The sequence below is a fragment of the Ammospiza caudacuta genome, chromosome 6 (genome assembly GCF_027887145.1).
Source record: "Ammospiza caudacuta isolate bAmmCau1 chromosome 6, bAmmCau1.pri, whole genome shotgun sequence".
Lineage (NCBI taxonomy): Eukaryota > Metazoa > Chordata > Aves > Passeriformes > Passerellidae > Ammospiza > Ammospiza caudacuta.
The window spans coordinates 59,923,592-59,995,680 of NC_080598.1; the positions used below are offsets into that span (position 1 = coordinate 59,923,592).

Here is a 72,089-nt window from a genome sequence, read left to right on the forward strand (position 1 = left end):
AACACTATTTTCCACCTCTATCTTCCAACTCATTGCACAAGAAAATATGTTATTTTATTTTTTTTATTTTACCTTTTTACATTTGAGAAAAACTTTTTAAAACCTTCTGAAACAATCTGGGGAACAGCAGAATAAATGAAGTTAATTTTCCTACATATCTGTGCTCTTTACCCCCTACACTGTCCCCACATCCCCAACCAAATTCCACCACATCCCCTTGGGCACCCCCAGCTCAACCAAAGGCAGCTGGAGCTGTCACAATGAACCAGCCCACCAACCCTTGGCCATCAAACCCACTCCTTTCTGCTTCTCTGGAAATGATCCCCTGCCAGCTGACAAAATCTGTGGAAGCATAGCTGCCTTTGAGACACTTACCCTGCTCTCAAATGTGATTGAAATTGGCCAACCTGTTAAAAAGTGATGGTGGTGGAAGAGAGACTGGCGAGGAGACAGATGGCAGACAGCTCAGCTTTAGCCTCCACTGAGCTGATTGAGAAGTGGGAATGCTTTCACCCTCTCGTGAAAAATGATATCACTCTTTTGCTGAAATTTAAAACTTTGTTTCCTGACATTAAAAATGTGACTTTTCCAAGTGGTCAAAATTAGGATGAAAAAAAAAAAAAAGAAAAAAGGATGTCTTGACAAAACAGCACTTGGTGCTTTGCCAAAGGATGAAGTCATGCTAAAGAATTAAAATGCAGCTGGAGGAAGGACAGGATAATCAGAACGATAAAACACAACACAGCCGGGGCCCACACGTGCTCGTGCTGAGCAGTGCTGTCCCAGCAGGAGCAGCAAGTGCAGTGCTGAGCCCTTGCATTTGCTGTACACAGAGCACAAACCTGAGATTTTACTCCCAAATTCATGGGCAGCCTCATTTGGGCCAAGCTGACCAGGTGCTGGCACCAAGACTGATGGCCCAGCCACCTCTCCCCAAATCCAGTGCCAGCAGCTCCATCCTGGTGTGTGCTGGGCTTACATGCGGTCACAGGCAAGTCTGCCTGCAGGAATGAAACCAACCCTGGACTGGTCAGCCCTGGACTGGGAATTAGCCTGGGAAAACCCTCCTGAGGCTGAGGACACTGCCACAAGGACAGGGTGAGGCTGTAGGAACAGCAATGAGAGCAAGCGTGGTGTTCCCAGCAGTGCCCAAATCCTCCAGAGCCATCACCAGCATCCCTCAGCACTGGGGTGTGGGATTCACATTCTCTGAACCTGAGAGAAGCAGAGAAAAGAATGATCAAAAAAATTCTTACCTCATTTGCTGCTCCTGTGTTTTGGAACATGTGGAATGTGTTGGAAGATTATTTCCCTGAAGGAATTTACTTGATTGGACTGTGGTGTGAGTGTTTAGTTTTCTTGACCAATCTCTGCAAGCTGTGTCCTGATGGTCAGTCAGAAGACTTGGTTGAATGCTTGTGCAGTTTCAGTTTAGATGTAGTGTAATGTAGTATAGAATAATATAGTATAATAAAGTGATTAATTTGCCTTCTGATATCAATGGAGTCAAATCATTTCTCCCTGCCACAGGGGTTGCCTTGAATCCTATACTGGGGAGGAAGGAGTATGGTGAGCTGGTGGGAGAGGTGAGGCTGGTTGATTGGGCAGGGAGAATTTTAAGTGGTTTTCAGAAATGTATGGGGTGAAGCAGTGTTAGGATAACCAAGCCAGGAAAACGCTGTCCTGGCCCTGGCTCAGACCCTGGCAGCAGCACCCACCTGAGCTCCCAAACCCCTGAGCAAATTGCAGGCAGTGCCTGGCTCTGCAGATCCCCCTCTGTGCCTGGAGGAGCTGCTGGGGGACTGATGCAACCCAGAGCAGCCCCCAGCCCAACCCCTGCAGCCCCCACCAGCCCTCTCAGCTGAGCCTGGACACCCACAAACATCAGCCCTTAGCAGAACATGCATTTCATCCCAGTTTTCACCAAGGAGGATGAGTTTTTCCAAACTCCCTAGTTTCTCTCTGAGCCTCTCATTTCTCCACTATCTTTTAGATGAAGGGCCCTGGGTTGGGTTTTCTGTGTCCTCAGACATGTCTTGTATCAGCTGCCTTTGCTGAGGTTTCCAAGCACTGAAGCTACCAACTGTTGCCAGAAAAAGAAACTCTATTTCAGGCCTGGTCCTGGAAAGCCAACCCTGTGGGTGCCAGCAGGGCTGCAGAAATCGTGGTTTCTCATGTCTCCCTCAAATCTGCCACTGCTATTCTGAGAGGAACAAACTAACCCCAGTTCAAAGTCACCAATCTGGGAGTTTTTTAGTTTCTATCGCTCTCCATCTTAATGTGGGCAGAGATTACAACTGCAACCTGCCAGAAGTAAACCACTCACAAATACATCATGACCAAAGGTAGATGCAAAGAAAAGCAGCCACCAGACACTGACACACCCTTTGTTGGCCCAGTTTCACCTCTCCAGCTCATCATTTGAGCTCTTACCTTCACTTCCACCAAGTGGCCACCCCAGCTTTGATGGGGGCATCCCTCCATGTCAGGAGCCAGGACATCCCTCTGGCTGTCCTGAGCAGCCCAGACCCTGTCAGGGGGCTCAGAGACCCTGGCACAGAGCCCAAGATGCCTGTGGAGCATGGCATGGAGCAAGTTACCAACCTTCGATGAAGATCTGCAAGCCATGACAAATTAAGTAGAGTGATAGTGAATTTATCACAAGGTGAAAAAGCAGATTTTTGGGGATTTTAGAATGGAGGTCCAGGGGGCAAGATGGAGGGATCTGGGTGTGTCCAGCCTTTCTCCTTCTTCTTCTTGGCCTCCATCTTCTGCTGTGATGCTGGCACTTTTAGATTGAGTAGAAGCTCACTGTCTAACATAGGTGATGGGTATTGGAAAGCAATTGTAAACATTGTACACGTGGTTTTTAGTTAAAGGCATAACACTGCCCTGGGGGCAGGCAGAGTGCCTGGACTGTCTTGCTGAGAGGACCTCAGCTGGACAGGAGAAAGAATTTTATAGATAAGGAACAATAAACAACCTTGAGACTGAGAAATGAAGAGCTCTGACTCCTTCTTCAAGCATTGGACTGGGGAAAGAGGCTTTTAACATTTCTCAGGGTCACTGTAACCAGCGAGAGACCCCAACACCTCCATGTCCCACACACAGAGCCAGGATGGCAGCAAGGCTGGTGTCTGCACACTGCAGGGACACTGGGGACACTGACTCCATGTGCCAGCACATCCCTCGTGGGCAGGAGAAATGCTGAATGCAGGAACCACCACAGAGGGGCTGGAGGGACTTCTCCCCCAGCTCCTGCCAGGGCTGGATGGGGCAGCAGCGAAGAGCAGATGTGAAAGGCACAGCCAGCACTTCTCCTTCCCCACACAGAGTTGGCTGGACAGCTCTATGTAGAGGGAAGCAGAGACATGATGGTGATGCCTTAGGGTTTAGCTTTTATATTTTTCAGGTCCTGTACTGCTTTAGTGTGTGACTCTAAAACTCCATAGCCTGTCAGCTGCTTTTCTCCTATTTTGTTCAGATAAAACAATTCCTCTGTAGGCCTGAAACCTAAGGACACCTCATTGTTTCAGACCCCAAGAGATGCAAAAAACACTGAACTGAGGGGCAAACCTGGAGTAAATTGCTTCATTACCTGAAACTGTACTTGGAGGATCAACCCCTGTTATGGAAATGGACCAAACTGGTAACTGTATGAAAAACTTGTGACCATTTTCCATCCTGGGTGTAGCCCCTCAGAGGCCTTGACTGCCCAAGGTGTCCCTAGTGAAGGCCTTCAATAAATACCCACTTTTATACTCTTAATTTGATCTAGCCTCTATTTTAGCCACTCTACAGCATCAGTGGGACATGGGAATCTCTTCAGCCCCTGGAACACCCCATCCTGCTGCCACAGGGCCCCTGTGTCCATGTGGAGGGACAGGGGGACCAAGGGCAGGGCAGACACTTCCCAATCCTGCCAGTCCTGCATTATGCACCAGGCACCTGCATCCCTGCTCTGAACAAAGCACATCCCCCTCTCCTGGATGCATATTCACTCCTTTCTGCCACAGAGAGAACAAAAAGGAAGACAGGCTGGGTTTGCATGTCTACATGAGCCATCTGCTTCTCTTTTATTGATAAAACCTGTAACAGCAGCATTCTCCATGACAAAACAAGACTGTTTCTAAGGTGTGGACAGCTGTGTGTGTGCAGGGGTAGTTTCAGCCCAGAATTCTGCAGAAGCTGGATTTAATGCTGATTTTTTTTTCCAGTCAGATATCATCCAGACATTAGTATTCCTAACACAGCATATAATTAGCAAGAGGCAATATATTGTATGATCATGCACGTAAGTAAAATACTTAAGTAAAATAAAAAATGTTTCATTGTCAAATACATGAAAAGCTAAGAATATACCCACACTAGTTTTCCAGCTGAATATCTAAGCATCTTTTCCTTGTACTTTTTATCTTTTTATCACAGTTTTGCACTGCAGATATCTCTTTCAATCCCATACCCAGCAAGTGAAACAATGCTCACACCATCCCAGCGGACCCTCACCACTCAATGCCAACCATTCAGTAACTAGATTCAAGGTACAATTTTCAGTGCAAATCTTTGATCTTTACAAAAGTGAAAAGGACATATAAATTTGTTTCTTATGTAGGAAAAGTTCTCCCTTTGTAGATTTATTTGCCATAAAAATAATTCATCATTAAATGGAAGCTCTAGAAGCCTTGCCTTTGCACCAACAGAAGTTAAGGACATTGCATTTTTATTAATTTGTCTGTATTGTTATTTTTTAAAGTAAACAATTTATAGATGAATTTTGTGCTTGTCCAGAGTGGTTGTGGATGTGCTCAAGGCCAGGTTGGATGGGGCTCTGAGGAACCTGGTCTAGTGGGATATTACACATGGCAGGGGTTGGAGTGAGATGGTTTTTAAGGTCCCTTCCAACCCAAACCATTCTGTGATTCTGTGATCTCAGGCTGGGAAAGGGAGCTGAGATCTCCATGGTGCTCCCTCAGCCACAGGGCTGAATCACTCCAAACACCAGCCAGCTCTCTGTGCTGAGGAGATGGCAGCAGAGAAAGGAGAAATATGAAATGTTCTACTAGAGAAATGTGACATGTTCTACTGAACACCAGGGGGGAGGTGCAGTAGGAGACTCACAGCTCTGTCCTGTGGCACCAAGCCCCAGGAGGGACATCTGTGCACCCACAAAGCTCCTGAGGGGAGCAAATCCCACCTCATGGAAAACAAGGAGGAAACAGGACAAGGACACACCTCAGTGTCCAGCTGTGCCCACAACAGAGACAGCAAAACCCTGCCAGGGATGGTATATTGTTCCAATATAGAAAGAAGTCAATACACACTAAAAATAACTTATTACATACTGTGTATTTAAATCAACAGTCAAATATACATTGAGATGTGCTTCATGCAAACGCCCCGTGGCACTCTGCCATAAAAACCATTTTTTATATATATACACACACATATAAATGTCACACAGTATTTAAATGCTAAGTCTACCAAATGATTAGTTCATTTATTCTTCTTGACAAACAAAACTCTCTGCTGGGAAAAGTCAATGAAGTTACAGCTGAGAACAAAGCTCAGCAAGACACAAACCACAGCAATGCCAGCAGAGGAATACAGCAGAGATGTGATATCAGTTTAATTGGAAAACTTGTGCTTGAGGTGCCACAAAGTGATAAGGGACTGGAGGACAGGTTTTATCCTGAGCACCATGAACATAAAATATTGCTACCAGGCACTGACCTGCCTTGGACCAGATCTCTGCAGATATTAATGAGAGGGTGGGAGATGCAGTGGTGGAGACAGCATGAAGGAAAAACACCTGGAAAGTGCTAACAAGACATAACAGGGATGAGGGAAGCTGGAAAAATTATATTATTTTTTTTCCTGGTTGTTAATGAAGACATAAATTTGCAATGTTATCCTAAGAGAAATGAAGGGAGAGGGAAGTATTTGGCATGAAGTGCCTTCCCTGAAGGTCACAGCTAATTAATGGTTGTGGGGCTCAGGAAGAACCCTGCTTTTGTGTGAACACTGAATCCTTGTTCCTCACCCATGGCCAATATCAGCTTCTTGTCTTTTGTTTCTCACTAAGATCAGCCCACACTGGGAACGACTCTACAGGGGCCAAACACCTCCAGAGTATTTGGTGTCTATTTGATGTCCCCCATCACAGCCAGAGGAAATAGAAAAGCAAGGAGGAAACATCCTTAGCTCCTCACACCTGCAGCTGCCAAAGCAGCTGTGATTTCTGTTACAGCAAAAAAAAATTGCTTTCCAATTTCCTTGAGAGATGAGCAAGTAACAGTTCTGAATGGAGTTTCACAGCTCCTGTCTGGTTTTTGTGCTTCTTCCTCAACCATTTCCAACCCCAGCTGCCCAGTACTGACTGTGACCCAGTGGCCATACAGGTTTTTGGTGTGTGAGATCAGACTCTCACAGCCTACCTGCATCACTACCTGCAGCTTCCTTCTGCTCCACCAGTGATACCTCAGAGGATTCAGGGGTTTATGCTCCTGTGATAGGCAATCCTATGCAGGTTCCCAAATTAAGACCCAAAAAAAGTCCCACCACTGGAATTTTGTCTGCCTTCTGCCAGAGTTAGGTTTTCCCTGCTCTAGGTGTAAAGACCTGGATAGTGACAGAGCTTTGCTAAGGTTGCTCAGCTTTGCAGAGAGATCTCAAAATTCATCCACCCAGGACAAACTCAGGGGCAAAAAAGAGGAAGAAAAATTTCACCTTCAGCCTTTTGTTTTGGAGGAGCAGCACATGGAGAGCCCAGCCCAGAGCTCTCCTCTTACCCCTTCATTTGTATAGAGGGTTTGTGTGGAGAACAGAGGGACTGTAATGCCAAAAGTGACGAATGGCATCTACCAAGTTTTTTATTGAGGCTACAATATTGACCTATATCTGCTTTACAAAGGTGAAAAAACATGGATAGCTGTGTGGGTTGAGCAGGAGCATCTTCCTGCTGCCAGCTGGCAAACAGCTTGGGGATTACAGCATGAGGATTAATAGCCTTTGTCATTTGTAAGTGCAGATGCTAACCTTACTCATATGACAGACTGATCTTCTTTGGATTCTGTGCCTGTTTGCTGTTCCAGAAAGATGACCTTGGGCTGCTGTGAGAGACAAAATATTTACACATTCATTTCTTAGGGCCCACAGCGTAGGCTGCAGGGAGACACAAGCTCACTCTGCACTGAATAAAAAATCTGTGTGTGCCTCCAGCAGAGCTGGAGTTCAAGAGTCAGGCAGAGAAACTGGGTTTCAGCTCAGGCTTGATGCCACTGCAGCCTGGCTGTGCTGCTTTCTGGAGTGAGGAGTGAGCAAATTCCAGCTCTAAGCAGCACAAGCACACCAAGAGCCTTCCCCTCCTGCTCTATCCCCCACCACCTTCCCACCACTGCCTGGGGTTTTCATTTCTTGCATGACAGCTTGTTAAATCCTCACCAGATCCCAAATAAACACCCAGACCAGCTCTGTGGAATTATCTTGGATGCCTTTCCAAGCTTTAGGATCTGTCATCTTCTGGCTGCTTGTACCACAGAAGCAGATGAGCTCAGAGCCAGCACTGCTTCCTGGGAGATGAGAATGTATTTGTTGGGGTATCACATGCTGGAGGGAAAAACCTGCCTCATTCAAAGTGTGAGCTTCTCTACAAACCCTGGCTGCTTTGTTTCTCCCCCTCAACCCATATCTGCAAACATCACACTTAGCACATTTTAAATGGAAAGAGGATGCTCCTGCATACTAATTCCTGCAGGCTCCGTTGTCCTTTTGCAGAGCACAATGCCCGTGAGAGAAGGAAGAAAGCAAATACAAACCAAGATCTTTCTTCTGTCATTAACTTGGTCCACATGGAGGTGAGCAGGTGTCACTCTGTAAATATTTAAGTGCCACAGCCCAACCAACAAACTTCAAACTCTACAAGTGGACAAGAGAACAGGAAGGCAAGGTCTTGATAGTAACATCACGATTTTGGGATGGGATAATATGATGGAGAAGGCCATATTCGTTGCTCAGCCTTTCAGTCCAGTTTTCATGCTGAAGGGCAGAAGGCACGAGAGATGAGAGAGAGAGGCAGAGAGATGAAGTGCTGTGATCACACAGATTAAAAATGATGATAAATATGGGAGTGGAAAGCAGGCACTGCAGGCACGCCAGCTCCAAGGTCACTGCCAGCTCCAGCTGAAGGGGAAAATGAAATGCCACCAGAGGAAAAGCCTGCTCCTCTGCCAAGCTGCCACCTTCAGCTTTATGCTGGGAAAATGATCAATAGCAGCTGGCAGCCTTTGGATCTGTGCATCCAGGAACTTCTAAGGCCATCCATGACTGAAGATCAGTCGGCTGTGTAAAGCACCAAATAACTCCTCAGGATCTGCAGCTGCTAAAAATACACCCCAGCATTGTCCACCTACCCGGGAGCTGCACAGCCCTCACTGCCCCTGGAGGGAAAGGAGACAAGGCAGAGCAACAGGAACAGGCAGGCCACAGCGGGGTCCAGCTAATTAAAGACACTGGCAAAAAGGAAACCCGGACAAATCAAAGGATGTGGAAGATCATCCAGATAAAGCCTTTGCAAATGGGCACTTCACAAAGTGAGCAGCCATTGCTGCGGCTCAGTGGGCTAAAAAAGGAGCTCATTTCTGTGGGCATCAGCTGAAGATCACCGTTATTATGGGGAGTAGAAACACGGTGAGATCACTCTGTTCTGTTGTCAATAAACATTAAAAAGGAAAAAAGAAAATAGCAGCAGAGAGCTTGGCAGGACGGGGCATGGTGGCTGGGGAGAGAACAAGGAAAGAACAGGCTGCAATCAGCTGAACAATGCTGCTCAAGATACAGAGATGGATCCAGGGCGCTTGCCCATAATACTCTGGGCCAATTCAGTTAATCCTTTTTCACATTTTCAGGCCTTTTTTTTTTAAGAAAATTCAAATAAACTATTAGGAGATTGCAAACAGTGGTGTCAAAAAGGAACAAATCACCTTAGAAAACATGAGCGCATTAGGAAACATCCATAATCTAGACCTGTAAATTCCCAAGCATCCCAGAACCAGGTTATCCATTCCTATCCTGCTCCCTGAAATCCCCATGGCCTTCTCAGAGCTGTTCTCCCCACCTGGAACCCCACAGGAGCAGAGAGCATCAGCATCCAGGGGAGCACAGGGTCTACAGCAATCCACAAGTCAAGTGGCAGTCAGGATTCCCAAGTAATGGAAAACCTCCTGGAAATCCAGCCTTGTCAGCCACTTCCAGAGGAAACAAGGGGTTAAAGCAGTGACTAAAAGGGCAGTGGTGTTTACAGAAGAAAGACCATGAGCACAAGCCCAGCCTGTATCAATATTAGCAAAGACTAATTCAATCTGTCAATGGGAAGAATTTGCAGGAGCTTTGGAATATGCCAGAGCTGCTGCAAAGCCTCCATCTCACAGACAGTCAATAATGGAAGGAAAAATAAACCACAAAAGCAATAAAAATCCCAAAATATGAATAGAAAACATGAGTACCCCCAGCACCTTGTTCACCCCAAGATTCCTAAATTTCTCCCTTGCTTTACTAGGAACATAAAGAACCCCACAAAAGCATTTCTCAAGGCATGGATGTGCCAAGAGGTTTGGCAGTAGCTCTAAAAACCCAATGGTCCCTCTGCCACAGCCCTTGCCCCCTCCCTCCAACATTGTTTGACAAAATATAAGAGTAAAATGTAGCAGCAAGGATGCAGCAACCTGCTTCCCTTGGACAGCAAAGTTTTAACACATGCTTAGGTATTGACTTACTCTAAGTAAGCCATTTTCCCTTGCTTTTCTCTGACTCCAAAAACTCTACAATGAAATTATATATTAAAATTCAATTCCCTTAATGCTATATCTTCAGAAAAGATCTTAATGTGAAAACAGCATGGAAGTCCAAACCCAGTGTACCTCATTGTTTTTTTTAAATTATCTTTTTCATTAGGTTTTTTTTTAATCATGCTGTTATAAATTTGGGTTATCTCCAGTTCACTGCTGAAATGTATTATGAACTTACACTTTTTCCTTAGCTAATCATGAAGCATAGGCAAGGCTTTGCATGTTCAAGAAGTTCTGAACAGAATCTCAGTAAGTTTATTACACCCACACATTCCAGGTAATAAAAATTAATTATAAACACTTGCATATCCATTTTATGCAGTTCAGGACAAAAAATATGTAGAGATTGGAAAATAACTAGAATCAGCCTTTTGAATTGGGCTGTTTCCTCTACTTTTTTAATTTTCCCCAGCAGAAAAGTGTATGATAAATGAAATTCTATTCTGCTGATTATCACTCAGATGTTCACTTTTCTTGCATTGCTAATATAGCAGCTTTAACAGTGCAGTCAAGAACACATTTGCTGGATGAGCTGCATTTGGGTTAAACCCTGTTTTGTGTTTCAAAGCCCCAGTAGTGCAAAGCAGACATGCCAGCTTATCTAGACAGTGGAGGAAAACCCTCCTGCATAGGATACCCAGCAGTCTCCCTGGAAAAATGATGCTCAGACAGGTGATAAGAAGGTACAAGAGTGTGGTCTGTAGAATAGCTTGTATCACCTGTAGCAGAAGTGCTTCTCTGTGCAGATTATTCTGTCTGCCTCCTTGGCCAGACAGAGCCTCTGTGACACCAGGTGATAACCTGTGAGTGCCCTCAGGGCCTGTCTAGCCTGGATGTGACAAAAACCAGCACCAAGGACCAATCTTGGTCAAACAGCCAGTGCCAAAATTTGCATTAGCTAGATTTGCACAGCACCATTGAAGCAAAGGAAGTGGCTGTGGTGCAGGAGGAGGCAGAATTTGGTGCCAGGTCTCTGTAAATGGCAAAAGCAAACCATGAAGTGACTTAGTACAGACAAAGCTCTTCAGCAAAATATTTCCTGTGTCTTGCTGTCATCAGCAGGAATGGAGGAAAGACAGTCCTCTCCTAGAGAGTGTGGGGAATGAGAGATTGGGCAGCTGATAGCATTTGGAGATCTCAGCACCTCACTGCCTACATTCCACTGAGGAGGAACACTCTCCTTTGTGTCACACACAGCACTGCAACAACAACCACTTAGCCAAGCAGCAGACTGAGACACATCCTCCATCCATCATCTCCATGACTTCAGCTCCCAGAGACAGGAAAAGAGATTAAAATGGAAAAGGACAGCACAGTCTGAAAAGTCACCACGTGACAGTGTCATCACCTCATCCAGCAAGGCTGCCCCTTGCATTGCTCTCAGTTGGAGGCAGGAAGCACAATTCTTTTCAGCAGAGCCAGCAGCCCCTCTGGATCCCATTCCTGGCCTGCAAGAGAGCTCCTTCCCCAGGTTAGGTGACATGGTCTGGCATCCTCTGCTGCTCAGCATGCCAGAACCAGTCCCCTTCCATATCCCAAGGAGATATTACAGGAGATTTGAAGAAGAACCCTCAGCAAACTGAGTAGTGCTTTGCTGAACCAGAGAAAAACCACAGGTCTGAAGGCCTCTCCTGTAATGCTCACAGGAATGCTTTTCTGAATGAACCTCAGTTCTAAAAATCACATTAACACATGGGCAAAACAATGCAGAAAGGAGTGATTCAGGCACAAAGGTGGCTGTGCAGTTTGTTCTGGTCTTTTTTTGGTATTTGTGATGACAGAAACCATAACTTCAAGTAAACATCTAAACATGCATTGTATAATGCAATATAAAACTGATGTTTGTTATCTCTTTGCAAACCTATGTGAATGCAGGCTAACAGGTGCCTAATTAAAAATACCAGTAGTATTTAGTCCTTATATCAATTGTTAGTACAGGAGAACAGTAGGAAAGTCTAGGCACTTAAAAGTTGACAGAGAATTCAAGAGTGCTTTCTCATGCTGCCTGAAAAATATATCATCCAGTCTACAGTGGTATCAAATGCTTTTTTCTAGGACTTAGAAACACAATAATAAAAGGGAGAGAATGTGCTCTGCATGCAGGTTAGCTTTTCTGTGAGCTATCTGCGTGGCAAGAATATTTGCAAACTTCATTAATACAAATAAGGGAAAAGGGGGAAGTGAGAGTTCACCCCAGAAGAAAACAGCATCACATCAGAATCAGTCTGTGGTGATTAAGCCTATAGAAAAATGAGCAAGACAATGTCCAAGGAAAGGATTTTCCAAGTATTCCCACTGCTTCTCACTAGGGTTATGTCGATGTAGAAAATGCAGGGCAAGCTGGTAAGGCAAGAACTAAACTTGCTTCCCAGGCCTTGCCACCTCTGATACCCATGCCTGCTGCCACTGAGGGGGCAGGTGAAAGCTGTGTGCCCTGCCAGAGCTGGATTCTGCTGGCAGAGATCAAGGAGAGACAGCCCTTGGTGCCCACTAGGACTCCAGCAGCGTGTGCCACCTGCAGACCTGTGTCCCCTGTGCCTCCCTCATCTCCTGCCAGTGGCTCTGCTCCTCCTCCCCGCTGCTGCTGTGGCCCAGGGAGATCCAGCCCAGCATCTCCTTGCGCTTCAGGCTGCGCCTGCTGTAGATGGAGATCAGCAGGGTGACCTCAGAGAGCTGGAAGAGGGCGACCTGTGGTGGGGAAGATGAAACAGGAAAGCCTTATGAATATGATTGTCTGGGAAAAGATTTTGAAAATATGGAAACAATAAGTGAGATTGAAATGAAGGCAAGCTTTGAGATACCTCAGTTACTGAACAACTGGAAAACAATGGTGTGCACAGCTGGAGGTAATCCCCTTTTGATGGAACAACACCCTCTGCTTGCAGACAGGCCCAAGGGTCAGAGCAGACCCTGCCAGCTTGGGCAGAAGGGATCCAAAGAGTAGTTTTTAAGGTTTAAAATGTAGCACAGTACAGTAATGTAATGATTTTTATAGGCTCTCTGTAATCACTATAGTATTTAAATATTGTACTGTCACTGACATATTTTATGAAAAATTGTTTTTCTAGGATTTTTCTCCTGAGAAGCTGAGAGGCCTCAGAAATGAAATGTAAACAACAATTATCTGCTGCTGTGGAATGCAACAGGTGCATCTTTGGTCTCATGTGGTTATTATTAATTAGTGGCAAATCACAGTCCAGCTGGCTCAGACTCTCTGGTCAGTTACAAGATTTTATTATCATTCCTTTCCTTTCTAGCTTTCTGATTAAATCCTTTCTTCTATTCTTTTAGTATATTTTTGATATATCATTTTCTTTTAATATAATATATATAATAAAATAATAAATCTGCCTTCTGAAACATGGGGTCAAGATTCTCATCTCTTCCCTCATCCTGGGACCCCTGCGAACACCACCACATCATACTGGATTGGTTAGTGACAGTTAGAATATTCAACATAGAAGAAAATTTATTGTATTGTAACAGGAACCTTGCTCTCTGATCCTCTCTTTTACTCTTTCATCCTCTTTTCCACGCTCTTGCCTTCTCTCTCTGTACCACTTCTCTTTCCCTCTCTCGGGCCTGGTCTGAGCTGTGGCTGGCAGCTCCAAGCAGGGCCCCTGCACCCAGGCCCTTTGCAGTAAATCACAATTTCCATGATCTGGCTGCAGAGATCTCTCATCTCCATCTGTCCCAACCCTCCTACCCCCTGTTGCTCCTACGACCTGGAAGATGAAAGTCTCCTTGTAGACAGGGTTGGGCTGTGCCCGGCGGATCGAGGTCTTGCAGCGAGACATCTCCTGACCCACCGAGTTGCGCAGGCAGAGCTTCCCATAGGTGTCTAAGACAAAAAAATAAAAGAGTGAATTACATGTTTGGGGCAGGTGAGAGGCTGAATGAAAGTCCCAGGCAGTCAAAAAACACCCCGAAAAACCATCCAAGCAGAGCAGTTTAGTCTGCAGTGAACAGCAGATGAGGGCTGGATGGCGCTCATGGTAAAATCCATGGGATGAGAAGCAGAAGATGAAAGCACCTTTGGGATTTTCTCATATTCAGCTGAGGAGAAAAGAAAACTGATGCATGTTTCAGCCCCACTTTGTTGCAGTGTATATCACAGTTGAGACAGGCATAATACACAGAGCATCACCATACAATTTCAGAAGGCTTTAAGCATTCCCCCAAACAGAATAACACTGTACCACATGAGAAGGCTTCAAGCATCTGCCCATACAGAATAACATCATATCACTTCAGAAGGCTACAAGCATCTTCCGTTCTTCTTTAGCCCAACCTTTAATCCCCTCCTGTTCATGCATTGCACCATGCAGTGTGCCCTCTGTCCCCTTGGGAGGTTGGTCAGCACACCTGGGCATTTCATGGCTCATTGCTGTCAGTGCTGCTCACCTGCTGCTCACAGCTGCACCCACTGGGGATGAGGCTGAGCCACAGGTCCACTCCCAATTACCACAACCTTTGTACCTACACCATCCTCTTGGAAAGAACAGGATATCAGGTACCCAGTCCTAGCAAACCTGTCTAACCAAAACCATGAGCATCTCTATGGATTCTCCACTTCAAATGGTGTCTCCACCTTCCCTTCCTCTCCCTCACAATCAAGCTTCATTGGGGCTGTCTTACCCAGGCTTCCCTCAGCTGCCCTTGCCTCTCCACCACTATCTATTTTTTGGGATACTAAAAAATAAGGGTCTTGAAAAAGAGGGAAAAACACCCTGCAGAAACAGTGAAATTATTTGATCTCCCATAACAGTTTTCCAAAATCTCATATTACTTTTTTGGTAGACCCAAAGTGAATTTTATTTACAATTTAAGTCCATACAAGGAGTAAAACATGCTTAGCAAATACAAGGAAGGGATGGTCCAATTTAGTGCTGCTGTAAATTTACTCTTTAAATTCCTGCTGCCTCCTGTATTAATCAGTTCTCCTGTATTACATGGTTGCTAATACTGTGGTGTCAGAGCTCCCAGAGCTCCACAGACCCAGCTCAGTGTAAGTTTTCACCTCGCTCTGCACATGACAGTGACAGATTGCTTGGCTAGACAAGTCCTCTGCTAACCTCTCCATAATCTGTGCCTGGGTTCCTGCAAGTGAGTATTATTTCAGAGTGTGCTGAAGATGGGAAATAAATAACAAGCCTCCATCTCTTGTCTGCAGCATTTCTACCCTCTCCTGTTCCCGTTTGATGTGCTATTTTACGCACTTATCTGCTGAGCAACACAAGGTGTGAAATTGCACTTCAGGTGTGAAAACACTTCCACGTCTCCAAAGCAGGGCTTCCCGCTCCTCTCAAACTGTTGCCCTGAAAAAGCTGTCAGGAGGCTGACAATCAGGGAGCAAATTGTGAGCCTGCACAGCTGTACAGCTATCGAGTTACTGCGGGGAAAGTTCAGCCCAGTCATTAGCTGGGGGTGCCAGCTTGGCTCCCAGCACAGCGCTGGGGATGGAGAGGATCTTGCCAGCAAAGACCAACTTGTCACACAGAAAGGGAAAGCTCTGATTCGATTTCCTGATTGTGTCTGGGAAGGAAAAAACCCACTTTACTGAAAGGTGTAATTTCCACTAATTTCCACTGTAATATTCAGTGTTGAGGGGCTGAAATCTGTAACAGCTTCAGGCTCATCAGGAACACAAAGCCCGAGAGAGGACCCTCTGTTCCAGCTTGACTCAATGTGAAAGCAGACACAACTCCTACAGTATTTGTAGGGATGTCTCTGTACTTGGCACTGACAAACCACGATGTGCACTGAAGCATTCCTCATGTGTAAGTCCTGGCTGCTGGTCTAGACTGCAGGCAGCTCCCTGAAAATAAAGATAAGTAGGGGTTTTATGGACTTTTTTTTTCATGTATTCATCGGGGGGTTTTTTTGGTTTTTTCTGAGAAGGGGATTTCAAAATTTTGGAAGAACTCCACCAGGCAGATTTTTAAATACAAACAAGCAGGTAATTAGTACAATTCTCTGTTTGAATTTCAAAATTTTTCTTTCTTTTCACAACCATCCTAGCATTACCTTCTAGTGCTATTTTAGGGAAAGGTGTCCCACACATGCCTGCATCTCTTTTTCTAGGAAGACAGGGAAAGCACTGAGGTCTAGATTTTACTTTTAGTATGCCTTGCTGTCATACTTCCTTCTGACTTTCACCAGTTCTGGCAGCTCAGGTGGGATTCATCACACCTAACTGCAGGCACATCCATCTGAACAGTGCCCAAAGGAGTCAACCAATTCATAATCTAAAAAGCAGATGCCATAATTCAGCACAGATCTAGCAGACAGTGATACCAGACGATTTAGGTGTTAACGCTAAAGCAAGTGCCACAGCTAAAGCGCCTCATGGGATACTGTTTCAGCATGTCCCAGTTAATTTTGCAGGCAGTGAATTGATGAGAGTCTTACAGCCATAAACTCTGGATGTCACACCCCTGACTGAGGCCTCAGCTTCTGCAAGTGAGGGACAACACAGCTGGCTTTGAGGAAAAATGACCAGCACACCACCACTGAGTTAAAGTCAGAAAAGTTGGCTTTTCTTTGATATATGTCAGATTTCTACATAATTCTGCACCAAGACCCCATCTGTTCAGTACCAAGGTGGGTGGGGATTCTGCATGTATCCTCTGGAACAGGCTGGAAGGAGACTGTGCTCAAGGCAGAGCTAATACCAGGAGCCCTATTTACCCCCAAGAAAACACAGGCACAAAGCCAGTGCAAGTCACAACTAAATCAGGCTGCAAATTCTCCTCAAGTTTATTCCACTGGGTGTATTTTACCAGCCAAACGAATCAAGCTTGCCTGAACAGAAATAAAAGAGTAGGTGTGGATCATATATTTAGCATCTGAAATTTGCTTTGCAGAGTTGGTACATATGAGGCTGAGCTGTTATTCTGCTTCACTAACTAAATTTTAAGATTGTAGCTTTCCCTTCCTGCATTGTGCTCTTTGCAGCTTCTTTTTGGGTATCTCATCAGAAAACACAGCTTTTCTTGTGATCCACTCTGGCCCTCTGGGATGGAAAGCTCTCCCCTCCTGTTGACTTTGCCAAAGAAAATCCATCCCCAGTTACACAGTGAAATTAGTGTAGCTACAGCAAGGATGAACTTGACGATTTACTGAGGAATGTATGTGTAAGAGCATCTATTCATTATGAAGGCAAACATTTTCCACCTAATTACATGCTCAGGTTCAGTAATGGCCTCATTACCGTGTGTCTCAGCACTCTGTGCTCTTCACAGTGTTTACTTTTGTGCCACCTCCATCAGGTACAAAAGGAAAAGAGATTAGGGCTGACACTCTTTAAAATGCCTAAGTGCTCACCTTCTGCTTAGGCACCCGTCTCACTGACACGAGGAAGAGGGAGACCTCTAAATATCTGGAAGTGTCTGAGACTGCAGCTTGCCCACGGTTACACAGAAGTCTCTGTGAAGATTCAAGAACAAAGTCTAATTCTGCCAAGACCAATTTTAGCATGGCATCTACCAGGCTCTCCTTTCCATGCAGGTTTTGGGAGAGAAGTTCTTGCTGCATTCGGAGCATTTTTGCTCTGAACTCATCTTGCCTCTCTGGTATGAGTGGACTGCACAATGTCCACGTATACATAAAATACCAACATCTCAGCATTTAATACCAGACTGAAAAGCACTAAATCAAGAAATGCTGCAATAAGCCAGACACATTTTGGGCTAGTGCTGCATCTTCTTACTCCAGAGGGTTGGGCAAACCTCTCCTCTGTCTCCATCAACCATCAAACACCTCTGGAGAGTTCATCTGCAAAGGCAATCAGTTTATCCAGGATTCTTCTAATGACCCATTTCTGTCATGATTCTTCTGAGGGAACTAACTGATAATGACAACTCAGGGGAATAATCAACTGTAATTTATGCATTCCCGTTTTTGGAGCAGGGACCATAGTGAGCAGCGTTCTGCTTTCACTTACACTAAGCACCACCATTATTATTAGTAAAGCTGACCCATGACCAACAGCACTGCAAATACAAAAGCATCCAACCCCCCTGCTTGAATTTATATTTAGAAAGGAAGTAAACAACCAAAGACTCCTGACCCCTCACGTCTGAGGACTGCAGGGCACCGTGCAGCGCCGTGCGGACTTTCCCACCCGCGCTCCAGGCGAGCCAGCTCATTTCCAAAAGCAGGATAACCATGTCAGCATGCTGCAATCCAGACTAATAACAGCCACAGCAGAAGAAAGCCTTGGGCCTGGAGCTTAATTTCCCCCAGCTGGCAAGCCCACGCTCCCAGCCTACATAATGAACGGCAGCACTGCGTGGCAGAGCAGCCCCAGAGCTCCAACTCTGTGCTGCTCTGTACAGGCAGCCCCATGTGAGCTCTCAGTCTGAGGCCCACAAGACCATTAGTGCTGCCTTTGCCTCCCCTTTCAACCAGCAGTGGGGCAGAACACTCAACATTCACACTCTGAGCCAGGCTCAAGGCAGCTGGATCAGTAAAATAGCAGGGAGGAGGATTAGACCGAGCTTTTGATCCCAACCCCATGTCATGAAAGTCTGGATTAAGGCAGTTTATGGCCGACTCTATAAATCATACAAGGGCTGGGAGCTGCCTACTACATTGCTGAGAAGCCAACTTTCCTTTCCCTGTTCCACCAAGCCTCTTCTCAGGTTCCCTCTCCCGGGGCTGGCAGCTCTCTCACAAGGGAGAGGCTGGGAGCTGGCAACCTTCACAACATGTGAGTCATCAGAGAACAGACCAGCAGCTCCTTTAATTTAAAATGCAGCAGAAAAGAATGCCCTGGTCCCTGGAAGCACTGTTTGGTCTGAGAGGAGGGAATTGCTGGCAGCAGTAACATGTAAAAGGGGCAGGAGATGAGGGCTCCCTGGAAGAAACTGCACAGGTGTCTCAGGAAGGGAAGCTCCTCCGGGAGCACCCAGGAGCTCAGTGATTCTCCTCTGCTGCCTCAACACCCCATGTCCACTCCATTTCACAGCACCTGCCCTCTCCTGGGACACGTGTCAGCTGCAGAGCTGGTTCACACCTGCCTGCACTCCCAGCCCTGGGGAGGTGCAGCTCCAGCCCGGGCTGACACAGCCACAGCAGAGCACAGGCACCTCTGGGGATGCACAGCGTGACTCTCCTCTAAAAAGGGCATTTCTACCCTTCCCACATCAGTGCATTGCTGCTGCCTCAGAGAGGGAGTTGGGGCTTTACCAGGGAAAGCAGGGATGCACAGATAAGCAGAGCAGGGAGGATACACACCTGCCCAGCAATGGGAGCAGCAGGATGTAAGGATGCTTAAGCCAGGCTTTTGTCACCTGCAGCAGCAGTGCCCATGGGCATGGTTGGATTACACAGCCTGTGATCAGACATCCTGAGGCTCAGCAGTGCCACTGCAGATTCCCACTAAACACTCAGGTCCAGCTGAAATTTGGAATTAGGATGGTGCCACTCTGCTAGAAATGGCTTTTTTCTTTTGCCTGTTTTGGGAGGGGAAGAATTTTCTTTTTCACAGCCATCGAAGTGGGAGAGCATCGCCATCCATCCACTTTGTCCTTTGATTCACAAAGATCTTCATTTCTATACCCAGCAACTGTATCATGGACTTTGCTCTCTACAGACCTTTCAGAAACGTAAAGCTATTGAAAACATTACTGAATAACCATGCACTATCCCAGCATGTCTAATTATTATGGAATTTCCCCTGCAAAAATCTCACAGTTGCTCCTTGAAAGTCCCTTTTTCACTTGTTTTGAGTGTGACATTTGTTCTCCTAAGCCTACTCAGTCCCAGGTCCCATATGTGGTGGGGAAAGCTGTACCCAGCCAACCCATCCAGCTAACAGCACCCAGTAACACACAGAGCAGTAAATCCATGAAAATATGGCACGTGCTCCTTCTCCCAAAAATACTCTCAAATCTCCAGTGATTTGTGACTCAGGAACTTCCTCAGCCAGAGGCTTTGTATTTAACAATCCTCTGTGGAACTTTCTCTGTGGATTTCTCTGTGCTGCACAGAACTGAAGCAGGCTTCCAGCATCCATGGCATTCTGTAGGGAGGAATTTGACAGCTCAGGTGAAGAGCTGTCTCCTCTCCAGAACCTGCTCCTTCCTTGCTTCCTTTTACCATCCTTTGGTTTTGTATTAGCGAATTTCTGTTGTTAATTCACTTTCTCAATGACACTTAGAGACCTCCATGAGTCCTCCCCCACCTCCTTTTGTTGCAGCATGTAAGAGGCACAGTCTATTCAGCTGGAAGCTGCTCCCATTCCCCTGATTGTCTCCAACACTCCTCACCACATCTTTCCAGTCCTGCCATGTTCTGTTTGAGCAGAGGAAGACAGAACTGTACACGGTGTTCATTTACAAACACCAACTTTCCATTTTGTCCACCTTTAACTTTGGGGTTTTTTTTTCACTACTATTGGTGACCCTTGAGTTGACATTTTCCTGCAGCTATTTACCATGAGCCTAATATTTCACTCCCAAGTGGCTCTGAGTCCATCCTGCTCACGTTTGAATTCCACCTGTGTCCCCATGCAATATCTTACACTCATCCCCACTTCCTCTTCCACCTCACTGCCCAGCTGCTCATTACTGAGACATCCTCCTGGGGCTCCTTGCATCTGGCCTCATCTTTTCCACCCAGAACAAAGCTTCCTCAGCTGTTCTTATTATAGGCTTATTCCAGCTATATTCATGGATGGGCAACAAGAATGTGCACAAGGAGAGGTGGTTTTCTACAATCTTACTGTCACTGACTGGCAAGCAGTCAGCAGCAAGAAGCTCCACTGCTCTGTTATCCAATGTCTGGAGGACTGAATCCAGCCCAGCTTGCCCTGGCACAGATCCCTCCTCTATTACTGATGACATGGGAACATGAATCACAAAGCTTTAGGAGCTCAAGCAAGTTCCCTGCTCAGAGCAAGATATGCAGGTTTAAAGTTAATTTATTTTATTCAGCTTCTTGGCCTGCTTTGAAGTAATTAAAGGAATTAACCTGTGCCTTTGTTCTCCAGGAATGTAACGGGGATAATAACTTTCTTCTCTCAAAAAAAAAGCTGATAAAATAAAATCCATTAATGGCTTCCAAGCACTCTGATCCCAGAGCAAATAGGATCCTAATTTAAAGATCCTAATTTTCCTATGGGAGCATTTTCTGTACTTGTTGGCATTGTTACCTGTGGCTCAGGTAGATGTTTGTTTTCAGACAAGTCTTTACTTCAAGCACTTCTCGTGTTCCCCATAGAAATCCTGATAGCTTGCTCTCTCCCCTCCTGTCTTTTCCAGTATCAGTGCCATTGTATTTGTTTAATGGGGTTAATAAGCTGCTGGTATAATAATGATCATGCACGGATGCAATTATTATGTGTGATTAATTCTGCAGCTGCCAAAAAGCTTGGAGGACTTTTCTTAGGCGAGGGAATAACTTCACAATAGTTCTTCTCACACTGCATTGCACACAGACATGAACCCCAAAAGAAATGCAGCAGGGAACAGAAGGAAGGCTGGATTAGAGGAGACAGAGCTGCCCCCAGCAGAGCAGCTGATGAAGGTTTAGCATCACATGGGCAGACACATTTCTGTGCTTTGTGTTTATGCACTGGCTAGCTCAAATAATTCCTGGTCCTTCACTGTGATCCCAAGGTATTACTTCCATGCACATTGTATGTAACTGGTAATAAATTTTTAAAGACATTTCAGGCACTGGTGTAGGCTTCTCTTGTTATTTTTCTTTTTAAATAAACACCCTTTAAACGAACACACTGCATTTTGTTCCAAAAAGATACAAGACCACAAACCAAAATACGAACTCCTACAAAGTGCTAGCGCAGGTTAATGATTTTTACAAGAAGCAAGGAGAATGGGGTGCACAGACATAAGCCATTAGCACTAAAATACCAACAGTGTCCACATCTGACAAAGCTGTGGATGCTTTTCTGCACGAGGCTTTTTGGCATACCCAGATAATTTACGGTCCAGTGCTGGAGCCACACTCTTGAGTGCTCTTAAGTGCTCTGAGTGATAATGGATCTATTTGTGTGATCAGGGAATGCAAGCTGAGGCCTGTAACTCAGCATGTTCCCCAGAACAATACCTGGACACTTATCTTTGACCAAACTATTCTTAAATCCCACATATGTGTCCTGAAGAGAAGGCACTGCCTGCACAATTTAGGTTTCTGTAAGCTGCCCAGCTGTTTTCTAACCCATTTATTACTCACACAAGCACCCATGGCTTTGACATTTACCTGACTCAGTTTAAAGGTTTAAGTGAAGGAGAAAACGTGCCCAGGAAACACTGAGACATGCACTATCTCCTTTTTCTTCTCTATAAAACCATCTGTTCCAGCCTCTGCAGCCTTAAACACCTAAGATCACCAATGCCCCCGTCCAGTTCCTTGTTGTGCACACAGAGAAATCCCTGTGCATGCATGCCAAGAAGGCAGCACACAGGGTGTGGGTCTAGAGGTGGCAGAGAAGAGGGTCAAAGTGGGCAAAAAGCACATCTGGAGACTTTGCTGCTGTTCAAAACTCCTTTGCCATTCCTAGAAGCTGACAGGACCACATATGGGTCCTGCACAGGGTCTGTGTATCCAGGGCTGGGAATGGAGAGGAATTCTGCTCCTTCAGTCTTACCATAAATGGCTGCCCTGAATAGCAGTTTAGGCTGGCTGTTTAAGTGTTCCACAGCACTATTATATCCAAAATTTCCATGATACTTTAAAGAAATCACTCCCTGTGAGCCTTGAACAGCAGAACTTCAAATAGCACCTATTTAAGAAAACACAAGGACTCTTTGCTCACCCTCCAGAAAGGGGCTCAGCAGTTTTAGCTTCAGTTTGTGAAGGACTTATTGAGCATCTCATTCAGCCAGCAGCATGTTTGAGACAGTAACAAACTGCTCTGCAGTGCCTGGGGCTTATCAGTGAAGAGCTACTCCAGCACTGAGACAAGAGCTGCTTGCCCTCCTTCTTTTTAATTTCTTTCAGTTTCTGCTTCACTGGGTTTTCTTTTTCTCACCACACTACTGGGGGCTTTACAGGCACAGAAGAACAATTCAGAAGGCAGAAGCAACAATGTGACTTGGAATAAAAGAAGCAGATTTTGATAGGTTCAGAGTTTGCCTGTAATAATTTATGGATTTCTGTGTTTCACTTAAAAGTTTATCTAGCACTGAGAGACACTGGTCTGACACTGGTCTGTATGATCTGGAAACAAAAAGGATGAAATTTTCCTTTATGGGAAAAAGAAGTGGGCATTACAGTTGCCAGAAAACTCATTTGGATCTATATTGTGACTATTTTAATTTCATTTCTGAGAGTAAAACTTTAGGATGTATCTACTCTGCAGCATATATAAACAGGAGAGCTTTTCTGCTGGGGCATGGTTGCCTTAGTCTACCTTTGTTTTAAATTACTAAAGAAGATCCCAATTTAAAACCTTTTATTAAAACATGTCCATGCAAACAAGAACATGCCTTTAAGAAATCCACATGGAGAGGTTTCCTGTCACAGCTAATAAAAGACAGTGAGGGCTGCACAGGCTGGGGTCAGGGGTTTTACTGTTGCACAGAATTTCCCTTAATTCTCAAGGGATTCACTGATGACAGATTATTTCTGTAATCCGCTTAAGTATAGTCTAGTGTAAAATCTAAGTTTTCACATCCATGTACTGAAATATTTCATAAATATTTTTCTAGACCTGAACCAAAGAGCAGAGCATCTTGCAAAAGCCATTTCAGTGTTCTGCAGCTCGAGATACTCTGTCAAACCCAGAGAAGGCAAGGAACTGCCAAAGGTTTACCTCCTTTGACAAGCAGGCACACATCACAGACAGCAAACAAAAAGGTTGTTTCACGTTGCCATCAGCTGCTGGTTTCAGACAGGAGGCAAAGGGACAGCAGGAGATGAATGGAGCTCCGCTGTTCAACCCCTGAGTGAGGCAACCAGCAGCAAACTGTGGCTGTGACTCCATCTCCATCATGGACATTACCAGCACCATCCTTCTCCAGGACTCACCATTGTGCCTTCTGCAGCTCAGGCACCGACTAAACCTACTTTAGGCAATTTTCATTTTTCCCTTTGGGACTGGATGAAGGGAACTGAGCTTTTGCAACAACCTTCAAATCTTCTTTCTGCAGAAGATTTCCTTGTGCAGCAGTGGAGAATTCACAGCAGGAGGATCCCCAAAGGGCCCAGAGCAGCAGCTCACCCAGCACTCAGCAGCACAGCAAGGGACTAAACCAAGTGCAGCCTTGGGAAACACTTAATGGCACCAGGCAGGGCCCCTGTGGGTCACATGGTAACATTCAAACACTCGGAAAGTGTTTTTTTTAATAGAAAAACACTTGGAAAGTGGTTTTTTTTATTCACTTTTTTTATGAATCTGCTGAGAATTCTGTGCTTTGGGTACAGCAGCACTTTTGCCATAATCAGATATTGTAAAGGTATGAGCAATAAAGAAGATATTCAGGTATTATTGTCTCATCAGCTGAGCCTTCAGATGATTCCCTCCAATTGCCCTGTACTATTTATCAGCACATGCATCTGAAATAATACTTAATTTTCAATCAGGTGCTCTGCAAGGAAACCCAGCTCAGAAATGCTCTAGCTGAGCACCTTGAGGGAGAAAATAAAAAAGCAAATTTTGGCTCAAGGGTGCTATTTAATAGCAGTGAAAGTACTTACCAGGTGGCCTATTAATGGCAAGGTTTCTGAAATGGCTGCCTTTGATCATCTCCACTGCCAGCCTCCCCGTGGTGGCATTGTATGACAGTCCCACGAGCAGCTCTGGCACCCCTCCATGCGACAGGGACTGTGTTGAGGAAGCGCTATCACTGTGAGAGATTGCTGACAGACTCAGCTGAGAATCTGCACTCTGCAGGGAAAGAGCACTGAGAGAATCATCAGGACATTCATCACCCCTTCCTCCCCCCCCTTAATTTGTGTCTTGTGGCCTTGTTCAGTAAGATCTCTGCTAAGAAATTACAATAACTGAGAATTAATTATGCCGGGGCAGCAGAAGAATCAGAGCGTCACTTTTACAAAAACACATCTCTGAACCTGCTCTTTAAAGATTAGGAACCCTGAGTGAAGTGTTATCACGAGTGTAAATCAAAGCCTCTGAGATAAGCAAACATCCTGCTACACTAATACTCTGTACATCTCCTTGATAATGGCTTTTGGATGGAATACACTTTTCGGTTTGGCAGTTTTTGGCCATGTACTGTGCATTTTATTACTTTCTTTCTTTGCTACCACAATGCTTTTGCTATTCTCCACTTCACCTGGAGTAGGATGATTTATTCATCTCACGTGCACAACCTCTCTCTGAGCTTTTGTAGACAATGAATCATGACAGAGCTCATCTACACCAATTGATTGGCATAGCCAGAGCTGGATACAACTGTGATGTGTGTGGAAAATTAAGAAGCAGCACAGCCAGTTCCTCTTCACATGACCCAGCTCTCCGCTTCCATCTGTCATGTAGGAGAACATTACTAAGCATTTCTGGCAAGATGGAAACTGCACAGTGGAGATCCACAAGCTGGTATCTAGGGCCAAATGAGGTAACTTCTGCACTGGGGTGCACAAGAACCACTGCCCTTATTGGAATTAGGACTAATTATGCCTTGGTGGTTCCCAGACCAACCTGGGGTATCTGAATGGTACAGCATGTGGTGAGTCATGCAGATCCACAAGATTTTGTGTGAGCTTGCTGCCTGGGCTGTTAATAAAACACAGCTTTGCACAGGGAGGAAACACCCTGAGCTTCCCCTGTCTGATAATTTTTAAGTGACAGCAGGTCAGACCCACCAATCACACACTGACAGCCCTGAATGAATGAAAGGCTCCAGGAACACCATATTCACCAAAAAACAAACAGTTTTATGGAGTCCACCTATCCTTCACCAAACTTACACTCAGGTTACTCCGTGGCTCCAAGAGCAGTGTCACCTTCACCTCCCCTTCCTGGCTGATGCCCCTCAGGTAGAAGAGCTGCTCCCCCATCATCTTCTCCCCAAGCACCTTGTGCACGGCGTAGAGGCGGAAGCGAACGGCGTGGCTGCTCAGCTCCTCTGGCTCCAGCTTGCTGAAGGTGATTTTGTCCTGGAAGATGGGGATGGGTCCTCTCTGCACACTGGTTTTGCCCCTCTGCTTCTTGCCCGGCATCAGAACTGCGTGCACCTGCCAGGTGTTGACGCCACTGCGGTCCTTGTCTGGGATGTCCCTGGCCTCCAGGACAGTGGCTATCAGCTTCTGGCTTGCGGATTTGTAGGTGAAGAGGACATCCAGGTCACCACATTTGCAGATGGGCTCGTGGGCACAATGGTGAGCTGGCACACTGTTCACTTCGTTGTGTTCCTGCAAAGGGAAGGAAGGAGTAAAACCTCCAGTGGAGTTCATCTGCCTCTGTGGTTCCAATTCCAATTAAAACGAAATTGTTCTCCTCACTTTAGTATATGCAGTTGCTGTGTGAAATATGGATCCAAACTGTTTCTGGAAGGGCCAAAGATAGTTAATTGCCTGATTTTGAGTAATAGTTCCCATACGCTCTAGTAAGCAGCAGCACTTGTTGAAACATTTCCAACAAAAAGTTTCATTAATATTTAAGTGTTTTGCAGGAGATGGTTAATTTGGCAAACATTCTACATAGAGAAAAACTAAACAAAGGGATTTTTACATTTCATTCATGTCAATATTGAGGCACTAGCAAAACAATTTGACCTACTTTAACCTGTTACTTCAAACATACACTGGAATTGCTTTTCAAGGTGGAAAATTTTTTACATTATTAAAATCAAACAATTCAGCTGAACCTGCTAACTTTTTTGATATTTTGTTCTGCTAGAAATTTTTTAAAAATTAGGCACTATGTTTAATATGAAGAGGAAATCATCATGTCAGAATTTCTTGTAGAATGGAAATTCCATTTCTAGATGCTAACCCATAATTCAATACTTTTCCTACAGCTAAAGCAATGATAATGGGGATAAGCAGTCTGATTAAATACATAGTGATTCTTTATACCCTTCTAAAATCTCCCAAGAGAAGCATCTGTTCCTTCTGTTCAGTTTGGGTACTAATAAATTCAGAATAAAAATTCAAAATAAACAACCGCAACATGTGCAGACCAATTCACACACAGTCTTTTACCTACTTTTAAAACAAAAACCATCTTGATAAAGCAAGATAAAACCATGGATGCTCACCTTACCTTTTGCTGAGTGGGTGTGTGGGTTTCTGTTCAACAGTGCTTTTTTATCTCAGAGCTAGAATGTGCTTCATATGATAAAGGGGTTGCTATAGTGATCAATGGCTTGTATTTAAACATGAGTATACACTGTACTAGGGAAAGATTTTCAGTTAATAGCCAGAAGGTGAATTAAGGCCTGTCACCAGCATCTGAGTCACCCTCCTCCTCAAACATTTATCTTCTTTTCACATTTCAAGTAACACTTCTTTCCAGCACAGGAGTCTTTTTGTTCAGGGAACAGATGATGGGCCATGGGACGTCTGGTGTTAAGTCCCTTCAGAAGTGTCTGGGTGTCTCAAACAGGGCCTCCGATAAACATCAAAATTTTTGTTTACTTCCTGTCAATCTACTTTTGAAGTGCCCAGATTCATCTGCCATGACATGCAAAGCTCCAGATTTTCACATTTTCAGAGGTGTTTAAGACTTGAACACAAAAGTCCAAGTGTGCAGATTAGAGACCTGCTGTTGCATGTCTTGCAGATATAATGTCAAAGGGAGAACAACACACAAAATTACTTGCTTGGCTACAGAAACATCTTTCTGTATAAACAGCAGGCTGCTAAAAACAAAAATGCAAGGCAGGCCAGGTTGCCTGGAGAGAGCATGGTGTTACAAAAATGTTAAGTGCTCCTGTGTAGCAGTCAAGTTATTTCTGTCTGGTTGATGAAATAATTTTCAATACGTGATGGGGTTGGGCTTGACTCATATTTCCCTCCACACTTTTATCTGTGCATTTGCTGTTGAGGAGATGGAATCAAGGCACATTTAAGGACTGCTGCTAAGGTCTGGAGAAAACCATGCTTGAGGCAAAACTTGGCTTTCAGCTACATGTCTCAGCTGGAAAATGTGAACTCCAGTGCATCAGCACAAACCCACAGGAATGAAAATCCAGTAGACACTTTCCTGCCCCAGCAGGGCTGATATCATCACCTTCTGGCAGTGTGTAAGGCAGACTGAAGGTCAGATATCTGCATTTTGACTGAACAGCTAGAGAAGATTTGGATTTCAGGAAAGCTCAAATTGTGCTACTAGAGCAGTGGCCAGACCCAGTGCAGAGAAAACTGCATGAACTGGAAGCAAGAGTGAAAAAGAAATGCCAAACTCCTTCAGTAAGCTTTCCATGGGAAACTAAGCTTTGGACACCCCACAGCCTGGCCCTTTCTGAGAGCATTGTGCTATCCAGGACTCATCCCCATGGAGGTTTGCTACATGCCTACAAATCCTCCTTCTGTGGGAGTCATTGACAGAATTCCCCCCTACTTTCAGAGCCCAGCTGAGCCACAAGTGATTTGTGAATGTGTTGGTTATACAGACACTTGAACTGAAATGCAAGCAAAGATTGGGGTTTAGGTACTTCATCTGAATTTCTTTTTTTCCCTCTTCCCAGCACAGTTATTGAGAAGCTAAGCCAAGAATCCTGATTGATACTGCACATCTAACCCGGTCATTCAGGACAGCCAACATCCACTTCACTAAGTAAAATAAGTCCATTTCTGCCAGAGAAACCTGAAAGAGCAGCTAATTATGGACAAGGCTTGAAATGGTACTTGTGGTTCCACTGCAGGGGCATAAAATTACCATTTCTGTCTGTAAAGAGAAGTCCTTTGAGTGGAGCATAGTAACACTTGGACATTTCTGGCATGTCAGAACATTTAGTTCCTGCAATAAAAAGTCTTTCATTAATCTACACAATACCTTTGAATGAGAAGCTGCTTGTAAGAGATAAACTGTGTCTTGGGCATTTCTGCTCCAGTATGCTGGAACCCTTCTTTGCATTTTTAAAATGTAGACACCAGGAGTAAAATGGGCTATGCATTTCAAAGAAACACAAGAGGACACCGGAGACACTGCAGCACACGTGAACCGTGGCAAAGCAAATCAAACATGGAAAAGGAGAAACGAGCCTCAAATGGGCAGGCAGTGTCAGAAATACAGCAAAGAGAGGGCAGAGCTGCTGCCACACAGAGTTCCCATGTGGGGTGTAGTGTTTTGTGGGACTGGGTTGTGCAGAAAGCCAAAATGCTGCTCCAAACACCCCTAAGGGCTGAAGCATCTCTCCAGCTTTGAACTGGCTGCTCCAAGGATAAGGACCTTCCCTCAAAGCCTTGCTGCTCACAGTCTGATGGAGGTATGGATTTCCACACCTGTCTTTTAACTCAGGCAGAAGATATGACCTTTGTGCTGTTATTTTAATATGTCTGATGCAAGCTGATATTTTTCCAGAAATTTAATCCTGCAATAAGATAATGAAAATCAACACATCATGCAGAGATATTAGGAGAGAAAAGGGGGATGCAAAGTCGTCAGGTGTTTATAATGCCTTAAAATCCAAAATGTTTCCTTGAGGATTCAAAATAAAAATGCAGAACTAAAGGAAAGCAGACTCAGGTTCTCTCCTTCCCTAAAAGTTTGCCTGGTATCAATGGGGACATGATTACTGTCACTTGAGCAGGTCACAGGCCACCCCCAGCAGCTACCTCCAGCTTTTCAGATTATTCCCATTGTCTAAGTCATAGAAAATACCTGGAAAAAGACACAGATCTGACCCAGTGACCACGTACCCTGTCCTGGGACACACACCCTGCACGTACAGCCAGTGACCGAGCCCCGGGCCACCACTGAGAGCTCCTTGATAAATGCCAGTAAATGCTGCTGGGTAGCCACAGCTCCAGTTTCAGTTCAGACACTGCAGTCAGAAATCAAGCAATGAAAGCCTTTCTGTGAATTAGTGTTAGTAGTAAGAGGTAAAATACCAGAAAAAAGGAGAAACACAAAGAAGAGGTGTATGGTCATGCACACAAGCACACAGGAGTACCATTACCTTGTGCTGTGCTGATCAATTTTTCACTTCATTTCTCCTCTAACCTTTTTTGGCCCCCAATACCCTTCGAAAGCTTTCAGTGTGTGTGATAAATGACAATCCAGCATACCTCAGGGCTCCAAGCCGATGAGCTGTCAGTAGCATCATTTACTTCCAATCCCTGGTTGGCAAATGCTGTGTCCATTTCCAGGCGTCCTTCCCTGTGTGACTGGATGACACCATCCCCAGTTCTGGGCTCCATCCTGGGCCCTTTGTGCTGCCCAGTGCCCCTACTCCTGGTTGTTGTTCTTGAATCAACAGATGCATGGTCATCTTCACAACAGGAGAGGTTGTCTTGGTAACTCAGTTGGCTTAGTCCATCCAGATCTAACAATTTTCAGCAAGAAAATAATTTCAGAGGGATTAGAGCAAATTCCTCCCCCTTCCAAAATGTGCTTTTCTCTCCTTTCTTTTATTTTTTTTAACTTTTCCCTAATCCCAAGTGTTTACAATAGATAGTTTCTGTTTCCTGCAGGACTGAACCTGTAAAGAAACCAATCCTGTTTAAATCAGCATTTGATGGAGGGGACATGGCTGTTTCTCACCCCTTACTGAATTGAGAAACTCATTGCCTTTATTTGAAAAAGTTATCCACAAAATTCAAGTGGAGTGTTTGGGATATTCAAGTGCAGCCCCAAAGGAATCTCTTCTATGAAAACACTAATCAAACCACAGAAAAGCACAGCAGAGGCCTGATGAACAGGTATCACAATTTCCTCCTGTGCAGGAGGAGAAGGAGTGACAGGAGTTAGCACTGTCCTCAGGAGCATGGTGCTGGTGAGGAAGGCAGCTTCACAGACAGAACAGAGAGCATTACCCTCTCACCCATCCCTGAGAGCTTAGTGAGCAGCTCCAAAAACCAACTAGGAATCTCTAAATCTCATGCTTGGGCTGAATTTTCCTCCCAAGGACAACAGAGGGGAGATGTGCTACTTAATTTCCTAACTGCTTTTATTAGTTTTAATTCATCTTGTCCTACACACATGGGCTAGAGTAAGCTTCATTAATGAGAATAAAATAATTCACACCACAGATTCCTTTCCTACACCACTGAAATCTCTGTTAGGAACACAGGGTGCTTTTCTCTACTTGAAAGCACCAGTAAGAGCTCTCTGGATGGAGCAGCACAGATAATTACATGCCCAGGACACAGATGAAAATAACATCATGATTTGGCCTTGGATGTGTTCTGCAAGCACTTTCAGAAGAAAAACAGGGACATTCCTCCTCCTAATGCATCTCATGATGAGCCTTGCTTCAGGAACACGGAAAGAAAATTCTGCCTCCATCTCTTTCAAATAAGGAAAAAAGCAGTGAAAGCAGAGAAAGAATGAGTTGTGCTTCCAGACAGCTGATGACAGCTATGAAAACATAACAATTTCCTTTGCAAACAGAGCTATTTGGGGTTTGAAGGTTTCACAGAAGGAGGTGAGGTTGGAAGGAGCCTCTGGAGGTCATCTTGTCCACTCCCCTGCTCAAGAAGGGCCATTTGTTTGTTCCTATGAAGATCACTACTAAAGAACAATTGTTTTTCTCAAATTTGGTCTCAAATTCAAATTTTAAAAGATATTATTAATTACTGTGTTTAATAGGAAACTCTTAGCTTGCTTTTGTTCAGTGAATCAATGTTTTTATGCCCTGTCTGATAAATGAGATAGAGAATCTGGTGGCATGGAGGAGGCTGAGGTGCCCAACAACTTTTTCTGTCTCAGTTTTCACTGCCAGTTGCTTGTTTCACATCTCTCAAGTCCATCAATCTCCAGGCAGGGGCTGGAGGAATGAAGTCCCACCCATCTCAGGAGAATATCAGGTTTGAGACCCTCTGAGGGACTTGAACATCCACAAATCCATGGCACCTGATGAGGTGCCACAAATTTTCCAGGATCTTGAGGGAACTGACTCACGCAGGAGAGACATGGACCTGTTAGAGCAGGTCCAAAACAAAAAAATTGCTGAGGGCCTAAACACCTTTTGCATGAAGACAGGCTGAGGTTTAGGGTTGTTCATCTTGGAAAAGAGGTGTCAGGAAGAACTTATTGCTGCTTTTCAGTACTTGAAGAGGGATTACAAGAAAGATGGAGAGACACTTTTTGCCAAGGCCTGTAGTGACAGGACAAGGGTAATGTTCTGAACTGAAACAGGTGAATTTAAGTTGGATATCAGGCAGAAATTCTTTGCTGTGAGGTGGTGAGACCACTGGCACAGGCTGATCAGAGGAGCTGTGGGTACCCCAGCCTTGGATATGTTCAAGGTCAGGCTGGATGGGGCTCTGAATAACTTAATCAAGATAGGGGGGATTGGACTAGATAAATTTCCAAAGTCCCTTTCAACCTGAGCCTTTCTATGATCCTCTACACATCCCTCTGTCTTAGAACAAAAAACCCAAATCTTTCTGAGTAGAAGAAATTCTATGTTTGGCCTTAGCAGCAAATGCACTGCTTCTGATGCTTGTCTGCTCCACACACACAAAATTCCAACAAGAGGAGTGGGGATTATACTCAGGAAACATTTCTTGCAGGTGAACAGCAGTCCTTGCTCCTGTCCTTGGCTGCTCTTTCAATTTAAGAACTCAGAAATTAGGAGAATAACTTTATCCCCTCTCTTCAACTGTGAACGATCTCCACTCTCCCTCCCAGTAAAATGCTTCAAGCACAGGCACTTCAACCAACAAGTCTGAGAGCATCTCACAGCTTCATAATTATGGTCCTCTTCCTCATGGGAGATGGTCCTTCAGGAGCAAAGAGGGATCCAAATTCATCTCTCTCAAATTCCAGGTGAGTGCTCTTCTCACTCCCTTCTGAAATGCAGAACCCATCTCTTCTCCTGCTCCTCATCCTCCCACCTGGCAGACCTAATTCTGAACTGAGAGCCCTCATTGTCTCACCTCTGCCCTGGGCAAAAAGTCTTGAGTGAGGGTAGAAAGTAATTTATTTTATTTTTTTTCCATTATTCCCCTTCCTCTCTACAAAGTCAGGAAACAGAAAGAACTCAACTTAGGAGCACAAGCAAGAAATAAAATAACAGAAATTCCACACATTTACTGAGACTGAATGGATCCAGGCCCTCCTTAAGGCATTTAATTAGCAAGCCAATGTCTAATACACATTTAAACAGTGGGTCATCCATCAAAGCACACACCACACAGCAGGCTTTCAGAATAAAATGCTTCTGTAGTAAGAAATTATCCTCACACAATTGTCTTGTGGATTTGACTCATGCTGGGATAATATCTAGATCAATAATAGAGGAATTTTCAAAAACTACATTAAAGCCATAAAAGCGTCCCCATAACAGGAGAACTCCAGAAATATATTAATAGAGCAAGTCATCTCCCTGAGACTCAGGCACAAAATGAATGTGTTAGGAAAGCAAAAAATGTAGTATTCAGGGGAAGTAAAGAAAAAGGTGATTCACCCAAACCAATCAGTGAAACAGTCTGGCTTTTTCTTTAAATTTAAAGCAGTTTTGGTAAGAGATAATCATGTATAAATACCAGTATTAGATTATCATTACAGGTAATAGACCAACTATAGAGACTAGAACAACTACACCTCTCCAATTACTTCCCTTCCAACATTATATTCACAAAATAAATGTTGAAAACAAAAGTTCCTCCTGTAAAGGAAAAGGTCAGAGCAGTAAAATGCCTGTAATTTACCTGAGAGATCTTTAAGGAAGAAAATGTCAACCGTCTTATGAATACCTGACATGAATAAACAGCACAGCATCGGGGACAGAGGTTGAGACAGCATTATCTGAACTTTAATTAGCCAAGAGTCCCTGCAGAGCAATAGCAGACAGTTCTAAGATTAAGGACAAATAGTACTGTACAATGAAAAATGTGATTTTTCTTAAGAATCTCATCTCCCAAACTTTCCCTTTCAGGTCACATGTTCACAATCCTGGAAGGAGGCAAGTGGAATACTGGTAGCAGAAATCACCAATGAATCAGTAAAGTCTATGTTCAGGATTGGAGAACTGGGTGTGAAAATAAAAACAAAACAACTTTCAGATGAAAGGATGAGCATGACCTCCCAGTAGAACCCTAACAGGAACTGGGATATGGAAGCCTCTCTCCAAAAATACAAGGCATGTTTGGCACATCAAACACTGAAAACCAGGCTGGAAAAATATTGTGCAGTCCCTCCTCACTCTGGCAGGCAAATGTTCTGGCTAATTTACAGTATCTGTCTTTTTTTTTTTTTCAATGACACAAAATCTCTCAGTTCTATGAATCATTGTATTGTGCCAAAGGAATGTCCTGAGAGATCTCAACACTTCCTGAACCCCACTGCCAGAGTTAAAAGATGGGGACTGGAAGATCTTACTAAATTAACACCACATAGTTCATTAACCAGCAAGAAACACAGATGAAGAATTTATGTGTGCTTGTTACCTATGCTGACCAAGGGAGTGTTTGCTATGTGAACTCTAAGGAATCACTTTGCTTCCATGCAAAAAAACAAATTTAAATTACCAAAAAAAAAAAGCATGTCTTTTCTTTGAAAGAAATTAGATCCTTTCTTTAAACTATATAAAAACTCATGATGAAAGTTAAGAACCTGTTTAAATATAGTCCAGAGGAAGAAAGGATTTCAGTATGGACCTGGGTACCTCTGGACTTGAAATCCTCCTAGCTACAGCAGTGATTTTTCAAACCCCTCTTCCCATAAGACAGCAGAGCTATAGCTTAGTGGGTCTGAGGAATATTTGCCCCCACAGAGCAGCAATTCTCTTGCCTGGCCCCTGCTACAGCCCCAGTTCCAGACCTGCAATGCCATTGCACCCCTTGCACTGAGATAAACCCACAGAGAGACCAGACAGTGCTCCTGCCCCTGGTAATTTGGAGATTAGCCACCAAAAGAGTGCTAAAAAACTTCCTAGAAGAGCCTCAAAGGAGCAGAACCATTATGTAATTACCATAAATCTAAACAAAAATGGCCTGTAAATTTTAGGGGTTAAGGAGAAAAAGGATCTTAAATTTCAAGTGACATTATGCAATCAGGCCAAGATTGTTTAATTTACCACATGCTGGGTAATAGCCTGAGAAGGCTCCATGTTTCCAGAGCTGAAATAGGCTCTTTATTAACAGGGTGATTTGCAGAGAGGCTGTGGGCAGAGCTGGCATTCCAGCCTGTTCAGCTCCCCAGAGCACCCTCCAAACCTTTCCTTCATGCTGTCTGCACTCCAGGATCTATTCAGGTTACTACAAAGATTTTTTAACAGGTGAAAAGTTAAAGCTAAATGAGCCCAAAGTGCAGACTGTCACAACAGTGAAAACAGAACCAGAGGGTCAAGGAAACTCTCCTGTAAGAACACAGCGAGAGAAGACTGCCCCATGCCAAGTCTGAGTGCGAGAGAAGTTCAGGGTTCTCCAAGATGCTCAGCTTTGCTCTGTGCCAGAGTTTGCTATAGATTTTGGATTATGTAAGAAATTAAAACTACCAGGAATACGTGTAAAACGTCTGTTAAGAGTACACAAGGAGAAGAGAAGCCTCAGACAAAGTCTGAACATGCCATGATTGCAGTCTGGACTCAGCACTCCCCAAAAGTCCTTCATCCTTCCCACCCAGAGGATCTGCTCAGCTGGAGCAGTGTGTGATACGCCCTTGGGGCACAGGGATGGCTTTACACCCACAAATCTTTGTTTTGTGATCATGGCACCAGCTAGGTTCCTCTGAAAATAAAAGTAAGAGCAACTCTGCACCATGTTGTACCAGAAGAGCTAGATGGAGAGATCTTCAAATGATCTAATTGGGGGGTGCACTAAATTCAAGCAATTATATTTCAAAATTAAAACATTCTATTGAACTAAAAACAAAGGGCACTTTTATGGCTTTTCCCTCTAATGAACTTCTCTGGATTTTAGAATGTGTTCAGGCCAATTTTCTAAATAGCTATGTTTTTAAATGCATTTCATCTCTGTTTGTATAAAAGAGTCATTACATTAGTCCATGGAAGATCATAAAATTCTTCCCTTCTGTGCCATAAATTTTTAGTTTCTGTCATTGCCTGACATTTGGTGTATGTGCTGGCAAATGATACAGCATAATTAATCCAATGTTCACCTTGTGTTTGTGAAGTTGTTACAAAAGGAGACATTCAGCTTCTGCTGAAAAGCACGCTAAAGAGATGACTTATGTGGCACAGATAAAAAATAATTACAACCAAGTCCTGCAGTCTTTACTCTGGAAAAATTTCCAATAAAAATCCATGAGAACCTCTGTGGGTTAAGGAAAGAGAATTCAATAACAATATGCAATTAATGGAAAGATTTTAATGGACTTCAAAAAGTCTTGGACCTGGATGCTTCCCTCTAAGTGTTTTAACTGCAGGTAAAATCAGGAAATCAAGTTTAGTAAGAGACAATGTAAGAACTAGGACTTGTTCTCCACAGCAAAAGAACCTTTCTGTGTTGAGGCTACAGATCTCAGACTCCAGCTTCTGGAACCCTTTTCCATGCAAGCAGCACCTCTGCATCCAGACACCTCTGTCCTGTGCTCCTGCTGGAGGGCAGGTGCCTGAATTTGGGTCTGCACTCCACACCTGATTTTTTTTCAGACCCTTCTGATCAAAAACCATGTAACCATGACACAGAGGTCTCAAACTGCCTGATCACATTGTGGTTACTGCCTGAAGATGCTGCCTGTTCATCCTCCCCCCTGTATGTGTTCACTGGGAGAAAAACACAAGTCAGGCTTTAGCCAGCTGCTGCTCCTGGCCAAGAAGCCAGAGGACACTTCTGACCCTCAGGTGCATCCTCTGGGGAGAAAAAGTCTCCAAGGATTTCAAGAGCATGAACATGAGAATCACCGGCTTCTTCAAACCTCTGGAAAGTTTGATGGTGTCATATTGTATCAGCAACATTTACATGTTATTAGACCCTGCTCAACTCTGCCTATTAACCTATTCTTTTTTAATGAAGATATTGAACAGAGAAAAACACAAAATCACAACACACAGAAGTGTGGTGGTGTTTGAGGGTCCCCAGGATGAGGCAAGAGATGAGAATCTTGACTCAATATCATAATATAATAAATCAGCCTTCTGAAACATGATGTTAAAAGAAAATGCTATACTAAAACTACACTAAAAGAAATAGAGACATCAGAAGGCTAGAAAAGAATGATGATAAAAAACCTATAACAGACTCAGAGTCTGACACAGCTGGCTGTGATTGGCCATTAATTAAAAACAACCACATGCTGGATAAACAATTCTCCAAATCACATTCCAAAGGAGCAAAACATGGAGAAGCTGAAGCTTCCCAGGAGAAGAAATCCTGGCAAAGGGATTTTTCATAAAATATGACAGTGACACAGAAGAACCTTGTAAAATCATTTGCTTGTGCTAAGACAAAGTAGTAGACAATGGACTGGAAAATTTTTTCCTCCTTCCATTCCCCTTCAGCCCCTGCTAAGGTGGGGAGAGAACTTTTGTGCCAAAAAAGCAGCTCAGATATAACCTGCTCAGGGTAGCATCATGAACACATAAACATGGCACGTGGCTAACAGGAACTGCTGGCTCCATCTGCCAGCAGCAGACGAGCTCTGGAGTCCAATGTAAATTATAGCCTTTAAAAATGAGGATTATGTGCTTGAGCACATCCCTGTGCTGCCATCACATGCATGGGGCATGGCTGTACCCTCAGCAGTGCTCAGCACCCTGCAGGTGGGGGAAGGAGTGTGGTGTTTGTGAGGGACCCCAGGATGAGGGAAGAGATGAATCTGACTCCATGTCTCAGAAAGCTGATATATTATATTATATTATATTATATTATATTATATTATATTATATTATATTATATTATATTATATTATATATCATATCATATCATATCATATCATATCATATCATATCATATCATCATAACATTAACATAACACTACATTATATTATACTACATTATATTACATCATATTACATTATATTACACTACATTATACTATATTATATTATATTACATTATATTAATACTATACTAAAGAAAAAGAAAGAATACACCAGAAGGCTTAACAAGAATGAATAATAAAAACTCGTGACTGACTCAGTGAGTCTGACACAGCTGGTTGTGATTGGTCATTAAGTTAAAATAATACTCATGAAACCAATCAAAGATGCACCTGTTGCTAACTGATCTCCAGACCACATTCCAAAGCAATAATATAATTATTGTTTTCATTCCTTTCTGAGGCTTCTCAGATTCCCAGGAGAAGAAATCCTGGCGAAGGGATTTTTTAGAAAATATGACAGTGACAAAGGAGGGCTCAGGACCTGCTCTGTATTCTTGGCCTGGCTTGGTGAGGATGGGAACACAGAGACATTTTGCTGATGTCCCTGCCAGCAGCCCCAGGGGAGCACAGCAGGGTGCTGGGAGCAGCAGTGGGACACAGCAGTCACTGTGCACACCTGGGTTTGTGTGTGAACAGCCCAGCTGGGAGCAGGGTCAGGCCACAGCTCGTTCTGCAGCACCAAGGGCAGGATTGGGTTGCCCAGACTCACTCTGATAATCTCCATGGCAAACCCCAGCAGCTGAGCAAACAGGGGGAGAGGGAGCCTCTCCTGTTTTGGGAGGGAAAGCACCTTCCTCCACCTCAAACCTACATCAGCCTCAGGCGAGGAAACAGGGACCTGCTTTTACACACTCTGCTGGGTCTATTAAAATCTGCAGGATAAATTTAATGGCAAGTGCTGTCAGAGCTCCATAAATGTCCCTGCTGCTGCCCAGGAGGCAGCACTCCTCTCCCAGGACACAGCACCGAGCCCAGCTGAGCCCAGCAGGACCCAGCTCCGTTCATGCCCCCACACTGGTGGGTCTGACCCTCTGCTGTGCCACAGTTTGACCACAAGCCTGCTCCTTCTGATGGAAAAGTGCTCTCAACTGGAGGAAAAAAGCTCTGTTCCTGCTCTGATAGAAGTGAAAAACTTTTAAACATTAGTTTGTAAATGGTCGGTGAACAGCTGTGATAAAATTTGATTCCATTTATGTAAGCTATTAAAAACAACCTTCTTTGAAATTTTCTTGGATAAAAATCATTTCAAGCTGTAACGAGCCCATGGCCTAAATTTGATGCAGTCAAATAATCAAAACACACAAAAATATACGTTCCTTTTCAGCCTAATACCTGCATTTCTACCTGAAACTCTACCAAATGTATCTAATTGCTCAGCAAATGCTATAAAATTCTATTAATATGTGGATCTCTTTTGGGTGATTAGGATTAAAATAAAAAAGTATCCCAATTTTACCAAAAGTCCACATTTCACTCAACTTCATTAAAATCCTGAGTAAAATAACATTTTTAGTAATTAAATCACCCCTTTCACCATTTCCTCAAACAACTGTAACATTAAAATCCTGCATCCATGGGCATGATTCAGTAAATAATCAAAACACATAAGAATAAACATTCTTTTTCAGCATTTCTACCTGAAGCTCTACCAAATGTATCTAATTGCCCAGCAAATGCTATAAAATTCTATTAATATGTGTATATCTTTTGGGTGATTAGGATAAAAATAAAAAATTATCCCAGTTCAACCAAAAGTCCACATTTCACTCAACTTTATAAAAATCCTGAGTAAAATAACATCTTTAGTAATTAATGCACACCTTTCACCATTTTCTCAAACACGTGTAAGATTAAAATCCTGCATCCATGGGCGTGATCCAGTCAAATAATCAAAACACATAAAAATAAACATTCCTTTTAAGCCTAATACCTGCATTTCTACCTGAAGCTCTACAAAATGTATCTAATTGCTTAGCAAATGCTATAAAATTCTTTTAATATGTGTATATCTTTTGGGTGATTGGGATAAAAATAAAAAATTATCCCAGTTTAACCAAAAGTCCACATTTCAGTCAACTTTATAAAAATCCTGAGTAAAACAACATCTTTAGTAATTAATCCACACCTTTCACCATTTTTTCAAACAACTGTAACATTAAAACCCTTTGTCCATGAGTGTGAGGCTGTAAACTTCGATAAACGTGCCTTAACATAATGTGAAATTCCGATTATTACAAGGAATTTTGCAAAGGCCACATGGATGCAGGACTCCTGGACAGCTCCTGTCAGGGCATTAGCCTCCTATAAAACACAGCAGAGCCCTTTTGCCAAGAGAGGAGGAGGAGGGTGCAGGGATGGAGGAGAGAAGCTTGGCACGGTGTGATACATTATTGGCTGCTTGACTTTGATTTCGACTTCCCCAATCCCCAAGGCACGAGTGCATCACTTGTTATGACAGAGGCTGCTATTCCTCACAAACATTTGGAAGCACACAGGCTAATTAAACTGTGGCACTGGGGAATGTGCAGCAAATCTGCCTGATGTGCCTGCTGCTGCTGCTGCTGAATCGCTGCCTGAGCAGCGACAGCTCCCTGTCAACTTAACATCTCTGTATTAATAACAGTAACTTAACCCAGGGGAGAGGAAAACGAACACCATTCAAACACACAAGTGGCCTGATTAGCAAAGGACAAGGGGGAAGCATTTTCTGCATCACCATGGAAACTTAAATAAAGGGCCCGTAATTACAATCTAAATTCTGGAAAGATAATGAATACATCTTGAGATCTGCAGATGTTGTGCAGCATATACGTATTTCTAGCAACTTCAACTCAATTACTTCTATGCAGCATCTGTTTTACAAATCAACTTCCCACTGCTCATAATGAGGCATGTGGGATTTTTTAATTTTTTTTTTCCCAGAGGAGACAGTGGGGGAAGAAGAAGGGTGACCTCTTTTTTCTGGCAAGGTATTTCAAACCACCACTATTTATTTAGAAATTTCAAACACCCAGTCAGTTACAAAGTTAGCTTACAGGCATCCAAATACACCAAGCTAAAATGCATGAAATAAATAATTCAAGAATTTGCTGCAGTGTTACCAAGTAGAAAGAATAACTTATCATTTGCTCCAAGCTTACCCAAGAAAAAAAGAAATTACTGAATAAAATACATCATGTAGGTGTGAAATATAGAGGTACTGCACACATCCTGTCTGCCTGCTTGTTAAAAAACAACAACAACAAACAAGACTCATTTTGTCTGAACAATGGAAACTTCCAAATGCCAAATTTCTGGTTTTCCTATACATTTAATGCTGCCTTTGGGCATCCACTTTTTCTTAGAGATTTTTGATTCTGCTCTATGGAAGTCAGTAGAGAGTTTCAATGGGAACATCACCAAGCCCTGAAGGAAGCAGGGATAGTAACAAAAAAATGCATTTGATCACAAAACCAAGACAATATCAGTACATCTATGCATAATGCAAACACTCAGAGCATCCCAGGAGCACTCATTGCTGTGTTCTTTGCTCCTGCAGAAGCAGTCACACAGGCCTGGCCTTAAAATTTTCATGATCAGGATGACAGAGAGGAACAGAGCTCCTACCTCAGCAAAACCCAGAACTGTGCACAGAAAGAAAAGCTTTTCTCTGGAAAAATAAAAAAGGTCTGTGGCAAACAAGGGACTTGTTAAAGCTTCTCAGAAAAAGGAGGAACATTTTGTTCAGGGAGGAACATTTTGTGCAGCAGCACACGTGGAGCTGCTCCTATCAATTCCTGGGGGGCTGCAGCTCTGTAGGAGTTTTCAGTCTGGAGCTTCATCCTGCTCTTGCTGTCAGCCCCTTGAACTGGGAATTCAAATGCACAAAGCATCAACCTGCCTGATTCAGTATTGGCTAAGGAGGAGAGCACCCAATCCAAGCCATTCCCTTAGATCCCAAATGTGTTAAAAAATGCTGGAGCAAACCCACACTTCTACACAATGGCAGGACACCCCTGACAAACACCCAGTGGTCATTTACTGATGAGCAGGATTGGATTTCTCTTTGCACCATCCCTGTGTGTATTCAGCCCTTCCTGCCACGTCTAACAGCCAGGGAATATTTGGTGTCCAGTGCTGAAGGGGAGGATTTCCCCCCTCTGCTCAGTGTCCACAGACAGGGCCCTGCTTCTGCCTCTCCATCTGTCCTCACTCCATGACCAAACCAACTAGGAAGCTCCCCAAGGTGAGTTTATTTGGGTGTTGCATGTGATACAGGTGGAGAGAAACACAACTTGGAAGCCTTTATACCAAGGGATATTTACAACAAAAATAATGTTTAAGAAAAGAGAACAAAACAGCAAAAAAGAGAGTAATCAGAAAAAAAAAAAAATTTTTTTGGCTCCAACCACCTCTACAGTGAAACAACAGAGCAGTCAGAACACTACACCCCAATTCTGCACACAGCTGTGCAAAGAAATAGAGGACTGCCCACTGAAAACAGCATGAAAACCAGCATATTTTCCTGTTGTTCCTTTCCTACTCCCAAAATTGGATTTTAAAAATAGGAACATGGGATTCCACGTCAAGCTGGCTCTCACTGTGCTGCCTAAGGTTCTTCCATAGCTGTAAGAAATGGCAGCCAAGAGACTGAACCACAATCATCCCTGATTTTCCCGATCACCTACTTTACATCTTACATGTGGAGCAAAAATGAGTTAGGCTTTATTTATTCTACTGGGTTCTATTAGCACAGGCCCAGGATTTGTGCAGAAGTGGAAGAAAAAAGGAGATTACACACTGTAGGAGACAGTGCTAAGCCAGGAAAATCCCTGGTGTGGATGCAGTTACATCCATGAGTCAGCCTGCAGGTCTCTGAGAGCTCAGGTTGGGTGGTGTGCAGGAAACATGCAGCTGCAGAGGCAGAAAATCCCTTTCTGTCAGCAGATGTGCTGCACTGGGGACTCTGCAGGGCACAGGGGGAGCTGAGTGTGCTCTGGGGTGTGGGGCTGGAAATGGGCTCAGAAACTCAACAAACTGCTGGATGCTGAAGTAGAAAGCACTGTCCTTTCCTTCCAACAAAAAAAAAAGAACTTTCCCCTCACCATCATTATTTCCATAACCATTTTCCTGGTGGTTTTCATGCCACAATGGGTTGAATTCCCTCAGGTTACCCCTCCATCATTTCTTCATTTTGTTTGTTTGGCTTGGATATGAACTTCCTCTAGTGCAAGTCAGTCAGTTCCTAAACCTCCTCCAGTATGTTTAAGGAAGTTTCTTTGGATTAGGACTCATTGCTTTCATCTAGCAGAAATCAAACTGGTCAAAGAAATATCCAGAAAACTCAGGCCACTGACTTTGCTCCTCTCTAAAGCAGTTTCACCACTCCACACAAGACCCAGAGTATGCAAATAGCATTTAAACCATCAGCTTCACACCCACAGGGCTTTGTTTGCTGATCAACAGTGTGGAAATGAACTCCCTCCAAAAGATATTTGTTTGGATTTGATACAGAAAACAACTGCACTGCAACAAGGCAGATATTTATTTTCCCACTGATTTTTCTAATTGAAACTTTGTTTGCTGCCAGAGTGTTGATTCACCAGAGTCCCCCCCCCCCCTTTATTGTAACACCACAGCACTCCTGGGAAAATCACCAGTTTTGGGAGCAGCAGTGGGTGGGGATGTGGTGCAGCAAGGCTCACTGGGCTCAGGACTGAAGCTGTCCCCCAAAAGGCACAATCCTGTCCTCTGCCCCTCCCCTCTTCCTTTTATTTTGGTTTTAGCAATCACATGGCCAACTCACCTGGCTCAAAAGTAGCAGGGAAGGGGCCGCTGGCCCTTGTTGGAAGCAAGAGGCTGGGCTGAGTGATGGAAACAGCTCAGCTGTGCGATAGGGGAAGGATGTTGTATTTCATCCTCTTCTATTTCAGCTGCAGTTTTACTTCAATAAGTGGCAATTGCAAAATTCAGGCCCAAGGAGTTTGTAGTTACATTATTTATGGCAGTAATTCTAACCCCCAAACTGACCTTGAGACACAGAACTCCAGCAAACCACAGGGCTCTCATTAATCCAAACTCAGGGCTTTCTCTCCAGCACCACCAGTCTCATTATTTGCTAGCAAATACTCCCACAACAATTATGCTGTATGGACTGTGCAGGTTTGAATCCCTCTCAGCCTGAGGAGGTAAATTCCTCCAAACACCCAGCTTGGGGGCAAAGTCCTCATGAGTCCCTCCAGAGATGCTTCATCTCACAGGGGTTCTGAGTTCTCGAGTCAGAGAAGCACCTGCCTGGACATGAGGGAACTTTCAGGTGGTGCAGTGATGCCATGAGACCAGCAGCTATTTTCATGGTCAGGGGAAGGGATTTTCTATAGATTTGGCTATGGACTGATTTAAGATTCAACCCAAGCCATTCTTGTTGGTCTGCAGATGGATACTGATGAAGTGTCCCTGAGTCCATCTGTGGAAACTGCATGAGAATCACACAAACAGCATCTGTGGAGGGACAGCCCAACCACACCTTCCTCATTACCTGCAAGACCCCCAAAGCCCAACAGTGACATTTCCACACTTTAAAACTACACAGGTTTACCCCCATGACTGTAATCTCCATATTTGCTTTCATTGCAGAAAATTAATTTTCCTCTTGGTTACTAAAACTACTTGAGGAGTCTGTGAGGCCACTCCAGGTCATTACAGCAGCCAAAAATTACCTGGGCACAGGGAAGTCATATCCACACCCCTGTCTGACAAAGAGTGAAGATCAACACCAGCTCACCTTTTGGCAGAGTGACCCCATCTTATATAAGCTGTAAGCTTATTATTATTAATATTATTATTAGTGGGTTTTGTGCTGTAAAGCATTGCAAGGAGGAAACAGGGATGGATTACCTGTGCTTCCACCAAGCCTCTGTGTGGCATTCACATTCTCTGAAGAAATCCCTTCACCCAGGGTTTTTCTCCTGGGAATCTGAGAAGCCTCAGAGAAAAATGGAAACAATTCTTATCTCATTTGCTTCTCCTGTGTTGTGCTCATGTAGAATATGTTTGGAGATTGTTTACCCACAGATAATTGTTTCATTGGATTCTGGTGTGAGTTGTTTTCACTCTTTCACTCCAATCAGGGCCAAGCTGTGTCGAGACTCTGGAAAGAGTAAAGACTCTTCATTTTTTGCTTTTTAGCATTTAGTATCTTTTCTGTATTCTTTAGTACAGTATAGTATTCTTTAATATAATATAATATAATATCATAAAGTGATAAATTAGCCTTCTGAGAACATGGAGTCAGATTCATCATTCCTCCCTGCAAATACAACACCCCTGCAGGCCAAGCTGGCAACAACAAAGAAAAACCACACACACACAAAAAAAAAAGACAAACAGTAGTACTGTTTGTGTCAGCACACAGAATTACTATGTTCCAGCTCTGCACAGAGTGCTGCTAGTATTGCCTGCATGTCACCTCCACCACAACACAATGAGATCATTCACACCTGCCTCGCCTGTAGTAGGAGAGGGAAGGTGAGGAGGCAGGGTTTCTAGGAGAAAGGCAGCATTTCCCAGATGCTGCCAAGATGCTGTTTATTGGTAAATGAAGTCTCTTGAGTCCTAAACAACCTTCCCAGAGGAAGATAGAGTCGCAACTGCCATATGGAGAGTGGGATGAGGATGTCACTTAGCGAAATGGATCAGAAAATACATGCACAAACACACACGCTCACACACAATTTGTTCTGTAACTGCACAGAATGGCAAAAGCCATTTCATCCTCTCAAATAAATCCTTCTCTATACAGCTTATGCAACCCTCTAGATGACAAGAGCAGATGACAAGTGCTCCTGAGCAGAGCATCCTTCCCCATGCCCCAAGAGGGAGATGGGCACAAGGCAGTTCTGCCCACCAGACAAGGAACTTGGTGAAAACCCAAACCTACCTCTAATCTCCTGTGGCCTGACAAAGACACTATGCCTGAAATCACTGACTGAGGATGAACAGCAATGCTGACAGTCCCAGTGAAAACCCAAACCCCTGATCCCCTGTGACCTGACAAAGACATTGTGTCTAAAATCACTGACTGAGGATGAACAGCAATGCTGACAGGCCTAAGACAGAGCTGGCAATGGTACCACATTTGAGAAATTGTGGTTTGAACCACTGTTTGGCTTCACTTCCCCAGCTGTAAAGCTGACAGGCCACAATCCACCCTCCTTCTGGGGCTGTTGTGTTTTCTCACCCCCACACACTCTCATCCCCACATCCTGCATGAAGATCCCTCATAATTTGAAAATCTGAAGAGACAGAACTGCAAAGGAATACTCTAAATACAAGTAGGAACATTGTACCACCTTCTCAAGGACAAAAGTCTGTGCACAAACACTTGGAGTGGTTCTGAGTTTCCCAGAGAGAGAGAATTCAATGCAAACTCACGTCTGCACTTCACTTCAGAAAGCCAGGGCTGGCATCACATTCTTCAGAGAGCAGATGCTGTCCCCAGTCACGTTTGTGCTTCGTCCCACTCGAGCTGCCAGGAGCATTTTCTCTGAAGTGTTTTTGTCCACTGTCTGCCTTTGCTTTCACCCCCTTATTCTTCAGGGTGGTATTGATTCAGTGTAGCCTCTTTGAATGTCCTTCTTGGAGTACCGGCAGTGATTTTTATAGGGTTACATTCTGGTTAGAACACTGGCTGGCTCCATACCCAGACAGGTGATAAAATTCATAAACACTTCACTTCTCAATGTGGAGACTGGCCATCTATCTATTTTAGTCTCAAGTTCAAGCAGAAATTTAATTTATCACATAATCAACATCACCTTCTTAAGGGAATTCTTTGCTGTATGGGTTTATAGGACCTAATGAAAAACTCACTTCTTGCCTAGGATTTCCTGCCTGTATGAAGGGTCATTTACTGAGGTCAGGAGTATTCATATAGAGCAGAAAGAATAATTTCCTTTACTACAGAAATTACTGGCAAAAATCAATGACCCCTGTTAAGCTGGAGGCCAAGGTAAGTAAATGCAATAGTGCTCTCTAGATTTAAAAACTCCCAGAGCCTCAGAGGTGTGCTTCCCCTCACACACTTGCTGAGGAAAACTAGCCAGCCATCCAGACAGGGGCTGTCACACTTCCTAGCATTCCAAGGCCACAAAAATTATTTTAGTGCAACTGGAATGCAGCCTTTAGCTGGCACTGAGTTGTCCAGTTGATGGAGGAGAAGAAATCTCTAAGGACTTTTTGCAGTGGAAGTGCTGTGCTCACCTATCCATTACAGCAGGGCTGTGAGCAGTGCCAGACAGCCTGGGAGACTTCCACCCCAGCACTCACTCCTGCAAAAATAGTTCAGCTCTCACACAGAAGGCTCAGCTCTGCCTGTCCCTGTGCCTTTTCAGGGCAGTGTCTGCTGAAAATGAGAACTTACTGGTCATTTGGCTTTTTGTTTGTAAAGGACAACACCCCAGGGGGAGAAGTGAGCTGAAGCCCTTGCTTTCAGTGCATACTCATAGCTGTTATTCGCTTTTTCCATTATTGCTGTTTTTCCCTTTTAGATTCATGCTGGGAAGCAGAAGCACTGGCCACCTCTACCCTTCTACTTGCAGTGCACTACTTTCAGATGTGGTTTCTTGCTCCTCTGTTTGTTGGTTTGGAATTTTTTTCCATTCTCAAGCCAACTGTGCAATGATGGATCTGGCAGCCACCCCCAGTCAGCTGAGCAGCAGCATCCCAGCCACAGGGGGATGCAAAGCAAAGGCTGCTCTCTCCCTGCTCTGTGCTGTGAGACAGCTCCTCTGCCACAGACACTGAGGTTAAAACACTGAGGTTAAACAATGGACAAGGCTCTGAGAGGCTGAGTTCATCTGTTTCTGCAAAATTCACAGCTACAGGGTTTGCCACTGGTGGCAGCAATCTGCACACACAGAAGGCTCTGCCTTGCCATCATTGACTTCTTAAGCCAAACGCCTGGCACTGCAATAATTCCTGCTGAGCCACCTTCTCAGTATTAAACTGTGGATCAAAAGCATACAAAGTAAAAAAGAAAAAAACAACCAAACTTCCTTGCATTTGTTTGACAACTTGCTACAACTTTACTACCATCATTTAATTGCAGAGCAGCACAGGGCAGCACCCAAACCTGCACCCCATGATTAACTTGCCTCACGGTGTCTGATGGACATTTGACTTCAAAACCCAAGAATTTCATTGCTCAAGCAATTTATTAGGTCCCTAAGCCTAAAATAGGTTTTCAGTAATATGTGTGCTGCTTCAGAGCCTAAGAAAATCTACTCTGGGAGCCAGGAAACGTTTCCTAAGAGGCAAAAATGGGATCAAAAACATATTTGATAAAAAGGAGAAGGAGTAATGATGGTTTTTAACTATAGTGTTATTGTATTTCATCTCAGAAGCATGCTGTCAGTTTAAGAGAAGGGAACATCTATTGGATTTTGTTTTGCATCTCTTTTAACACAAAATTATTCTCACCTAGGGCTGCAGGGCTTTTCCCCCCTAAACCAAATAAACTATATATTGGAATGACCTTGTAACAGGTTTCTGTGGCTCTTTAATCACCAGAGGCTGCTAAATGAAGCATATCTATTTTCTCTGTTACATTACTGTTGGCAACCAGGTCTTCAGTAAGTGCCCAGAAATATTTCCATGGCAACAAAAAGCATTCAGCATTGCTACTGTTTTGTGCCAATTTAGCTTTAAAATATTCTATTGTGGAGAGAAATATGGTACATTAAGTGAAATAAAGTCAAGATGCAATGTTCTGAAAAGAATACAAGGATAAACAGGAAATACGTATTTTGCAGAAATGAGGGGGGAGAAACCTGCCAAATGGGAGGAAAAATGTTCAAAGCTCATTTTGATGCTACTGAACAGCTTTGCTGAATGTCAGCAAGTCCATGTGTCACTTACATTGTCACTTAGGGTTAGGTAAAAAGCTAACAGAAATAAGGATACCTCGAACATCTTCTCTTGATCATTTTAATCCATGACTGAAATTTTAAGTTGTCAGGGTATTACAGCCTCTCTGCATGTCTAGGTTACCATCAGAAGAGTTCATACTCTTGATGTTAGAGAATGAATCTAAAGGAAAAAGAGGAAATAAAGAGCTGAAAAATAAAACACAAAGAGCACGTGTGTTTTGGAAGTGAAAGTTCACTTAGAAGAGCAAAACGAGTTCTTCCACATCAAAGGGTGTGGGGAAGACATTTTCAAATCACAGTTCAGCACTTTCTCTCCCATTATACAACTTAGTTCTGAGAGAAAAAGGTATCAGTTCCCAACCCTGTAACCCTCAAACAGCCAACTTTTGTGACTATGAAGTCTTGAGACCATTGGCTGGCCCTTTGTGCAGCACATTGCAGAGATAAAAAGATTAAACTCTGTCTGAGACCATTTGGAATGACATTCCCTGAGGTGCAAAAAGCTGAGCAGTGCTCCCTGAAGTGCCTGGTGTGCAAGCAGAGAGCTCTAGGAAGCAGCACTGTAGGTGCTGGGGGCTCCATGGGGCCAACCTTCCAGCCCACAGTGGCTCCAGGAAGGTTAGGGAGAAGGAAAGCCAAAAAATATGGAGAGAGTCAAACAGCAGCTTGACCAGGACCTGCTCTCACTGGGAGAGATGTCCAGAGAGACCCTCCCTTGAGCTGCAGGGATGGGTCACTCCCACATCTGTCTGTCACTAAGTCTCTCATCAGGAAACTCCATCTGGTTCATCACCTACCCCTAAGAAATCTTTTTCTCAGAGGTCCCTGCAGGTGACAAAAGCTCTGACCAGGACAGCAGCTCCTTCCTGAGCTCCATTTCCCTGAGAGCTCGCCAGCTTTCATCCACCCACTGTGAGCAAGGGACAGGGACAGGGAGCTGCCCTGGGAATGCTGCCTTTGGACCCGCTGAGCCCCAGGATTTGCTGTGGGTTGCTCCAACAGCCCCTCCTGAGGCTCAGAGCTGCAGGCTCTGCAGGTTGTGGCCTAGGACAGTGTCACTGTCATATATTTTCTGAAAAATCTCTTTGCCAGGATTTCCTCTCCTGGGAAGCTGAGAAAGCTCAGAGAAGAATGAAAACAATAATTATCTGATTGTTTCTCTTGTGTTTTGCTGCTTTGCAATGTGTTTGGAGAGTGTTTATCCAACAGGTGGTTGTTTGATTGGTTTCATGTGAATTGTTTTTACTTAATGACCAATCACGGTCAGGCTGTGTCGGGGCTCTGGAAGAGGTCATGTGTTTTTCATTGGTATCTTGGTCAAGCCTTCTATAAGTATCCATTCTCTATTCTTTAGTATAGTTTTAGTATAGTATAGATTAGTATAATATAGTATAGTATAATCTAATCTAATATAAACCTTCTAAGAACATGGAGTCAGATTCATCAATTCCTCCATCATCCTGGGAATGCCAAAATACCACAGGGCAGCACTTGTCCAGGAGGATCCACAGCCCCAGCACCCCCTGAATGGACACTTTGTGCCCTGCTCCATGATTTCTGTGGCCACACTGGTCACACAGTCCAAGCACACACACAAACCCACCCTGCAGCACTGGCTCAGTGCCCATGGATAAACCCTGGGGCAGGATATTGCCCAGGCAATGCACAGGGGTACCAGAAGGGAGGGACAGGGCTCCAAGAGATTCAACTCTGAGAACTGGCAATCTTTCATTTGGAATACTAAACAAGCAGTCCCAGTTTGGGAGGCAGAACAGCTAGACCAAAAGAGCTTTTTAATTATTTACTCCCTGGCCATAACAGAGTGAGAAATAGCAATAAAGAAAAGAGCTAATTTTGCAGTCATTAAAGAGCACCATCAAGGTTTATACCCTCTCAGTCTGATACTCCTGTTAAATACAAAAACAAACAGGCTGATCTTCCACAGTCTGCACAGAAAAGGCTAAATATGTAAGACTTCCCTAGAAGCCAAGAGTGAAGAAAAGCTCCTGGTCATAATAAAACAGACATTTTCAAGAGCATTTACCACCTGCTTAAAAAAAAAATTAGATATTTGAAGCCAAATTCTGTAGATCCTCAGTGAGCCTCAAGTTCTTCATCAGTTCCACATTACAGAACCCAGTTCCCCCATCCTCCTTCCACCCTCATTCCCATTCCTAGGATGTTTGTTAAGAGCAGCTTTGTGCCAACAAGACCCAAGGATGGTGTCAGCAGGACTGCAGTTTCCCTGGGTGTAGTCAGGACCTGTGCCACCATCAGACCTCTCTCTGTGAGCCAGGAAACCTCCAGCCAACGCTTGTGGTAACACTGAGCGAGCACAAGTCATGTGGCTGACACTCAGTCCTGGGCACAATCCCCTGAAAACACTCCTGCTGTCATTTAAAGATCAGAAGTCATAGTTAGGCCTATTTAAAACTGAAAATATCAAACTCCATTCTCCTTCCCATAATCTCCTGCCTGCTGTCTCTTCAGTCTTGTTTGAAAAGCCTGTGGGGGCGGTGGGAGGGGAGGAAAGTGATTTGGGAGCCTTTCATCCATAAAATCATGAGATACGGCTGGCTTTTTAGTACAGCATTTCACAGCACATGGCACAGTAACATCTTGAGATTCCTGGCACAAAGAAACAAGGTTTGAGATTACATATATATATAAATATATATATATATATATCTTTAATAGCAATGACGCAAAGGCAGATGGTTCTCAAAGCGAAGGCTTAAGGCTAAACATTCCCTTTGAAGGGTCCTGCTACCAGAAACTGAACAGGGAGGGAAGCAAAATACTCCTTGCTACAGCAGCAGGGCCTGATTGCCTTCTAATACATAGGATTGTCCTCTAATACACAGCATTTCACCCCAGAGATCTCCAATTCTTTCAGTGAGATTAGTCTCACAAACAAGGGAAGGGTTGGAAAGGTTTGGATTTTTTTTTTTCTTTGGGATTTGGGGAGTTTTATTTTAGCTATGGGAAACAGAGACAATACAGAACACACTGAGCAGATTAGCAACTAAATGAAACCAACAGCAGAAAGGCCTGGGTAATGCAGTCAGGATGGTGCCAGCTGCTTACCTGCACAGCGTGCCGTGCCATTGGCACTGTGCAAGGAGCCCCCCAAGCTGAGGCTGTGCTCATGGGCTCCCATCCTCCAGGAGGGCTCACCTTCTTCCTCAGCAATGGGAGGAAGCCGATCAGGAGGCTGGAGATCCTCACTCATCCAGTAGGATCCATTGGCTGTCAAGGTCCTGCTGCTTTCAGTGCACTGCTCTGGCAAGGTGCTGGTGGTTTTAACCCCTTTGTGCCTCTGTGGATCCGTGTCAGAGCCTTGAGGGAGGTTTTGTGAAGCAAGATCAGGGCCTCCAATGTAGCTGTCATCTCTAGGGTAGAAATAGTCCTCATCCCAAAGGTCCAGGTCCTGTTCATCATCTAATTCCTCAGAAAAATCCTCATAAACTCCTCCATTATTCTCCAAGTCCTGGGTCCTTTCTCCTTCTGGCTTCCGACCCACTCCACTCAGATTCAGCAGAGAGGCAGATATGGAGTCTCCTGCTTGCTGGATTGCTTCATATACTTGAGACATCCAAGTAGACAGTGGCTGGAGGAAATTGTGAGCAGCCTCAGAAGCCATGTTTAACACTATGCCAGTGTCTGGTGATCAGTTGTTCAGCTTTGCCAGCATGTCACTTACAATTCGGGGAGCTACAGAATAAGAAATTACTGTAAATTGCTTGTCCATCAACACCTGTCGACACACTATCTATGTGAGATGATTAGAACTGAGAGGGGGAAATGGAAAAAGCACTTCTATCCATTGAGAATGCTACCAGAAATCCAGAAATGATGGACAAATTGCCCATATTCCTGCAGAGATCTGGAAAGCTTTTATTCAATTGCTAAACCTAAGATAAAAATAAGAACACAGAACCTTGGAACACAAGTAACTTTTTGAAGTGCACATGCTCTGGTTACAGCTGTCAACAGACCTGGGGGAAAAAAGGTAAAAAAAACCTGTAATCAAAAATCTCAATTAACCTCCTGTCCCAATTTCCTTAGCATCAGCATGAACAGGTGAGAAAACTGAAGGGAGGATAATTTGGGGAGAATTACGTTCTGAATGATGAAAATGACAGGCCTAAAGCTTGCAGTAGCAGCCCATGGCAGACAAGCATCTCAAAAGCTTTGCTCCAGAAAATCTATGAAGAAACTCTCTCTGCCCATAGCCCAGAGCTGTTTTGCCATTCACAGAAATGAAAAAAAAAAAAAAAGCCAAACAGAGGAGGTGTAATATTACAGGTACAAAATTACTGAGAACAGAAGCAAGTTCACAAAAGCACTGGTGTCATCTCAATATGATGCTTTATCAAAATTCATCTAAACTCTAAGTAAAAACATAACTTGCAGAAAGTTAGCATGCCTTTTTGCCCAATATACATCTTCCCACAGCATCACAAGACAGACATTCTTTTAGGAACTCTGAGAAGGAGAAACCTTCAAATAGGATGATGGGTTTAGGAAGAACGAATTAAATAGGTGCAGATTTTAGACTAGAAGACAGCTAAAAAGAAACTTCAAAATAAATATAAATGTCTTGTTGAATTGAGAGGTCTAAAAGCAATCAAAGTATAAAAGGGTAAATATGGTGTAACAGCAAGAAAATAAGCTCAGCAGCAATGTGCATTACCTTCTGAAATGATCTCCAGGGAAATGCAGTGGGAATTTCAGTGTTGTGGATTTTAAATGGAGCTAAGGAGATCCCACTTTGCTTGGTGAGCAGCTCCTCTAGACATGAGATCAGTGACTTAGAAAGACTTTAGCTTTTAAAACACCTGTGCCAAATAATTTTGTTCAGTGATGTTGATTTATGCTGCAGACACTTCCAGCAGGTTTATTGTCAGCTTCAGCTTGTGCTCTGAATTGCAGCCCTAACAAGGGCAGTAAATGAATGTGGGTTACTAAAGGCATTTTAAGAGCTGTGGCTGTCACAAACTCCCTGGGCTCAGGGCACAGACTGTTCCAGCACCCATCTGGCAGCTCCAGCCCTCAGCTCAGCCCCTGGGATCCAGGTAAAGCTCCCTGCCATGAATTAAACCTTTGGCAAGGAGCAGACAGTGCCACAGCCTCACCTCCCAGGTGAGCAGTTCCTTTCTCTGACCCTTTTCTTTCCAACTCTGCCTTTGGCAAAGCCTCTCTGCTTTGTGCAATTGATTTTCTCAAAGACTAAAAGAGATTACAGGCTCCAAACAAGCCATTTGCTGCATAATGTGGATTGGCTACTGGTAAATCACAGCACCAGAGAAGTCACTGGGAGAAGATGGTACTTTAAACAGGGACATTCTCCCAGGCATGGAAGAGCTCTGGTGGTTAAGTGCTAGATACTGGATACATTTTTAACCCGGCATTTATTTACAGGCAAGAGCAAATGAATCTCTGGTTTCTGTTGAAAGGAGAACCTCACAGTGCTCTCCCTCTGTCTCATGGCAGCAGTGGCCCTCAGAGGGATGCAGGCATCCAGAAGTGATAGAGATAAAACATATGGGTGCTGAAATTAGGTGCTGATCTGTTCTAAAAATCAACAGAACATAGCCCTCTGATAATTGCATGGGCAATAATTAGCTCTTCTTGCTATTAGATTTTGGAGCTAACACCTGATTGCTCCAACAGAGCTACCCCACTTCTGGATGGCTGCATCACAGAGTGACACAGGGAGGTTGGTACCATAACCATAAAGCTGGAGGCAGCTTTCAAGGCAAGATTTTGCTTCAGTAAGAAAAGTAGAGCAGTGATCTAGACCCACCTGCAGGGCTTGGATGTGATCACTCAGTCAACTGAAGCAGCAAATAGAACTTGAACATGAACTTTCATATAGCAAGCAGCTGCCTGTAGGTTGTGGGGAAACATGATACATGCACATGTACACACATGCACAACTCTACCAAGCCTGGGACATTTCTTTGAATCCTAGGAACCCCAACAAGTGGTTTGATTTCAGTTTATAGACAATAGATGTGTATTTCACCAAAAAATGTAAACCATTTTGCAGTAATACCTGCAACTCACGCGTGCAACTTGCAACCCAGTGCCTACACAATCTCTAGAGGCAAAAGCAATGTCTTTTCCAGGGTGCCTGACTCTGCTTCACCTTTGCTTTGCTTTTCCTACCATCCTCTTACTAAAGACTCCAGAGTCAGTGATATGCTGAACAACTGGAGTTCAGCTGAATTATAAATGGTTTATTTTTGTTCTTGCAGCAGATGGGTAAAACATGTAACAAGCTGCAGACAAGTTTAGGCGGGCAGCGATTTCACAAATTCACCAGAGGATCAAAGGGGGCTGCGCTGTGTTACAGGCTTGCTGTTTCCCAGGAGCTCTCTCCATTAATTAGGAGACACTGCTCCAACAGCATGTTTATGATATATTTCACAACATGGCCTTTTCAACATAACGGATTTTTACTTTTGATTTCTCTAACAGTTTTGACTTGCATTAGAAGAAGAAAAAAATAAAAGCCTTAAAGAACTGAGAGAAGCATAAAATGTGTGGGAAATAGGAAAAAACATCCATTTCTTTTTAAAAGTATTCATGAAACAAGAGAGAGGGAAAAAAGCAGTTTAGCAAATTTACTTCAAGTTCCATCTTCTAAAACCACCCATAAGAATTTTCACACCAAATCACATGCAAAACTCAAAGTGGTTAGGGTTCTTTTTTTTTCCCTCTCCTGGAAAATCAGATAGCTAAAAAGATCAATGTTAAGCCTCTCACAGAAACCATCATAACCTTTACTACAATCTATATTCCCTTGTCTTGATAAGATCATTATTCCTGAGTAGCATTCCCATTGAGAGGTGCAATTACTATATTGCTAAAAAAAGTAGACTATTACCAGAATTTCAGACACGACCACAATGCAGAGGTTTGTAATATTCCCAAAGTGTCTTTCAATCTTCTTGATAGGTAGGTTCCTAAAAAAAGTGCCATCAGTTGCGCATTTCTTAATGTTTCCTTTATTCAAGCTGTTGCAGGGTGTAGGCACAAACTTCCTTTTCTTCACTCTGTTTTTGTGTGGCCCTTGGAGAAGTTTTCTACCAAACCCCTCACTTACAGGCAGAACACAGGCTGAAAATGGGTTCTATCCATGAGCAGGAGCTTTATTTGTGTGGATGTTGAAGAAGAGCAGTGTGACTGACCCTGCATGAAGCTTTGCCCAAATTTAGGGGGACAACCTGAAACAAGGTGTGAATCTAAGCTGATGCCCAGAACATCAAGGATCTGTGCTAAAGGTAAGGACATTTTGCTGTTCAGAGAAGGGGGAAATAAGGAAGCCTTGGAGAGAGAAGATTTTTTGAGCTACTGAAAACTGTAATGAGCCTGATGTTCCTTTCAGGCTAGAACCAATTAAAATACACACATAAAATAGCAGAGGGTAGATTAGAAATGTACTCAGATGAAGGCAGGCAGCAGCAACACTGGGCCAAGAAATCCTCTATCCTGGTTCTGGGAACAATCTGGACTCTCTGCTCCCCTTGCAGTTGCCAGAATTGTATCTAACAAGATGGTTGCAAAGCCCTTACACTCTCACCAAACATTACTATGATGAAAATGTATTTCCAGCTGAAATTGTCACAGTGCCAAGCCCAGCCTGTGCACTTGAAACTGTTCAGAGGGTTGGAGCTTCTTGCAGAAGTGTTATGAGGGAAGTTCACAGACAGTGCCCAGAGTTCACCTCAGCTGTGAGCATCACTACTGACCAAACTGCCCTAAGGGAAAAACAAAACAAATACAGAACATCTGGTACGTTTTTGGCCTATTTTGTGCTATAAAATTGCTATTTATGTGGTTGGATTTAACACACAAAGAAAGAGAAGACAGAGGCACTTTCCAAGTGATTATGTGCTCTGTGATAATAGTTTTCAGCTGGTGAATCAGAAACTCCAGGGCACTGAAGGAAAATCTAATGGTTTATGCCAATAAATTAGACACATCTCATTGGAAACATTCACGGGTTACAAATCAACACAGCAATAAAGCCACTGCTGCAGAGCCCTGGTCCTGCAAGCCCCAGAATGGGGGAGAGAAAACAAAGATGAGCTCAGGCAGACAGCAATGTACCCGGCTGCACGGGGCTCAGCCCACGCACAGGAAGCCTGCAGACTTATTTCTCACTCCCAAATCATCTCATCTCTTTGCAGGCAGCTCGCTAGTGATGCTGTGCCAAATTAGTTGTAAAAATTGATGCCCAAATGACAAAAGTGGTTTTGATCAGGATATTTAGCCCCACGTTGTCTCCTACTTTCTTTTCATTCCTTTGTTCAGTGCTCTCCTTTTGTCAATAACAATGGCAAAAATTTACTGATCTTCACTGCTTCAGTGGGATGGGGAGAAGAGGAAAGAGGTAGAAGGAAAAAAGGAATTATGCAAATGTGACATTTATCGTTCAGAATTGTGGAGCTTTTTTCAAAAACCCAAATCTCTCCATCATACAGAGTATGTGATGACAAATTCAAGCAAAAAAAAAAAAAAAAGTTTCTGGAAGACCAGGATTCAAATATTTTGCTCAAAAGCTCCTGCAGCAGTGGGGATGAGGAGCTGATGGTGATTTCCTACACTGACCTCTTCATAACTCCATTTTTCCTAGATTGTAAGAACTACTGAAATCAGAGGTGTTCATCTCTTGTAAATCCAGGGCACCCAGAGAGCAAAGGATCTGTGAATGCCCAGATAGATATTATTGCCACCAAAATATTAATGCAAAACCTGGGGGAATTTCAGGAGAGAAGGTGGCAACATCTCCCTGGCCATAATATTTTGTTTGGATATTCAGGTGAGCCAGATTTTGACTTGGCACTGGTGATAAATCCGGAGTCACTCCATGAAGGCAGTCACATCCTTCAAATCAAAATAAAGCCCTTTGCATTTAAAGAGCTACTTGTCACCAGAGGCACAAAAAAGCCCCTAGATGTTCCATGGCTGCACAAAAAGCAGCAATGAATAACTTCATTTATACTTCTCCAGCCGAGGGTTACATAAAGGGCATAAAGAAATCCACAAATCGTTGGAGTATTAGAAAAGTGGTGTTAGTAGTGGCAACTGTGCTCTTTCAGGCTGAAAGAGTGAGAAACATCTGTAATTACTGGATTAGGGGAATGAAAGGAGAAACCTGCAGTCAGAAATTACAGCAAGTTCTGTAATTGAGCTGCTGCCATTCTCCAGCTTGCATGAAGACAGAATAGCCAAAAGGAAATCACAAGTTCAAAGGGTTGGAGAAACACCAATTTACACCAGCACTCCAACCCACCCACCTGTGCTGTCAAGCTGCTCCCTAGAGCAGATCCCATAGACTGCACCCTGCCTGCAATTTTGCTACCCAGTTTGCAGCAAGTGAACAAACCAGGGTCAATCAGAGCAATTACTTGCATGGAAATGAGCAGTGGGAGAGCATGTCTAGCTGTTTAACAAAATGAAGTTATTTTAGAAACATTTAGAGGAGTCACCCAGTTCCTGTTACTCCTTCCCCCACGCACACACTCCACCCTTACAGAGCCTGTGGGAATTGCTCTGTGTGGACCACCAAGAGCAGTGCAGGCAGTTTGGGAGACAAAAACACAGTGGATGATTCCTGGTAATCCATCTTTGTGTGCACATGTGGCTGAGTGTCCTGGTTTAGGGCAAATCTGTGAGAAAACCTCCAAATGGGGCCCCTCCAGAAAGCAAACCCACACAGTTCCTGCCCCCACAACCAGGTCAGAAATGATTCCTCAGAGAGAAGTGGAAAGAACCTGTTTATTTAACAGGCACAGCATCCCCAGCACACAAAATGCACAATACTGGGTGACACCACTCTGTCACCACTCTGAAAAAGATGACAAATTCAGAAAGTCTCTCTGGGGGTGCTCACTCTGTTCTCAGTCCCTCAGCGCTGGCGCAGCTGCTGCCCAGAGTAGGCCCCGCTGGGCCACAAGGTGCAAACTCTCGGGGTTTGCCAGGGCCCAGCCCGGAGCAGGCTCGAGGTGGTGGCAAAAAAGGGAAAGGAGAAACAGTCCAGGAAGAAATTTGGACTGTTTAGCTAAACTAGCTAATGAGCAGAAGCAAGAGCAAGCAGAAGCAAAGCAAAAAGCAAAAGCAGCACCATGTACTGCCCCATCTCTGTGTCCTGCCAGCCATGGGGGAGCGGCTGATAAAACCCAAACAAAGCTTTCACTCTTCAGAGCCAGTCTTGAAAGCACAGACCATAATATCCAGCATAAACAGAACACATGAATGGGGATACAAACATCATAACGTCACCCTAGGACACTGAGTCTGTAGTTTCCAACTCCCCTCACTTCTAAGTCAACCACCAGTCCAGCCAGAAATGCTGGGAGGCTGAGGGGTCACTGGCAAAGCCCAAATTTAAAGGAATTTGGAGCCATAGATCTGAGCAGGCAGTTGTCCCTACTGACTTAGGAACTGCTCCCTCAGCTACTCTAATCCTCCATTTAATTCAGCTTGTTGCAAACCAGGCTCATCCAACATCAGTAGTAACAATCCAACTGTCCCATGGCCACTCACTCCTCCTACGTGCCTCTGTTGTAGCAGTTGGAAGAAAAAGCTACTTAGGAGAGCAGCTTCATATGGGCACTGAGAAATTTCCCTTTCACAACCTTCTCTCCTTCCTGCCACAGGTTGGTCAAGGAATCTGAGCTACATATCCCAGCTGGGTGACAGGAACAGCCTCAGGCTCACTCTCAATCTGCCCTTGCTGAGGACAGTGGAGCTACTGGGTACTCAGCATCAGAAAAGGACCAGCCACAGCTGTGTTTCTTTGGAGAAGTACACCCCTGAGTTTTCCACAACTTTGGAGGAAGCCAGACTGGTGCTGTCACACTCACCCACGTTTCTTATTTCTAAACATGAATCTCTGCCTCTGCTGCATGTGACAGTCCCACTCACTGCATGTGACAGGTCCCCAGGGCCCGCCTGGCCCCAGGCAGCACTGACAAGGAAAGGCAGCACCCAGGCAGCCCTGCTAACATTCCATCCCTGGCTGAGTGTTTGAGGTGTTGATGCCTTCCCCAAAGCCTTGGCTAAGGGAGATGAGTGGTTTATATAAGAACTGCATCTCCATTTATTTATTTTAAGTGTGCAGCTAGCCCTAGAGGCTGGAACAGTGGCTGTGCAGAACAGCTTGAGAACATGAACTGAAAGTGCTCTTGAGGCTGATAAAACAAAAGGAAAAATGAAAAAAAAAGAAAAACCTACCTTCCAACCTCATCATATTTATGCTGTTTTCACACATCATGAGTACATCTTCAACAAGTGTTCAAGGCAAGGCACAACTGGAATATTTTCACATAAATCACAGTGTACTAAGCTACAACTTCTTTCCCAGTCTCAGGTGACATCATTATGAAAAGACTAACGTGTAGAACAAAGAGGAACCTTCACTCTCTTGAGCCACAGCACTGAAGCCTGTGGTTGGTTACAGCTCTTTGCACAAAGGTTTGCCCAGCATTGTCACAGGTACCTGTGAAATTCACTTCACCCATGAACCTTTGAAGTAAAGGGCTCCCCAACTCCATAAACACCATGTATAGGAACATCACCACCTCCTCTCAGTCTCAAAATCCACACTATAGACAGGGACACCAAACCATCAAAACATCAAAAGTTCTCCCATGAGACCTCACTGACTTCTTTCAAGCCTCTGCTCAAGGGAAATTGCTCCTTCCTTATGCGGAGAGATGATTCAAGGAGCAATTTCCCATAAACTCTGTCCCAGTGCCTGAAAGACCCCAGTGCTGTGAGGAACCACTCCAGCTGACTCTAAAGAAAAGGCAGTTTGTTTTTCCTTCACTAAGGAGTTCTGCACATGACCTCTATAAAGGCTCTACATCACTCTGGAAAGACCAGGACTGCTTCATGCCACCCCCTCTTCCTTCTGCACATGCTTTGGCATAGCCAAGCAAGCTTGATATGCTCTGTGCTGCCATCCTACCAGATATGTGCTTACGAGCTTCTCTACCCTTGCAGCCTGCTCTGAGCAGGGCCAAGTGCATCCTAAATGCAGGTTGGCTGTGTCCAGATGAGTTCCAGCCCTCCCAGTGAAGGGACTCCTGCAGCTGAGTGAGAAGAAACCAAGGCAGCACATCCCTGCTCCAGAGATGGACTGATCATTGAGATCAACAGTCAAGAACAGGACTCACAGAAATCTAAAGTACCAAAAATCTGCCATCCCTTCTGTCCCAGTAATTAAGAGTCTTTGTCTTGAAGTCTCCTAAAAGGTTTTCAATGAAATCTTCATTTTCACAATGATCTTTTCCTTATCTTTCTCCCTCCATAGAGACACAAACTGTGCAATTAAAATTAAATCAGGAACAAACCAGCCAGATGTATCCTAGAGCCACATTGATGAGAGCGCCTATTTCATTCTGTCACTTGCCTTGTTCTGGGGTCAGGCTCTATACAGGAAAGCAAAAACAACAACAAAAAAAAAGGCTCTGACATTTTCCAGTAGATTTTCTAAATGTCACCCTGCACACCTGCAAAGTAGACAGATTTCCTCATGTATCTCTACTAACTCTCTTCTTCATTGGTAGATAACTCAAAACTCAGCTGGATCCAAGGGCAAGAGGGGCAGCTCATGCACTGAACCCAGGCACCCCTTCCCAGGCCACAGCCTTCATTCATCTGTGCTATTGCATTTGGGTGTTCATCCTGTAGCAGATGTCACAAAAAGTAATGCAAAATGCCTTCTCTCCTAATTAGATAGATATTGTCTAAGCACTCTTAATTCCAGATGTGGAGAATCAAAAATCTTTCCACAATTTGAGAACGTAGAACTGGGAAGAGCAACCCTTAGTGGGCTGCATGTTAAAGAGCAGCAGAGTCCTTGGAATCAGGATCTCCTTGCAATATGCACAGCTCAGAAGAAAGGAGTTGAAAAGAGGAAAAGTGAGTGCTAACCAATGAACTGCATGTTGCAAATGTTCCCCCATCCTGCTCCTTCCTAACCACCAAAGCCATATTTCCAAATCTGAAGCAAACTCTTGCTTGTCAACACTCCTCTTGGGAGAGCTCCCTGAGGGTGCTGGAAACAGCCTTCCCTGGCTTCCCTGCCCAGGCTCAGCCTCCAGGTTTCTACATTCGCCATATGACACACTGAGTTAGCCCAGGGTTTAATATATTCCCTCATGCTGCTGTCCTTTAAAAGCATTGGCATTTCCTACACACAGATTCCATATTGACTTTACAAGTACCAAGACACCACGGTGAAATTTAAACTAAATATAGAGGTGATATTTTTAAATAAATCTCAGCTCCAACTCGCCAAGCCGATTTTATTTGAAGGGGAAAAGCAGACTCGAGCTCTAAGCTTCCATTGTAATTAATGATTACAACACATTCCTCTGCCTTATCAGATTTAGCACCTAATTAAGGTACGTGGTATTTTTCTTGCACTGCACAGCTGTAGTTAAAGTTGACTTAGTGTTTCCATTATAAGCCCATGTTTTCAAAGGTTTATCACTCAGACACATGAGATTTAGTCTGAAATGGAAATTGCCATCGAGAGTGTCAGCTGGGAAGCAATTTCTTGTCCTTCAAAACCTGGAAGCAACAAACACCAAAAAAAAAAATAAAAAGCAAGCCACTCTGTTTATTAATAATTCACATTTTAAAAAGCATTGCAAATACATGTTTACATGATAGCCTGTGACAGCTCCATAGAATGTCAACACCCACACGCTCCTGGGAGATGTGTCATCTTAAAAACTGAAATAAAAGCCACATTTTTACACCACTTGATGGGAGGCAAAGAGAAGGGGAAAAAGATTTAAAAGTAATATTGATGAAGGAAACTTATAAAAAAACACCCCATAGTCTTTGTTTAGAAACACTGAAGTTAGGACTTTCAGTTGAGAGGGGTGTGGGCTGGACTCATTTCAAGTACCATTTGTACTTGTACCTTTTTGGTGCCTGTCCCTGGCTCACTAATGAATTTAGCAAGAATTAGTCCCACTGAGCTCCTACCACAGATGGCATCCAAGCTTTCAACTGCCCATGAGCCCTGGAGTCTCAAAGTGCAGCCAGATCATGTCCTCAGCCAGGCTGAGACACAAGGGAAAATGAACAAAGCAACTTTGTATGAGCTCTGTGTTTTGGGATTGTGTTCTTCTGCCATTGGATTTAAGACTGAACCATTGAGAAGCAGACCCTTCAGTTGGGAGACTTCTGAGGCCTCCTCTTGGCTATCTCAGTGATTGTACAATTCTGACGTGCAAATTTACAAGGGAATACAGGGAGAAATTATCAAATTCAGAGTGACCACCATTAGCAGAACAGATGCATTTTTGATGGCTGAGAAAAATTAAAATGTTCTTTTTCTAACATAATAAAATTCCCAGCTGTTGTGACTCCAGGACTTATGGGTTTACCCAAGACATAACATTTCCAGAACACAACAAACACATGAAGGAGCATGTAACAGCTCCTACAAGGAAACCAGGACAGGCATATCCTCCGTGAGCAGAAAGGCACAACTGTTACTCAGAAACACATTTTGCTCCTCCCTGGATAAACAAAACATTCCCACAACAGACAGAGCAGGGAGTGGGCTTCTTTCCCCAGTGTTGACTTTCATTTTTCAAGACATTACTCCAGACAACAAGAATAATGGGAACATGGCAGTAATTGCATATCCTCATGATCAAATTTGCGAGGTTATTACCCAAAACCCTACTGTTTTCTACACAACCTGAGAAACAGCGAGTGGGCCTGTGTCTCTCCTCCCAGAAGACTCTGTACACCAAAGGCAGTGTAATAAATACTGTGACACTCACCAAGGCCTTCATGAGCTCTGGACTTTTCTTTGCAGTGTTTTCTTCACTCTTATTGTTCCAGGCATGGGAGCTCAGCTCTCTCTTCACAGCAGAGCTTCTTGTTGATCAAGTGAAAGAGGACTGCAGGGAGGATAATGAAGGCTCCCACTGCAGACAAAAACCAGTGGCATCAGGAGTAACGAAGGACAGAAAGTCAAAAAATAAATCATGGGCACAACCAGGAAAAACTGCCTTGGGAAAATGTAGTTCAGAACAGCTGTATCCATGGCTCTGCTTCCCCATCCTCTCTGCAGAAGAAATGGAACTGAAATCCACCAGAACTTGGGCTTGGATATTACATACATTTAACACATTGATCTGGCCTGCTAAGGATGTACATCACACAGACTTGGTTCCAATTTAGGTCCTCATTTCTGTCACAGGATGAATTCCAGCGCAGGAAAGACACCAGCTGATTTTAATAAACTTTTGTAGGAATTCAGAATTCCACCAGCTCCAAGAGAGGCACTCTCCATCTGTACTACAACAGGGATCCAGCCAAGAAAGGGTAGTTGGTCACTAAGGCCCCAACACCTCCTTTGCAATTTATGTATTTTCTTTAAAATAATCAGATTACACATAATGGTACTCACTAACTTCATTACATTGACTAAGAACCAGGTTAATGTATAGCCTGTAATCCTCATTCACAGCTTCTTTACCCTTAAGTAAGAAGTATATTACTGTACCACATAATTATTTTCTGGGGGGAAAAATAATCATCAGCCTCCAGCCCAGGTAATTCAGTTTAGTTCCTTGGGTGTCAGGTTTGGCCACAGGTGATGAGCACAGTGGTTTTGCACTAGCAGATGTCCCAGCCCTGTACATCACCATCCCTATGTCAAACTGTAAAGAAACAGTCTGGTTTCAATTTATCATGTTCTGCCTGTACCACTGGGTCTGCAACAAACCACAGGCGCCAGCAAAAAGCTTTTAAAGCCATTTCACCTCTCTCACACATATCAAAATGCCAAAACAAAGGACAAACACTACATACATCACTTGATGTGGATGGCAAGGGCACACGTGTTAAAAACTTTCAGCGTCATCTGCAAAAAAAATTGGTTTTTATTCTGGTAATTACTTCACCAAGAAGGGGTGAAGTTCAGCTGCTCAATTCAAGTCAAAGACCCCATAAAAATGAAACATCAGCAGCATCAGTGGCACACCAGGGATGCCTGTGATTACAAAGCTGCAGCTCACAGATGAGCAGGATGAAAGGATGTAAACAGAGCCCTGCCTGTGGAATATCCAGCAGGGAATTTATAAGACTTGACTCAGCAAAAGACTTGGGCTAGAAGAGCTACACTGACCCGAGTTACAGCCTTGACAGTGCACTGTATGACTGCTACTAAAGAGATTTTAAAACCTTAAATGAATACAAGCCAGCATGTTTCAACTGGAAGCAAAAATCAGCAATGCATAGCAGCAGCCCACATGCAAAACAAACTAGTGGCTGGGACTGAACCCAGAGGAACACGTGCTGCACAAACTCTGGAGGTGGCTCTGACCCTCCTCATCCCAGCCTGAGGAAGGAGCAGAAATATGCACTGAATCACAGCAGCTGAAGGGACAACAAGGTGAAGTCTACACTTCCCTTGCTCTGTTCTGCACGGGCACAGACAATTCACAGAATGGTTTGGGTTGGAAGGCACTTTAAAGATCTTCTAGTTCAAATCTCCCTGCTATGGACAGGGACATCCTCCCCTAGGATGCTCAGAGCCCCATCCAACCTCTCCTTGAGCCTGCCAGCATCTGGTGCCACAATTTCCCTGGATAATTTGGCCAGCACATTGTGACTGTGTTCATAGGGGTCTGAGGATGATGGAAGAGACGAGGATCTGACTCCATGTTTCAGAAGCTGATTTATTATTTTATGATATATATATATTAAATTATGATATATATTAATTTTATGATATATATTATATTATATTAAAGCTATACTAAAAGAATAGAAGAAAGGATTTCATCAGAAGGCTTACTAAGAGTAGAAAAAGAAGGAATGATAACAAAGGCTTGTGTCTCGGAGTCCAAGCCAGCTGACTGTGATTGGCCATTAATTAGAAACAACTCTATGAGACCAATCACAGATGCACCTGATGCATTCCACAGCAGCAGATAATCATTGTTTACATTTTGTCCCTGAGGCCTCTCAGCTTCTCAGGAGGAAAAATCCTAAGGAAAGGCTTTTTCAGAAAATATCATAGCTACAGCACATCTCAGACCCATTTTCCCCTCACACCTCAACCCAGGGAGCAGGAGGTGGGAGTGGCTGAGTGAAACATTGACTCTGGCTATTTTCAGCTGCTGAAGTCACCATTAAATGGCTGCTGGAGCCAAGGATAAATCAAAGGAAATGGGTATAAATCAAAGTAGCCATAACCCCAGAATATACATTAAAGCCTGGCTGCATCCCATCATGGACTTGCCCTGTTCTTGAGCATAGAATAAGCAGGAAAAAGGATAATGCTCTACCTTATATATAAAACACATGGGATCCCCACTGCTCAGCACACAAGAGGGTGTGTGCAGCAAGGACACCACTGTTACCATTTATTTTATTTCATAAAAATTTCAGTGAGCCCAAAGACATACCAGTTTCCCCTTCTCAGACAGGGCACAAGCAAGCCACCAGAATTTTTAAATATAAATTATTCAACACATGCTCTGAAATGCTACACAAGCCTCATCTAGAGAAAATCCTCAAAGTGCTCCTTTTCCCCAACAGACCTTCAAGTACCTGGCAAAACCACAGAAGAAAAATCAGATCTTTGACTAGACAGGCATCCTGAAGGAAAGCTTGGAGACAAATGATCACCTGACATATATTTGCTCTGAAGTAACTCAGACTGGCACAACAGAGTTATTGCCCTTCTAATTCTTGTTTCCTGGTCAGATACAGAGGAACAAGAAAGTAGTAGCTCAGTGACACAGGACTTGGAACAACTCTTCTGGCTTCCCCTACTGCCTGGGGCAAAAATATAAAAGGCAACACCTATCAGAGCTCACCAAAGGTCCAGCATCAGCTTCCAGGAAGAAGTTTTCAAAGCCAAGTACTAAAAACTGTCCACAGAGAGGGAGAGTTGGGAACATAGGCAAGAAGGGACTGCCCAGACTCTTCCTGCATGGAAAAGACCAGCAAGGCCTCAGATCCCTCACCTCCCTCCAATATGGGCACCAAGCAGCTCTCCCATCCTTCCCAAAAATCAGTCTGTCCACATACAAGGAGGTGACTGGGACTTCTACAGCACAAGGCAAAACAGGTCATGTATCCTGTCCCATGGCTTTATGCACAAATTTCCTCTTTTCTCAGCCACAATATTCATGCCAGATACCAGAGGTTTGTGCCACAATGTCTGTGAGGGAGGGCTGGGTTTGCACCTGAGCACTGCCTCACACTGCAGCTGGCTCCAGCTGGAAGCTCAAATCCCTCTGGAGGGGGGCACATGCTGGCAATTTGCTTCTCCACCATCAAGAGAAAAACACCTGCACCTGCCTGCAGTCCTGATGAGACCTCCCAGCCCTCAGCTGAGAGGCTTTCTCTGCATGTTTGAAACTCTCAACTAAGGCTGTGCCTGGGAAATGGCTGCAAAACTGATTTGGAGCAGAGCTCTGCTCTGGCTTGTGGTACCTGTGTCTGGGCCTGAGTGGTGCTAAGGAGGAAAAGTAGCAGAAATGCACACACACACACATTTCCACACAATTCTGTGCTGCAACATTGCTGGAATGTGCCACATTGCTGGAATTTTCACAGGTAAAATGGCAATCCTTGCACCAACGCATGACAGACTGTGCCTGGAGTGACAAAATGTGACACAGTAAGGCATTCAGCTCTTGGTCCAAACCCTGGGAGGTGCTGACCACCACATGCTTTGGGACTTTCAGCCAGGATCCTCCCCCATCTACCCATTTTTAAGCCAAGAAATTACTTCCATGGACACCTTTGTGCAGTGCCACAGTGAGTCCTCTCATTCTGCTGCTCTGGTTGAGAGCACAAGGCAAGAAATGGTGTTTGTCTCCTGGCAGGCTGAGGCCACACATTCTTTGCCTGCTGCTCTAGAACAAACCAGAGGTGCAGAGTGAAGGGCCCTGAGGTAGAAAAGGGACCAGAAATGGAGGTGAGGTCAGCAGAAGAAATCTGAGAGAGGACACAGGGAGCACAATGCATTATAATGCTGTTCCTGCTCCAGCCTCTCCTCAAAGCCACATCCACACTACAAGATGACTTCAGGGAGAGTGTGTCCAGAAGAACAAGAGAAAAGTGCTGGCCATAGTGTTACATCTATTGAATCCAGCTGGGTTTTGGGCTTGTAGCTGGTTTCACAGCAATCCTGCCACCAGAGCTGGCCTCTCCTGAGGGACCAGGGCCAGGGGAATGAACACAAGAAGCTCCACAGTAGATTCACTTGGAGAACCTGCAAGTAGCAAGACCTTAATCCATTCTGCCATGCAAGGGTTAAATTCTGCATAAAATACCATTCCAGACAATAGCTCTTTAATTTCATTTGATATCAAACTTCCTGAAAAAGGAATGTTTACTGGTACTTTTTAATTACGAAAAATAAAAGAAACCATAAATTGTCTGTTTTGCTGTCTGTGCTAATTACATTTCATTATATATTTGGAGTAAGCTATGATTTTCCTGCTGGTTCCCATGACATTTTTCATTATCAGCCACTAATTGTCTAGCATGCACACTGCATTGTGAACCAAGTAGGCTGGTGCGTGGGCAGAAGTTCCAGTGAAAGCTGCAAGGCAGTACAAGTGTACATTATTATTATTACTATTATGATGTATTAGAGAGTTTCCACCTACTTGCATATCTACATATCCTCATCCCTATCAGCAGTGTCACAGCAAAGCCCAGGAGTCCATCCTTGTGCTTGGCAAGGCTCAGCAAACACTGAGAGGAAGTTACGTGGGATGGGATGATGGCAGCAGCCCCACTGCAAGGACAAGTTCCCTGCTGGGTGCAATGGAAACACCAAGCAGCTTTCTCAGTCACTTCCTCTACTCTGTGCCCAAAGCACGTGGGGATCAGAATCTTGTCACTTTGCCCACCCACAATCTGAGGTTATCAAGGAAAGCAGTGCCATATGTAGGTTCCTAAAGGAGCAGGATAACTAATGGGATCTTTCTGAGACAGCAGGGCAGAAGAAAAAGGTAAGGGGTTTTCAGAAGCCGTGGCTAATGCTGTATCCATTATAGAAAAATCTCCAACAAATCCCCATTTATGCAAATCCAGAAAGTGCCACAAATGGTGAAGCAACTCCTTGCATGCAGCATTTCATAAACTCAGGCTGAGGGAAGCTGTAGGTGCCAATTCTTCACACAGCAAACTGCAAGAACATGACCACTGCTTGTCCTTATCAGCCTTGGACAGGTGGCAATTCTATTCATGTGCACCACACACACAATACACAAACACTTCAGAAATAAATGTGTGCTTTCACAGGATTGCAGCTCTCTCCTGATATCTATTTCAAAGGAGACAAAGCCCAACCCTTTCCCACAGCACTGTGAGGGAACAGTTGTATAACTCCCCCTTTTCTCCTCAAGGTGATCCACAAATACATTATCAGAAATGCAATCAGACCACACTCCCTGCTGTAGCAGGAGTGAAATTCCCTTCCAAGGCAGGAGGACTTGCCCTGCATAGAGGCTGGGTTTCACACACTTTATTTTTATATGCTGATTTACAGATAGCAAAAATGAGGAGGTTCACCAGTCCTTTTATATAAGGAATATGAAGAACAGAAAGACACTTATGACCTGACTATGCCTCTCTTTACTTTGACTGCCAATTTTTTCTGCTCAAAGGGTGGAGGAATGGGCCCACTTGTAGCTGCTGTTGATGTATTTGCAGGTCATCTTCAAAGATTTAAGCTGCCCTTATGGCCTCTGACATAGGCATGCAATTTTAGAGGACTCAATGACAGTAAATCAACTTCATTTCCCTCTCTTCTATCAACCTCAAAGCCACCCAAACACCTTGCAGCTTTCAATGCATTTATCCCCCAGCAGGTGTCTGAAGCAGGGAACCACCAACACAACTGCCCCACAGAACAAGAGCCATGGCACAGGCACAACCCCAAAGGGTGGAAGTTAGACCCAAAAGAACAATCAAGTTACATCCATCTATATAGGCATTTCAGTGCTTAGAATTACATCATGTTTCACCCCAAAGCTGAGGCTTCATCTGGAGATGACATCATGGTGACAGTCACAGGACTCCAGGCATCTCTCCTCAGTCACACAAAAGCCTCAGAATTGGCAATTTTTTCCCCAAAACTGGGGAGCTGCATCCTCTGATTGTCTAAGTGGTGCAATCCAGTAGAGGGGCTCAAAACCTTCAGGGCACACTGAATTGAAGGCACATCAGGCACAGCAGGAGACACTGAGGTATTTAGCAAGTGCTCTCCCCTTGGAAATGGAAGGCCTGAGATTAATTCTGCCTTAAATCCACATTTTCCTTTTCCCAGTACCATGTCCAAGGTGCAGACTAGAGGAGGGCAGCCTCTGCCCTTCAGGCTCAGCTGTGCAGCCTGCACTGGGGCCAGAAGTAGCAGCAGATTTGATTTTTCTCAGCCTGCTCATAAGAGTCAGACTCAGAGTTGAATCCTCAGAATGCAGTCTGGATTTCACTTAGAACCTGCTATAGATAAATGACCAAAACACAGACACTGAGAGGGCAAGCCTCAAAGCACCCAGCAGCCAACCTGTGAGAGCCACAGGCCCAGTTTCAAAAAGGCTTTCCCGGAGGCCACATTTTCCACCTGACAGAGGCTGCTCTGTGTTTTGCTGCATATGACCCTGTGGCAGGACTTTTTTCCCAGCAGCAAAAAACCCATCCTGGCCTTGAGCAGTGCTCTTGATGACATTTGTAATTGAGCACACAGGGTTCTGTGAAACATTATGCCTTCAACAAAAGGCACTTTTCAGCTAGAAAAGATGAAGTATTTGTTTTGCTGGGTGTGTTTCAAATGAGTGTGGAGCACTATCTCAAGTCCACAGCCTCTGCAAACAATGGCACCTGAAATTCTGCATCCAGTAGAGGCCTCATTCCTCCATCTGTGAGCAAACACACCACAAACACAGATGGAACAGAAATGTATTCTGATGGACAGGGACAATTCACATGTCTGGTGGACATCCAGGGTGATCCAGAGGTTCCATCATCAGTTTTAGTAATAACCATAAAAATGGCTCCAATTCAGCACAGAATTCAAGATTCTTTGAAGTTAACAGGGCCAGGGAGACTGAGAATTTGAGCAGCACAGAAATTGAATTGTCATTCATGAGCTGAAAGCTGGGCCCCTCCATGTCAGGGCTGGACAGATTCGATGGGGACAGCTTGAGGAACTTTTGTGTTTGTGGAGTTCCCCAGACAGAGGAAGGAATGATGAATGTGACTCCACATTCTTGAAGGCTAATTTATTATTTTATGATAGTATATCATATTAAAGAACACTAAACTATATTATACTAAAGAATTCAGAAAGGATACTTACAGAAGGCCAAAACAATAATAATGGAAACTTGTGACTCCTTCCAGAGCCTCAACACAGCTTGGCCTTGATTGGCCAAACAATTCACATGAAACCAACGAACCAATCACCAGTTGGTAAACAATGTCCAAACATATTCCAAAGCAGCAAAACACAGGAGAAGCAAATCAGACAATTATTGTTTCCCTTTTTCTTGGAGGCTTCTTAGCTTCCCAGGAGAAGGATCCTGGGCAAAGGGATTTTTCCAGAAAATATGACTGCCACAAGGAACCTCACACCCATCCAAGGCTTGGTCCTCCTGGCCCAAGGTCCCTGCCAGGGTTGTCCCCAGGGCTGGGCCCACAGCTGAGGCAATCAAAGTGAAACCTGCAGCCTCACAACTGCTCATCTCAGTTCTTCTCCAGACCAAGGAAGAAAAATTAGAACCAGGTAGAAAATTACTTTCCCAGCCCACAATCTATGGCCTCACACTCAAAAGTTTGCTCTGTCGTTTCTTCTCCATCTCAACATTCACTCTAATCTCTGAGCTGTGACAAAATTCTCAGTTTTGCACTGTGGAACTATTTTCCATTGTAAAAGCAGCTATGACCGAAAGCAGTGAGCTACCTTGGAGGTCAAACCTCCACCTAAGGCATAGAAAAGCAAGAAAATGGCTGTGGTGATAATGATAAATACTACTTAAATTAGAGCAAATGAAAGAATCTAGTCCCTAAAAGCCAATCTCCTGCTGCTCAGGGCTGTCATGTTAGAGATGAGAGCTGTATTCAAACGCAAATAAATCAAACAGGACAGAGGTCTCAACTTGCCCCTTCCACATATCCTTTGACTTTCCATCCTCTGGAAAAACTACACAGTAGCAGGTGAAAGGCTGTTTTTTGTCACAGGCTGCTCAGAGGAGAACTCCATCCTGAAAGAAGACACAACCTGGGTCTAAGAAAGTTTTTTCAAGATAATGCACTTCTAGAAAAATTTATCATTTAAACAGAATTTAATTGTCCAACAAGAGCACCTTTTCTCAGAAGGTTCTCAGCCTGTTCTCCCTGTAGTAGGTTTGTCTTTGATGGTGTCCCAGG

At 44.0% G+C, this 72,089-nt stretch overlaps 1 protein-coding gene across 1 annotated transcript; it reads right to left on the minus strand.

Moving 5' to 3' along the window:
- Positions 1-12,332: 12,332 nt before the first annotated feature.
- On the minus strand, positions 12,333-59,925 carry SYT16 (synaptotagmin 16). Its single transcript, XM_058807692.1, has 7 exons — positions 59,889-59,925; positions 51,726-52,289; positions 30,009-30,265; positions 25,743-26,186; positions 24,510-24,699; positions 13,568-13,683; positions 12,333-12,530 (listed from the first exon to the last, which is right to left on the minus strand). Exons 1-7 carry the CDS (start codon positions 59,923-59,925, stop codon positions 12,333-12,335), a joined length of 1,806 nt encoding a protein of 601 aa, XP_058663675.1.
- Positions 59,926-72,089: the final 12,164 nt, after the last annotated feature.

What these genes read in the sequence shown, in the direction of transcription:
- SYT16 (XM_058807692.1), bottom strand. Translation starts at nt 59,925, where the DNA reads ATGTGTGAAAACAGCATAAATATGATGAGGTTGGAAG. An exon ending in AAATATGATGAGGTTGGAAG is followed by an intron (nt 52,290 to 59,888) that starts GTAGGTTTTTCT and finishes ACACTGGCATAG; the next exon opens with TGTTAAACATGGCTTCTGAG. An exon ending in AGCCACGGAGTAACCTGAGT is followed by an intron (nt 24,700 to 25,742) that starts GTAAGTTTGGTG and finishes CTTTCCCTGCAG; the next exon opens with AGTGCAGATTCTCAGCTGAG.